This window comes from Sorex fumeus, unplaced genomic scaffold, assembly GCF_029834395.1.
Source record: "Sorex fumeus unplaced genomic scaffold, SorFum_2.1 ptg000018l, whole genome shotgun sequence".
NCBI classification, from domain to species: domain Eukaryota; kingdom Metazoa; phylum Chordata; class Mammalia; order Eulipotyphla; family Soricidae; genus Sorex; species Sorex fumeus.
This window is the reverse complement of record NW_026606075.1, coordinates 8,824,184-8,896,272: the sequence shown is the minus strand read 5'-3', so window position 1 is coordinate 8,896,272 and position 72,089 is coordinate 8,824,184. Positions and strand designations below refer to the sequence as shown.

General features: G+C 37.4%; 1 non-coding gene across 1 annotated transcript; it reads left to right on the top strand.

Annotated features, from left to right (window-relative positions):
* The first annotated feature begins 39,246 nt into the window (after positions 1–39,246).
* LOC130021930 (U6 spliceosomal RNA) lies at positions 39,247–39,350 on the top strand. Its single transcript, XR_008792256.1, has one exon. It is a non-coding gene; the product is annotated as a U6 spliceosomal RNA (small nuclear RNA).
* Positions 39,351–72,089: the final 32,739 nt, after the last annotated feature.

The window sequence follows — 72,089 nt, the reverse complement described above, 5'->3', positions numbered from 1 at the left end:
GAACCATCAAAGTTGATTCAAGAATATAGGCTGAATATTTTACGTTACTATTTAAAAATTAAAGGTATCAGTCATGTTTCTCCCTGTAAAGCATCAAGAGTGAAAACAAATGAGCAAATATATAACAGTAGTGTGGTGAGAAAATGAAAATGTTGGAAAAGGATGAATGAATAGAATGGGAATTATTTAGGGGAGATCCAACTTTATGACACTTTTAAATGTTAAGTGTTCAACTGTATTGGGTATTTACCTGTAGATTATAATGAATGGGAAAACATCAAGATCTTGATGATAACCAAATATAATGTTGGTTATGGGCTAGAGAGATAGTACAGCGGGTAGAGTGTTTGCCTTGCATGTGGCCGACTCGGGTTCAATTACCCTGTCTCTCTCGGAGAGCCTGGGTAAGCTACGGAGAGCATCCCGCCCGCTCAGCAGAGCATGGCAAGCTCCCTGTGACGTATTCAATATGCCAAAAACAATAACAAGTCTCACAGTGGAGACGTTACTGGTGCCCACTCAAGCAAATCAATGAACAATGGGAGGATAGTGCGACAGGACAGTGCAGTGCTAATGTTGGTTATGTATGATATTTACCTTGAATAAAATAAACTGCATCCCGACAGGTGTGATATGGAGACTTCTATTAAATTATAGATGGAAACAGGATTTGGTGAGATGCCACTTTGTAAAGAATGTTTCATCACGATCACGACCATCCTGTTATTCGTCGATTGCCTCGAGCAGGCACCAGTAAAGTCTCCTTCGTCCTAGCTCTGAGATTTTTTTAAAAAGTGCCATATTCAAGGCTCTTTCAGAGTTAGGAGAATGAGACCCATCATTGTTACTGGTATTTGGCATATTGGGTACGCCACGGGGAGTTTGCCAGACTCTGCCGTGTGGGCAGGTTACATTCGGTAGCCTGCCAGTTTGTCCAAAGTAGGAATGAGATAATAAGATGTCTAGCTTCCGGGATCTGGGTTTTATAGTCTCTGAGTCTTGGCCGTTGATGGGATTACATGGCCAGGGGGCCAATTGGTGGGTGTGACCCCTGCCTACTGGAAGATGGAGGATCTGGGTAGAGGATGATCAGCCCAGATCGGAGTAGGCTTGGAGATCTCAGCCCCGGGACCCGCGTGCCTTTGTTCCTCTGCCGGTACCTTCATGTGTGCGGAGAGTGGTCTCAGCATGGTGGTGACAGGTTCTGGAGGTCTTCGGCTGCCGGAGCCCTGTTCAGGGCAGGGAGGAAAACTCAACCCACTCCCCTCCAAAGGGGCCCCAGCGAGGACATTTTGGTCTGAAACCCTAGACTGTAAACTCTAGACTGGTCAATACAATGCTACATGAAATGGAAAAAATTTATATATCTTGATATTTCATTATCTAATATTTTCATTATTAAATTTAAAATTTATTTTTAAATTAAATTTTAAGTTTCATTTAAATTTAAATAAAATTTAAATGGGGTTAAAAATGGCCAATAAAATACACCAAAATGAACAATGTATACTTGTCTTGAGGTGTTTACTTCAACATATCTATTATATAGCAAATAACCTCTTGATTAGGCATTAAAGAAATAAATACTTGGATCACGTTTACTTAATAGATGAGTCTCTGCAGTGATTTTACCCAAAGATTCCTTTGATTTCATAAACTTTTCCATTTTCCTCAGTGACAGTTTTAAATAGGCCTTTACCTGAGTGTTTTTCAATCCCATGTCATTCCTTTTTGTCCTATATGGAATACTTCTCTCTGTTCTCACTCTCCAGTTTCAATCCAAGTTCAAGTAAGGCAGGCCAACATCGATGCTTTAAGAGTTGAGTAAAATTGAAGGAGCGCCTATGGTTAGAATCAGGAAAAACAATGTCTACCCTTAGCCAGGTGTGGAAAGGCTAAGCTTGGACAAAAAACAAACGGACGAGTGTAGAAAGTCAAGAATAAGACAGCTCTAAACAGAGGATGAGATGGGGGAACTGGACAAAACATAAAATGTCACAAATAATTTGTTCTCATTAGCTCCTGGTCAATTTTGTGAGAAATGGTATAGCCCAGTAATTCATAACCCAAGATATGCACCAAAGTCATCAAGGGGCTTTTAAAATCGCCATCCAAATGTTAATGTGAGATTCTGGGTTCAAGTCCTGGCAGTGTAAAAATTAATTGATTAAAACCTAATTTTCCAGTAGTACTTGAGAACAGGTTTACACAACTAGGCTTACCAAGGATGAGGAGGGATCAGCAGATGGTTTGAAAGGGACTCTGAATGTAGGGCATGGATTAAACCCTAGCATTGGACATCAGTATTGTACATCATAAAGTCCCATTTCAAAGACAGAGGCATGGTTCAGTGATCAGTAATACATGGCTGGATACTACAGAGATCAAATTTCAATTCTTTGCCCCACATGGCATTCAAATACTGCCAGGTTTAGGCCACGTGGCATCCAGTATTACTGTGCCTGACCAGCATCATTTTGCCAGGCCTAAATATTGAACCATCAGGCCTATCGGCCTAGTATCATTGTAAGTAGTCCTTGACCTCCTGATAACCGCTTGACAAGTCCCACCCCTATGCCCAGTAAAATTTAAATCCTTATTTCAAGGGATTATTATACCAAAAGATCTAAGAGTTGGGCAACAAGCTTGCAGAAATTTGAAAAATAAGGTGATTTTAATGTATAGCCAATATTGAGAACCACTGACATAAAGGCATATCCACTGTGGATTTATTTTCTTTTATTAGGAATTTAAAAGCAATAAAAATCTCGTCTTTCTGTGATTGTTTTAAGTTTACACTTTAAACAGTCTTCAACATCTGGGATTTTATGACTCTTTTGCTCCTGCTCTTAATCTGCTACTTGAAATTAAAGATGTTTATTTCCCTCCAATATATCCTCTTCAATGCATGTCTATTTACAAGGCAAGGCACAGATTCTTCCTCTTTCTTTACATACTTTTCTGCCACATAAGGAAGAATAATATATACAAGCAAGTGCTCTGGTAAAAAAATAAAGTAAGTTGAGTACAACTCCTTCAAAATCTTTAGAATGAGACTTACTTAGCAGCAATGTTATTTTCTGCATTAACCAATGAAACATACTCCCTAACAGCAATGAACCAACATTTGATTCATTTCAATCAGTTAAACCATTTCAATGAAAACAGTCAAATATTCAGCAACAAAATCACATGTAAACACATAGAGTATAAATATAAATAATAAGCTGTAACTGAAACAAAACTGATGGAATGATCAAGAGGGAAGCAACTGGGAAGAGAGAATTAAGAAGTATACTAAAAGTGAATTATAAATCTGACAAAAGAAGAATTATTGTCAATTATCCATAAATAGAAAACCCTTTGGTCTCAATTCTATGCACTAAGAAATTGTAAAGCGTTCACTTTTTCCCCCATAACTCTTTAATTTTTGCATTTCTTGCATTTTGTCAATGTGTTTATATATTTTCTAAATTAAATCACTAAACATCAAGTTGCTACATAATCCTGCACCTTATTTCATTTGTGTACCAGTGCCAAAGTGATTCTTTCCAGCAGAACCTGTACTTACCAGGCTACCTGGATTGAAAGCATTTCATGTTTCTGTATCCGCATGCCTCTTTCTCTAATTTTTCCAATTGCTCCAACCTCATTTTTTCAGCAACCCAACGGATATAAAACCCATCATTAATGACTTCTTTCCTGACTTATCAAGGTCATCTTGAATTATAAGCAGATTTTGCAAGGTTCTTGCTACTTGGCCCAACTTAGAGTCTTCCATGAAACTTTATGAGCTTGCTCCATATTTTATCATCCAAGTCACTGATAAAATGTTAAATATTACCACCCTAGACAGACCCTGCAGAATATCATTTGATGTGTCCTTTTAGTTTGCCTCTAAAACATTAATAACTTCTCATTGAATATGATCCTTGAACCAGTTGGCACCCAACTGAGAGCCGGAGCCGCATTTCTCTAGATTGATAGTGCTATTTTAAATCTATAAGCTCAAAGACTGAGGATAAAATTTTGTCCTCTCTCACAGGAGTGAAAAAGATATTTTGCTGCTGTTGTTGTTGTTGTTTTAATTTTAGCAGTTTCAAACTGACCAGTCAACACATGCCAAACAATAACCCTGGATAACTTAGCAGTGCACATAAATGTAGTATCTTCAAAAATCCATAAAAAGAGCTTCCCATTAATAATTCTGACTATAAAGGTTCATCATAGGCGACTGTTCTCACCTCTTTGAACTTAATGACAACTCAAGTCAATGCCTTCTTTTTTTCCCCCTTTGTTGCAGCTGCTATTGGGGTGAAAAAGACTGTTGTTGGAAAGGACTGTTGTCCAGGCTCCAAGAAGTCCAGACAAAGTCTCCAGAGACTCTATTTTTCCACCAGATCTTTTTACTGACATTAATGATGAAGCAGCTTTGTCTGTGTCTCTGCCTTGGTTAGCAATGCCTTAGTGACAGGGCAGCTCCAGATGCATTAGATCAGCAGCTGATGCCATCATGCGAATGTCTAACACTTACTTTAGGTAGGTGACACTTCTTAATATTCAATCCTGTCTTCACAATGTCGACTTGTCCCACCGTACTCGGGTGTTCTCTTTATCATTATTTTTGGGAATGTTAATATTTTTCCTTCCAATTGCTCTAATGGGCATTAAAAAAGAACCAACATAATCATTTATAAACTTTAATGCCAGGAGGGCAATATAGTATGCCTGAAAGAATATGCATCACAGAGTTATTGTTTAGAAATGGTAATTAATTTTACAGTCAACGAGAGTGTGACACACTGTCTCTGAGTAGACGTCCACCGTGGCTTCCTGCCAGTCCTTTGTAAGAATATTAATTGACGTCCAGCACTAACAGCCTCGTTGCTGTGTTCTTGAATGAAACAACATGCTTCAAATTAAATAAATATGTTCTAAACTCACAATCCAGCATGAGGTTTTATATTTTGAGGTAACGAAAGCAGTTTCTTTATTATTCCTTTCCCCCAGCATTATAGAGGTCAGATTTGACTTTAAAATATTACATATTATCAATATATATTATCAATTATTATTTTGTTATTTTTTTCCTCCTTTAGTGTTTCTTGTTCTCTGTTATTTATCTTCATTCTGCTACCTCTTATAACTTCTGATTTTGGGGAAATCTTCTACAATAATTACTGTTTCCAAAAGCTCTGAACAATTTCCTCCTAGATCACTCTTGCAATTTTAATGATTTTCTAAATAACAATATTCAACCATTTTAGTAATATCCTGGAAGATGTGCCCATTAACTTGCCAAGCATGCCTGATGAGGTGGCCACCATACAGGAAAAAAAAGAAAGATTAAAATTCAAAATGTCTTCTTCAGGTTAGAGAATTTGGCACATAAACAGGATTTACTTTCATGGAGGAAAATACATGATTATCCATGCTGAGGGGGAGAAGAACACTGCAGAAATACAGGCTGGCAACTAGCAGTTAGGTACAATGAGTGTGAAGTGGGAAGGAAGGGAGCCAGTTTCTATGTAACAACCAATTGCCAGAATAATGAATTAGTTATAAAGAGCCCAGGAAACCAGGTTACCAGAATGTAGAAACTGGAGCCTCAAATGGCCATTTGAAAAATTACAATCTCTAATTTGGTAGAACTCAGACTTTCTTTTTAATAGTACTAAGAAATCCACAGCTAGATAAATCCAGAAAATAAGAGATTGCTAAAGAGAAATCTATAGAAAAATAATAGTATTTACAGTGGAAGTTCAAAGGCATAGGTATGAACCTTTCACATTCATGAAAAAAAAATCAAGGGATGGAACTTTTAGCAAAAGTCCATTTTAAGTTTTAATTCAACCACAGTGGTCTTCTCTAATCTACATGGTTTTATTTGGGAAGAAATTTTATGAATCAGATTATTATATCATCTGAATGCATTATCCACACAACAGATATTATTTTTAGAGCTGGCTGTGAACACCTTTCTTTTTTTTTTTTTTCTCCTTCATACAGCAGTAGAAGACTTGCTTCATATAAAATCTCCGAAGAGCTCCTTTTTCCAAGTAGAAAAACTGATATGGGGACTGGAGCACAGCCAGCTCAGTACTCCCACCCTGGAGGGTGGGGGTGGGGGAGTGGGGGGGAACACAACCAGACCCAAACTGGCATCTGGAGTAAAAATGGCCTCCTCCAGGTCAGAGTTAGAGGAGGTCAAGAAGGTCATTGAACCCAGGTCTCTGATATTCTAAGTCAAGGCGCTTTCCACTGAACTACATTGCCTGCTTCAGAGGTGGGGGCAGGGTCCTATTTTGAGGCATCCTAGTTTATCACAGATTTGTTTTACTCTCTCTCTTTTTTTTACAGTCTTTTAAATTTCTTTTCTCATGTTCTCTCACTTATTTCCCAAAAGCCATTTGTTATGTAACAGATGCATATGTGTTCCTGTTTATAAATATTCTACAGCAAGTGAAGAAAATATAGGGAAATGAGGACGGAAAGGCGACTGAGACCCTCCAAGTCTCCCAAAGGGAATGCTGGGAGTGGGCGCTGTTGGAGGTCGAAAGTTGCCAAAAGAAGACACCCCTGGGGTGTGGAATATTTCATGTTTTGGCAGATTCCACCCCAAGTGCTTTTCTCTCCTTCTTTCAGTCTATCCAAAAATCAGTATGTGTTTTGGTGTTAGAGAATCATCTGGGGAAAATCAACTTAGGCCACCTACTAGAACAGAGATTATACTATACTCTGGTAAGCGAAGAGTTGAAAATCAAATTCATTACCAGGGAATTGAATCCAGGGAACCCGGCTTCATTAAAAAGTATGACTTTATAAATAACTACACATAAACAGACTGCTATGCCTTAGAGACTAATATATTTCAAAATTATTATCTACTTAAAATATTTTACCTAAAAGAATTCACAATTAGCTTTCAATATTTAAACAGTGCATTAGAAATGGAGTGTTTATAAATATCAGAAATAAAAACCACTTCATTACGGTATAAACATATACTAACACACCACATACTGACTTTTGAATTTAATACTGATATGGTTTGCTAGATCTGTTTCTCTTTTCCTTAAACTGACATAAGGGTTTAGATAATAGCTAATATAAATATATGAAATGTCAAATTTAGAAGATAGTGTTTAAACATTTGTCTTTTGGAGAGCATTGTTAAACTTAACTTTTATTAACTCAGGGAATCAAAGAGAAATATGGTGATGCTAGTGAACCTTTGAAAATCTTTTCTTTTATCACTTTTAATGCATGTTTAATATTTAACATTCATCTTATTACAGACAGGAATTGTGAAATGCTTGTGCTGTCTCTAAACAGTTTTAAAGTTCAATGCACAGTCACAATTCAGAGGGGAGATTTCACACATTTATGGAAAATAAGCCATTTTTGCAGTAAAGTTGCAAAGTGTGAAAGAATTCTTGTTTTATCTGCCTTACTTATCATGTTTATGAGTTATTTTGCCTGGAAGTAAATTGACAAGTTGTCAATGAACAATAGACAGTGCTCCAGCTAGGCTTTTCACAAGTTCAGATGCCTTTGGGCAAAAGGGCTAAATCTGTAGTTGCAATCTAGCATATGGAGCACTGAAAAAAGTGGCAACAGGGTGAGAGACATTCTCTGCAAAAAAAAAAAAAGAAAAAGAAAAGAAAAGTATTCAGTTCTTGCTCTCTAACCAATCTGCTTGGACCACTGTACATTACGTATTCATGTCCCATTGCCCACTTGTCCGGGAATAGGATTACTTGCCACTATAGAATAATTTACTTCTGTTTTATTCCCAGCTTTCTTTGGTCTATTGTGTCACTTTTCACCGTTTTATTCCCCAAAACAATTATTATCATGAAATATTCATATTTAATAAAAAAAAGTCTCCCTCATTTTAGGTGACTGTTGAAAACTTCCTACATCCTATGTTAAAAAAGAAGATGATGTAAGATTACCTTTTATCTGAAATTAAAGATGACCATAACTTTTAATTCTGGGTACTATTCACTAGAAGTACTTTGTAATAATAGTTCATGTCTCTTTCATCCCCCATTTCAATTTTCCAAGTTGCTAGTCTGAGCTTATTTCATAAGAATTCAGCTGAATAAATTATTGGAAAGCTAAGTAGTCTTTCAATAGATGGCACTCTTTGTTTTAAATCAACCCAAATGTTGTTTTACCACCTCATTCAAAAGTCAGTTCTCTGCAGGTCACGTTTCTCCTGTATGTCAATTTCTAGGACATAGTAAACGGTTTGGTTTTTCTAGTAGAAAGCTGAAATTTCTACTACAGGAAACCTTAGGGAATCCAAAAGATAGACTTCAGTAAAAGACTATTAAGAGGAAATAAAATCTTTGAAATTTGAATAACAGGTAAACCAAGTCCAATGCCAATGGTGGCTGCCAATAGAGTCACAGAACCAAGAATTTGAAGGTTCTAAGAGAATGGAGGTTCAGAGAGAATTGTGTCAGAATGAAGTCAAAATTATAGGAAACTGAGAATTTATTGTAAAGTCTTGTTGATTTCTAGCAACATTTCAGAGCAAGCTGGCTGATGATGTATGGTGGGTGGTGATATATGCCTATCTATAACTGGAGGCCAAGATGGAGCAGATAAATATTTCCTCTGAAGTAATCTCTGATTTATTGCATACCACTTCTCTGCCCTATCTCTATGTTAATTGACATTTCTGGCACCTGGTTTGCAATCTTTTGCTTATCTCCAGTATTCACCTTACATCATTTTCACACCAATAGATGATCTTTTGGTACTTGAAATCTTTCTCTAGTGAGGTATTTGACCGTAGAATTCATCTTCTTGCCACTTCAACAAGTCAGTGATTTGGCTTAATCTTTGATATTATATCCACTTCTGTTTTTTTTGGTTTGTTTTTTGTTTTTTTTAGTGGGGGGTGGTTAGGGGTTTTATGGGATTTTTGTGAGATGGCATTGGAGGGGGAAGCACATCTGGCTATTCTGAGGGTTCACTCCTGGCAGGGCTGGGAAACCATATGTGGTGTCTGGAATCATACCCCTATTGCGTGCAAGGCAAACATCCTGACCACTGTACTGTTACTCTGGTTCCTTTGATTTCGGAAGAAAAAAGGGCATCTTCTACTCTCTTCAACACTGTTACAATTTATTTGTTCTACTATTATATTCAAATATACTCTTCAAACTAGAAAGTTTTCTATCACTTCAACTTTTGCCTATTTTAGTTTATAGCATCTAGTTTTCTCAATGTTAATAATTTTAATGACAAGATCACCAAAACTTCAACTGGCATATCTTCAAAATGTAAAGTGCAGAAGAATGGCTTCCAATACTATTGCCACATTGGACAAGTGTTGTGCCTCATTTCCTTTACAACTTGTAAAATGGACCGCATGTCTTACCAAACTCTAGCTATTGGTATACTGTTATCTCCAGGGATTGCAAATTTCATAAGGCAAATCAATTTTCTTTGGATTAGTCTCTTCCTCTCCTACTGCTCTTACTCTGCTATATACAGTTGCAAATTTAAATCAGAGATTAATATTTTTTATCCATTTTATCTGTTCCTGCTCCTGGCATGCTGGAGTCACCTGGGAAAAAAAATCTCATGACTGTGCTGTCTTACAAACTGAGAAACTCCTACTAATTCTTCACACTGAATGAAATGTGTCATTGACTGTGTCTTTATTTTACTCCTTTTCCCAGTCTTCACATCAATTGATGAAACACCCATTTTCTTCAAGCCTCCTCCTACCCAGTTCTCTTTAAGACCATTCTGATTTATTTTCTCCTGAAAGTAATCCCATCAAGACCCAAATGACTAAACATCTGACCCTTTCTTCTTACTGCTCTATTTTAATTCAAGTGGTGCATTACTTCTCTCCAGTATAACTCCTGTACCTGTGTTCCTTATGCCATTCTCTATACAGAGTTATTACATGGTATACTGTAATATATAAATACCGTATTTATATATTATTATATATAGTTATATTATATTATGGGCTGCAGCAATAGCACAGTGCATAGGGCAGTCGCCTTGTACATGGCCGACCCGGGATTGATTCCTCCGCTCCTCTCGGAGAGCCTGGCTAGCTACGGAGAGTATCTCACCCACACGGCAAAACCTGGCAAGCTACCCGTGACGTATTCGATATGCCAAACACAGTAACAAGTCTCACGATGTTCCTGGGCCCGCTGGAGTAAATCGATGAACAACGGGAGGACAGTGACAATGACAGTGATAAATAATAAATCTATTATTTATAAATATATCATAAATATGTAGAGGTGTCCTCATTACTAGATGGGATCAATTTTAGTTTCAAATCTGGAAGCTCCTTCCTTTCTTTTCTGCAACTTAAACCTTACATGGCCTTTGCATTCAACATCCATCTCTTTGCCAGTTTTTGCAACATTATAGGAGTGAAGTGATTTATATCTTATTTTTTTCACTATCATCCCTCTGGATTCTGGTGATAATAAATGGGGGATAGGCAGGCAGAAGGAAGGGACCAATCAAAATCGAATGGAAATTGTCTAGGAAAGCCTATAAAATAAAATGTGTTAACCAGATAAGAAAAAGTTGATGGTAAATTCATTTGAAAGCAGCTTTTCTCCAGGATGATATTTAAATTAAAATACGGATATGTAAGATTGTAAAAATACATTCTAATAATTTGAATTTCATTTCTACTTCAAAATAGTGATATCCAAGATAAAAGGCTTAGTACAGCACTACAAAAGTTATTTAATCTTTACATCTTAACTATAAAAATGAAGACCATAATTTTATCTAGGCTCTAAATTTTTTTATTTCAGATCCACCTTAAGACACCAGAAACTTGCGTGTAGAATAGCTCCTTCAGAAATTCAAGCAGGATATTCTCTACACACAAGCACCAGTGACTTTCCAGAAGTACATCGAGTGGAAAATGGACTACAAAAGTGGCAGAATAGGAATAAATGTGTTTGGTGAATTCAATGAACTCCTAATTTTCCCACTCTTTCCTGTCCTGTGAGAAAGCCATAAGCCTAGCCAAATCTTTTTGCGATGCTCCTGCTTTTAGATAACTTAAACACCTTCTACTTACGGTTGTGCACACAATTTTCAGCATCTCATTATGTACCCTGTTATTTCCACTTCCAGTAACTGCTTCTTTGTATTCTCCATAGCATTTATTACCTTTCAATATATATTATAAGTCACAAATATACTATGTGTATTATTTATTGTCTGTCTCTTCCTATAAAAGTATCCCAAGTATCTACAATAGTACGTAATTTGTTGTATTATCACTTGATCATATATTTTATATGTGTATATATTATATATTTATATGTTACCTGAATATATTGAAGAAACCAGAACAAACTTCTATAATTTATACTTCTTCAGGATTCTTAAAAGCCCAAGAGCATGACCACAACCAAAACAAATGTAATATACAAAATAAATAAACCATTCTGCTGGTATTTCAGGCACCAATTAATAAAATCTCTTTTCAGAAACCATTGTGATTTCACAGGTAATTTCTTTAAAAAATCAGATTTTTATTGTTTTTAGAATTAACCTGAATGCCCAAGAACAGATGACTGGTTAAAGAAACTTTGGTACATCCTCACAATGGAGTACTATGTAGCTGTTAGAAAAGATGAAGTCATGAAATTTACATACAAGTGGTACTACATGGAAAGTATCATGCTAAGCGAAATGAGTCAGAAAGAGAGGGATAGACATAGAAAGATTGCATTCATCTGGGGGATATAAAGTAACAAAGTATGAGATTAATACCCAAGAATAGCTGAGATCAGCACCAGGAGGATTACTCCATAACTTAGAGACCAGCCGGGTATCCTAGAGGAAAGGGCAGTTCAGATAGAGAAGGGAGCACCAAATAAAGGGTGTTTGGAGGATCCTCCCAGGAGGGGAGATGCATGTCGAAAGTAGACTATGGACAGAACATGTTTGCCACTCAATGCCTCTTTTGCAGACCACAACACCCAAAAGGGAAGAGAGAACACAGGGGATTGCCCTGCCACAGAGACAGGGGGGATGGGGGGATGGGTGTGGGGGGATATTATCCATGGTGGTGGAAAATGGGCACTGGTGGAGGGATGGGTATCTGATCATTGTATAATTGAAACCAAAGCACAAAAAATTGTAAATCTACAACTGTAAAAAAAAATAAAGGGAAAAAAAAGAATTGCTTTAGCTATTCATGGGTGTTTGTTGTTCCATATGAATTTCAGGACTATTTGAATTTCAGGACTATTTGAATTTGTTGTTCCATATGAATTTCAGGACTATTTCTTTGAAGAATTTCATGGGTATCCTTATAGGGATTGCATTGAACCTGTATAATTGCTATTTTGACAATGTTAATTCTTCCTTTCCATGAGCAGGGGACATGTTTCCATTCCTTGTGTCCTCTTTTATTTCAAGAAGTAAAATTTTGTAGTTTTCATTATAGAGTTCCTTTACCTCTTTAGTTAGGCTGATTCTAAGGTATTTGATTTTCTGGGGCCCAATTGTGAATGGGATTTTTTTTTCATGTTATTTTCCTCTCTCTCATTATTTGCGTATAGGAAGGCCATGGATTTTGGGGGCATTAATTTTATAGCCTGTGACTTTACTGTACAAGTCTATTGTTTCTAGGAGTTTCTTGGTAAAATATTTAGGATTCTCAAGATATAGTATCATATCATCTGGAATAATGAGAGCTTGATTTCTTCCTTTCCTATATGGATGCATTTAATGTCTTTTCTTGCCTAATCACTATTGCAAGTATTTCCTGTACTATACTGAACAGAAGTGGTGACAGTGGGAATCCTTGTCTTGTCCCTGATCTTAGAGGAAAAGCCCTTGGCTTTTCCCCATTGAGGATAATGCTTGCCAGGGGTTTGACATAGATGACTTTGACTATCTTGAGGAAAGTTCCTTCAAAACCAGTTTTGGTGAGAGTTTTCATCATAAACGGGTGCTGGATCTTGTCAAAAGCTTTCTCTGTGTCTATTGATATGATCATATGGTTTTTATCTCTACTTTTGTAGATATGATGGATTATGTTGATTGATTTCTGAATATTAAACCATCCTTGCATCCCTGTAGTGAATCCCACTTGGTTGTGGAGTATGATCTTTTTGATGAGTTGTTGGATTCTATTTGCTAATATTTTGTTGAGGATATTTGCATCCGTGTTCATCAGGGATAGTGGCCTATAGTTTTCTTTGTTGGTGATGTCTTTGTTTGCTCTTGGTATTAGGGAAATATATGCCTAATAGAAGCTGTTTGGGAGAGATCTTGTTATTTCAATTTCCTGAAAAAGCTTGAAGATAACTGGCAACAGGTCTTCATTAAATATTTGGAAGAATTCACTAGTGAATCCATCTGGGCCTGGGCTTTTGTTTTGGGAAGACTTCTGATTACAGTTTCAATTTCCTTGATATAAATGGGTCTATTGAGATATCTCAAGTCTTCTTGGTTCAATTTTGGGAGATTATAGGAATCCAGGAATTTATCCATTTCTTGTAGGTTCTCTTGTTTTGTGGCATATCGACTCTCAAAGTAGTCTCTGAGGATCTTTCAACTTTCATTGGTTTCTGTTATGATGTCCCCTTTTTCATTTCTGATTTGGTTTATTAGGCTTATCTTTCTCCTCCTTTGTGAGTCCTGCAAGTGGTTTATCTTGCTTGTTTTCTCAAAGAACCAGCTCTTGGTTTCATTGACCTTTCAGATTGTTTTTTGGGTTTCTATGTCATTAATTTCTATTTCTTTCCTTCAGCCAAGTTTTGGTTTCTTTTGTTGGTCTTTACTAAGATCTTGAGCTGTGACATCAGGTTATCTATGTACGCCCTTTCTTCCTTCCTTTAGAATGCTTGAAAGCTATACTTTTTCTTCTTAACACGGCTTTAGCTGCGTCTCATTGGTTTTGGTAGCTCGTGTATTTATTCTCATTTGTTTCCCTGTATCTTTTGATTTCATCCTTGACTTCCTTCCTGACCCACTCGTTGTTCAACATTGAGTTGTTTAATTTACAGGTGTTGGATTTGTTTCTTGGTGTCTTTATGTGATTCGCTTCTATCTTCAGCACATTGTAGTCTGAAAAGATTGTTGATACTACTTCTATCTTCCTGATTCGATTGAGGTATATTGTGGCCTAGCACGTGGTCTATTTTGGAAAATGTTTCGTGTGCAGTGGAAAGAATGTGTATTCTTTCTTTTTGGAATGTAAAGCCGTGTATAAGTTTATTATCCCTCTCTCTTCTATTTCTTCCTTCAAGGCCATTGTTTCCTTGCTGAGTTTTGTTCTTGTTGATATATCCAGAAGTGATAAGGCAATGTTGAAGTCTTCGACTACTATTGTGTTGCAAGCAATGGTCTTCTTAAAATCTGTTAGCAGTTTAAGTATTTAGCTTGTCCCTCATTAGGTGCATATGCATTTAAGAGTGTATTTATTCCTGATGTATATATCCTTTCATAAATATAAAATGGTGTTCTCTGTCCCTTCTAATCTTTTTCAACCTGAAATTTATGTTGTTGGATACTAGTATGGCCACCGCAGACTTTTTGAGGGAGTTGTTTGCTTTCAAGTTTGTTTTTCATCCTTTTACTTTGAGTCTGTGTTTGCTCTGATTGTTCAGATATGTTTCTTGTAGACAGCAGAATGTTGGTTTTCGTGTCTTCCATTTTGCCACTCTGTGTCTCTTGATTGCTGCATTTATACCACTGACATTGAGAGAGATTATTGTCATTGGGTTTTGTGCCATCATTCTGTAGGGGTTGGTTGTGCTTATAAGTGTTTTCCTTCTCTTTCAGGAGCCCCTTTTAATCCTTCTTTTAGGTTTGGTTTTGAGTCTACGAAGTTCCTGAGCTGTTTTTTTTTTTAATCTATGAAATGGTGTATCGTACCATGGAGTTTGAGTGAGAATTTAGCTGGATAAAGTATTCTTGTTGAGGCATTCATTTCATTGAGTTTTTTCACGATATCCTGCCACTGTCTTCGGGATGGGAGGGTTTCCTCTGACAGGTCTGCTGTAAATCTAAGGCGTGCTCCTTTGTTTGTGATTTCTTTCTTTGACCTCTCTGCTTGCAGCATTGTTTCTCTATCCACGGCATCCATCATTCTGATTATGATATGCCTTGGAGTGTTTTTATTAGGGTCTCTTTAGCTAGCACTCTTCTGGCTCCTTGGATGTGTATGTCTGCATTCTTTAACTCTGGGAACTTTTAAGCAATGATTTCTTTCACTGTGGTTTTTTCATTGGTGTTTCCTCCCTTTCCTTCTGGTACTCTGATGATTCTAATGTTCCTCTTGGCATCATCCCCTAGAGCTTATTCGCCTTAAAGCATTTTGAGGTCTTTTCCCATTGTTTGTTGTTCCCTATTCAATTTCTGTTGCTCATCTTCGAGCTCACTGATCCTGTCTTCAGCTGTAGTCATTCTACTGCTGCGGGCACCCTGTAAGTTTTTCATTTCATCTACCGAATCCTTTATTTGTGACATTTCTTTTTGTAGCTTTCTTATTTCTGCTCTCATTTCTTCCTGTATTTTCTCGGCTATCCATTCCATTGTTTATTTCATTTCTTCCTTTAATTTTCTGCATGTCTGCTCCATTGATTCTTTGAATTCCTTGAACATCCTTAGCATTTCATCATGGAATCCTTTATTGGAGAGCTCATATTTGTGGGTAGACCCTGTTGAGGATTCGGGACTCTTCATTCTCTCCTTTTAGTGGAGATTTGCACTGTTTCTTCATGTTGTTGTGGTTGTATAGAGGTAAAACCTTGAAGTTCACTAGCACTGTTCCCTCTTATTGTGGGAAAGGATTCTGAATAAAGTTGGTCGATGGTGGTCACCCTACTCGCCTTCTAGAATATGTCCTTCCTCTCAGACATTATTCTGTGGCTTATGATAGGCAATGGGTGAAGTGTTGAAGGAGATGCTTTTATATTGGGCTTGTACAACTTCTGGGGTACGTTGTTCTTTTTTTGGAATCAGAATACACCGGTGGATTATTGTCCTTATGTGTTTGAGGCAGCCATGACATTTTCCACAGAATGAGGTGGTGAAGGTTGGGATGTGAGTCAAGAGTGTTAGGAGTAGGAAGTATAAATGCTGCCGTCTGAGTGGCCAAAGGGCACACAGAAGGTCACGCCCACTTCTGAGGAGAACACACCCCCTACGGTGGAGTTCATGCCCCCAGCCAGTTCTGATGCTAGTCTACAGACTAGCGGTCAGGGACACGAGTCTGGGTGGGGAGATAGCACCAAGCAGGTACAGAGCTGTGTGTGTGCGGGGGGTGGTGGCGGGGTGGGGGGGGGGGGCACGGCTAGTTGGGCTGGTGCTTGCTGCAGAAAAAAAAATCAGATTTTTAATTTTTTTCCATTCTGGGGGAAATCTGTAAGAAAACATCTTCCAAAATAAATATAAATGGGCTTCTAATTTCTTAGCTTTGTGCCAAGATCTCTGGAAATCTCCAAGGAATCACAGCTGTACAACTGCTGTCCTCCCATAGAGTAGATTTACCCTGCTACATTCTAGACCAAGAGAGAAGAATCTGCACTGTAGGCAAGAAGGAGATCTGAGGGGAGAAAAAAACATGAGCCAAAGGTGCTCAGGGATTGTTTCTTCTGCTCTATGGGAGAGGGTGACTGGAAGCTCTGCCAAATACTTCTAAGAGGGCAAAAGTTCCTATTTAATGGACCATAAATTCCTGAGGTTCCCTATGACATTTCACCGGGTCACAACTAAAAAAAATAAAAGATTCTACAGTCAGAAGGTGCCAAGATCATTTCAACAGTTGACCCCAGGCCATGTCTGTGCCGACCTCTTGAACCCCCCCTCTTCAAAGGAGGAAACTGGAGCCAGAAAGCATCTCTTCACAGACATTGAAACAACCCACTCAGGTCCACCCAAGGGCCAGGCAGTCAACCCTTTGTCTGGAGAAAACTGAGATAACACTCCCTTCCATAAATTACACACACACACACACACACACCCACACACACACACACACACACACAAAGTAGAAATAAAATACAATCATGAGATCACATCTAAGAGAAAAGCAAATAAAGCAAGCAACAGGTGCAAAACTGGAAATGTTAGAAGCAAAAGATAATGTCAGACGTTGTTTTTGTTGTTTTTTAAGACTCCTACTTCTTTTTTAAGAACTAATTTGAAATCATCAAGATGATTCTCTTGATGAAACAGTTCTTTTAAAAATCAACTAAATCACTGACCACAGCATCTTGGTTACTTTTATGGGAAAATGTGGGGTTTTCTTTGAGTTCAAGAACTCGGGTCCCTGTACTGTTTCTTGAAGTTGTTGGAGTATCAGACTCAAGTCCAGGACTAATGATCTCTGTTAATTTATTGTTGATTGCAAATTATGGCTGACATTATTATTTAGTGATATTTAGTTTAGAGCCACTGGAAAATCAGTATTCTCTGGAATGTTGGGGTTCAAGACATATCTAGTGACACAAGATGAAATGTATGTGGTTTAAACAAATATATTGACTTACACTCTTTCCCAAAAGTCAGCTGTTTAAAGAAATACATTTCTATTATACAGAATACTTAATAATTACCCCTAAACACATTTTCATCTTATTTCCTGAATCATGTAAATATAATGCCATGCATGCACTCAAAGGACCTTTTCAGATATTATTAAGTTATCTAAGACTGAGAAATTATTCTGGATGATATAGTAGCCTCAATATAAACACAAGAGTTCAATAAGAGAAAGATAGTGGATGGTTCAGATAGGTAAGAAAATGATATGACTAAAAAATAAGATATTTACCAATTCTTCTATGAGACAAGTAATGCCAGAAACCCCTAGAAATTAGTAAAGGCAAAGAATTATTCATCCTCTCAATCCTTCTGAAAACCAGTCTTGCAAACACCTTGATTTTACACCTCTAACCTTATGTTGTAAGAAAATTAATGTGCTGTGTTTCAAGCCTAAAAAATGTTACAGTGACAGTAAGGAACAAAAAAGTAAAATTCTGTGGAATGTTTATTCCTAAGAAGCAATTATTTCAGCAGTGTATCTCTTTTGGACAAGGAGAAATCTAATATGATTTCAGCAGTCATAAGGCTTGAATTCCTTGACTTGCATTTTGTATAGATTGCTTAAAAAAACAAAGGCATGAATGAAATATATATATATATATATATATATATATATATGGGATTTCCTGGACTCTTTTACCCAATAGGACACAAATGTGCTTCAATGAATTTTCCACCTTTGAAGAGAAGATCCTCTGAAATGTCCAATTAAAGTCTTGTCTAACTATAAGCTCTCTATTTTGCAATTCATTTCTTATATTTAAGATACCTGATCTGATTAGATCTAAATTCATATCTAATTTTTTCTAACATAAAGGGACATATGTATAATACCCCGGTGTCTTAGAGCAATGACCTAAATTGTTTTCCCTTGTCAAGTAATTAAATTACTCTAACCACATGACTATTCTATAATATATAAACCAACCTCTTTCCGTATAGTAAAGAAATACTTATTCTGTGATGAATATTTACAATGTACTCCATAGGCCTTCCTAACCTGAACAGTACTGACAACCACTACAACAAATGTTCTTTTGAGCAAATAATGTGAATTTATCTAAACTTTATGGTTTTATTTTCATTGAAATTGACTGAAGCTTTGCATAAAGAATAAATGTTTCTCTTTGGTACAACTGCACAATGAAATACTATGCAGCTGTTAGGAAAGATGAAGCCATGAAATTTGATTATAAGTGAATGGCCATAGAGAGTATCATGCTAAGTGAAATGAGTCAGAAAGAGAGGGGCAGACATAGAATGACTGCACTTATTTGTATAATATAAAATAGCACAATATGAGACTGACACCCAAGGACAGTAGGGAAAAGGGTCAGGAATACTTCTCCATAGTTGGAAGCCTGACTCATGAGCTAGGGGAGAAGGCAACTGGAACAGAGAAGGGATTACTAAGTCAGTGATGGCTGGAGGGATCATTCGGGATGAGAGATGTGTGCTGAAAATAGAAAAAGGACAAAATGTGATAGCGTCTCAGTATCTGTACTGCAAACCATAATGCCAAAAAGTGGAGAGAGAGAGTATGGGGGAAATTTTCTGCCATAGAGGTCAGGGGAGGGTGCGGATGGGGAATTATACTTTGGACATTGGTGGTGGAAGAGTGCACTAGTGGAGGGATGGGTGTTCGATCATTGTATGACTGAAACTCAAACATGAAAACTTTGTAAATGTATATCATCATGGTTCAATTGAAAAAAAGAGAATATATGTTTCTATTGTTGCAGCAATTGTCCTGAATCTAGAGAATGGGAACAATATCTGTGTAAGCAATTAAGAAATCTCATTCTACAGAGTCTCAGCTTCTTTTCCTATAGTTCTTTTTGAGGTGAAAAATAACTATGGGAAAAGTTGTATAAATTCCTAAGTATTAGATATTGTTGAAATACCCTCTCTGACAAAACAGGGATAGAAACAGTTGAAGCTTTTTGGTAGTTTTCTGAGAGATACACCATCCATGCTTTGCTGATCATTTTATCAGTTTCTTGTCTCTATGTCTATACCTAGGAAGTGCTACTCTGATTTTTGTAACATATGTGATGTTATGTTACCTAGTTTTTGTAGGGGTTGCTATAAATTTCTAATTTGGCTTAGTAAAAAAAGTACTATTGGAAAACTTTATCATGAATCCAAATAATAAAATATTCTATATCATACAAGTCCCAACATGGCAAAATTAAGAGGTTGATCAGGTACAAATCTGCACATGTGCCTCTCTAAATATAAACACAACCATGTAATACTTCCACCCCATTTTAATACAACTTATGACACAGCTGGAGAACTTCTATAAGGACTCATGCCAAAGCCTATGGGTTCTCAGGACTTCCAAGGGGAGCTTAAGAGATAAAGCTGAAAATTTTAGATTTCTATGCATATCAAAATACATATGGATGGGCATCAATTTCCTGAAATATTTGTCTATTCAGTGAATTAGTAGTCAGTTGTAAATTTCTTATTATACTTTTACATGGGGTTCCCTATCATCAGCAGATGTGGAAAACAAATGGATAAGGGAAAAACAGCTAAAAAATAAGCATTAGGTGCCAAAAAGATAATACAGGTCTATGCACCAGGGGGTATGTACAAGCTTCACAACAATTTAAAGGATTTTATTCCTGCTACCATATAGAATTTCCTAAGCCCAGTTATGATTGATGCTAAATACAGAACCAGGAGTAGGCCTTAAGCATAGCAGGGTATGACCCAAAAATAACCCAAAAAATTAAACATGAATTAAAGAGTAATATGCCATCTAAAATTAATTAGGGGTTTTAAATGACCTGGAGATATAAGAATTAAAATATTTTTATTGATGAATATATTTTTGTTTTCGTCACGTTGAGTTCTTCACCCAGGTACACATAACTCCTGCATTTGAGATTTTCATTCCATTGAGAGCAAATGAAGCATCAGGAACTAGTTCGTTTCTCATGAACATAGTCTTCATGAGATACAGCTGCAGTCTGACCTTCAGCTGTGCCAGAACTGCGCAGGAGGAAGAGAGCGGTATGGAACATCTTCAAGAGCATCAAAGAAGTTGTTAAGAGGATGAAGAACCTTCGGCTCTGGGCACAGCTCTTTGACTCCACTGTTCTTCCTGCACTAACATGCGTCTCAGAGGCCTGAGCCCTACAAAAACAGGATGAGAACGCTATTCAGGTCACCCAAAGAGAAATCGAAAGAGCTATACTTGGAGTATCACGTTTCACTCAAGTGAGAGAAGGAATCCAGAGTTTCGTCCCCAGTAACGATTGAGGATCAAGTACGCTGCCTTGTTTGCAAAGGCATCAAAAATCAGATGGGCCAGACACGTAATGAGATTTAGAGACAACCACTGCACTAGAGCCATTACTGACTGCATTCCACAGAACATTAAAAAAACGCCTGGCCGCCCACCTATGAGATGGTCGGACTTCTTCGTCAAGATCCTTAATGAATGGTTTGATGCTCTGTGTTGCTGGAGTTAGCAGATGCCATTGGGCTACACTAGCACATGACAGGGATGAATGGAGACATTACTGGCACCCCCACGAGCAGATTAATGAAGAACAGGATGACAAGTTATACAAGCGATAGAAAAAATATAAAAGGTAAAGGTAAAAGGTAAAGGCCCTCCTGTTGATCGTCGATTTGCTCGAGCGGGCCCAGTAACGTCTCCATTGGAGACTTTGTTGTTACTGTGTCTGGCATATCGAATACTCTCGGTAGCTTGCCGGGCTCTCCGAGAGGGGCGGAGGAATCGAACTTGGGTCGGCCATGTTGGCCGCTTGTAAGGCGAACACCCTACCGATGTGCTATCGCTCCAACTACCTTTAATATCATTCACAAAAAATAATTCAAAATATATTGCAGATTTAGATATAAGATCAGAAACTTTAAAATATATAGGATAAAATATTGACTATGCCCGTCTCAGTAATTCATAGATGCATTTGAAGATTTGCCTTTCAAGGTAAGGGACACGAAAGAAACAAAAGAAATGGAACTACATCATAACAAAAATTTTATACTGGGCAAGAGAGGCAGTGGTTTGATCCCTGACAACACATGGGTTCCTGGATACTGGGAGGGTGCAACCCTTCAGTGCAAATTGGAGTAGCCCTCGAGCAGGGTCAGGTATGAACATGCACACAACCACACACACACCCATGCACACACACACACACACACACACAAAGTTTTACACAGCAATCAAAGCAAAGCAACTGAAAAGTTCAACAAAAGTCTCTCTTAGGCTCTGATAAAAAGTATGTTGCATACCAGAGCAAAAGAGAGTGTGAGAGAAATGTATATTGGATAGTAATGACAAAAGAATGTCAGTGGCTTATGCAGTTAAACATACACATATAGAGAGGCATGAAATTATACAATATTATAAACCAATGGCAAACTTTTAAAAAATGATTCAATTAAGAATATGGTGGCTGGAGACAAAATATAGTGGGGAGAGCACTTGCTTTGCACACTGCCAACCCTGGTTTAAGTACTTGGCACCACATATGGTTTCCTGCACCCTGGCCAGAAGAGGCCACTCAGTGCAGAGCTAGTCTAGCATTGCCAGATGTAGCCCCAAAATAAACAAGCAAAAACAATAATTGTGGCTTTCCAGATAGGAACATGTGTACTGACCTTGTCACTGTCTGAATCTTGGTTTCCTTATCTATAATAAGATGGAGGTAAAAATAAATAGTTTATAAGATTATGAGGGATATATAAGATTATAAGAATTACATTAAACAATTTATGACATATTAGGTTTTGTCTGACATAGAGAAAACTAGAACATATATTATTATAATTTTGAATATTATAGCATCTTAAATAATATTGTCTGACCAAAGTAAAAAATGTTTTTTTATTTAGCGAAAAATCCAATATTGGGAATGCTTAGAGCCAAAGAACAGCTGCAGTGCCCTTAATGTCTCAGGCGTCACTACTTTTCTTTTAAAACACATAAGGTATGACTCATCCGTTTGACTGCAAGATGGCTGCTGCTTCCTCCAACGGCATGATGCCACAAGGTGAGGAAAATAAAAGGGCCCATAAATCTGAAAACTACCTTCCTTTAAAAGACTTTTCCAAAGAGCTCACCCAGTGACTTCTGTTTCTATCCCATTGGTCAGAACCATGTTTTATTTCTCTCATTCACAATCATATCTCCTATGATTTTACTTAGACTTCTTCTAAAGTCCAATGTTTTTTTATAGTATAGCCTTTTATATTTTATTTCTTCTTCCTGGAACATTTCTTCCCTTCTGGTGAACTTGGAGGACCACATGGAATGCTGAGGATGGAACATAGGTTGGCCACATGCAAGGTAAATGCCCTACCAGCTATCATATCACTCCAGCCCCATATATTACTTCCTTAAGAAAGTTCATAGTTTCACTGGTGTCCAGAGCATGGGCCACCATGGTTAATAATTTCTACCTAGTAGTTTTTTTTTTCTTTTTGGATCATTCCCAGCAATGCACAGGGATTACTCCTGGCTTTGCACTCAGGAATTCTTCCTGGCAGTGCACAGGGGACCACTAGGAATGCTGGGAATCGAACCCAGGTCAGCCGCGTGCAAGGCATCACACTGCTTTGCAAAGCAGCTAGCTTTTGGGCTGGAGCGATAGCACAGCGGGTAGGGCGTTCGCCTTACAAGCGGCCAACATGGCCGACCCGAGTTCGATTCCTCCGCCCCTCTCGGAGAGCCCAGCAAGCTACCAATAAATATGCCAGTATTCGATATGCCAGACACAGTAACAACAAAGTCTCCACTGGAGACGTTACTGGGCCCGCTCGAGCAAATCGACAATCAACGGGAGGGCCTTTACCTTTTACCTTTACCTGTCCTATAGCTCCATCCCCAATAGCTGTTTTTCTTATATTCACCTTTTGTTCATCAAAAAAGTCTTACTTACCATTATGTGATAACTGCATATCACTAACTTCTAGTGATACCTCTCTAGTATCTCAAAAAAGGGGCACATTTTTATTCACAGATTTTTATTCAAAGTTCTCACTTCCAGTTAGAAAATTTCCCTACATAATGTTTCTTAATCATCCCAACCCAAGGAGAAAAGCCCAGTACAACTGAAAGCATAACTCAAATTCTTTAATGTTCCATCTTCTACTAAATTACATGTACATTTCAGAATACCTACCCACTCTCCTACTTTGATATATTGCCTTGCTTCTGATACTTTGTACACTTTCTCTCCATGAAACTGCTCTGTGAAGATTGTTAGATTAGGTCATGTTATTATGTCAGCACTGAGAATGTAAACTAATGGCTGATTATATTTTTATGTTCATTTTCTTTCTTTTTTTAATTTTTATTTATTTATTTTTCTTTCTTTTTTTTTAACTTGAATTTGTGAAGATGTTCTCCCTCACAGAAACTCCTTTTATTTTTTTTTTCTTAAATTTTTATTAGTGAAACACCATGAGATACAATTGTAGACTTACAAATTTTTGTTCTTGGGTTTCATTTATACAATTATCGAATACCCATCCCTCCACCAGTGCCTATTCACCACCACCACCAGTCCCAGTATCCCTCCCACCCCTCTTCCCCCATCCTCCATCCCACCCTACCACTGTGGCAGGGCATTCCCTTTTGTTATCTCTCTCTTTTTGAGTGCTGTGGTTTGCAAAAGAGACATTGAGTGGCAATCTTGCTCGGACTATAGTCTACTCTCATCACACATTTCCCATCCTGAGAGGATCCTCCCAACACCCTTTATTTGGTGCTCCCTTCTCTATCTGAGCTGCCTTTTCCCCTAGCGTGTGCAGCTGTCCTCAAAGCCATGGAGTAATCCTCCTGGTACTTATCTCGGCTACTCTTGGGTGTTAGTCTCCTATTTTGTTACTTTATGTTACCCAGATGAATGCAATCTTTCTATGTCTATCCCTCTCTTTCTGACTCATTTCACTTAACATGATACTTTCCATGTAGTACCACTTGTATGGAAATTTCATGACTTCATCCTGCAGAAACTCCTTTTCAAGATAACTATTCCTAGGACTGCAGAGAAAGTACAGAAGTTAAGGCACTTGCCTTGTACTCCCAGTTAGTCTCCAGCACCATATATGGTTCCTGAACACTGCAAAGATGGATTCCTGAACTTCAACAGGGTGTAGCCCAAACCCACGCTCCCAAATTTTGAAATGAATTTTTCTAAAAATGATCAAAAATTGGAAGCTAAAGAGGCTAAAAGAGATGGGGGAGGATCCTGTGACAGTGATGGAAGGATCTTGATACATTGGTAAAATAACTGATATCCTAGTACTGCAAGTATAACAAAAAATGATCTCAATACTACTAGTAGACTATAATACCTTAATAAAAATTAGATAAAATAATTTTAAAGAATCTTTCATTTTTCATGTGTCATAATCTAAATTATATACTACTAAGGAGATCAATAATAAAGATTTAAAATAATATCCGTCTTGGTTATTTTGCTGAAATAGTGCTTAATATTAAATAATAATATGACATGTCTGCATGACTGAAAATATTGTTGTCTTAATATGATTTGGGTTCTTCAGCTATTGGAAATGCCAAGTTCATTTCTTAAGAAACATCTATGCAACCATGAAGTAGAGAACATGATAGTAATCAATTAACTAAGAATGGATAACAGGGACTTATGATAAATGATGTATGAAAGAATGCTAAATTAGACTTGTTGTCATATGTAATTAGAAGACAATTGTGAAATTTCTTGATGTCAATATCTTATATCTGACAAGGGTAAGACACCTATATTAGTTGATATTATCTTAGTCAAAAAGAATATAGTTAAGCAATGGGGAATTATGTATTGCTCTCAAAAGATTTAAAGAAAATAATGAACACATTATATTTTAATGTCTTATAAACTGCCAAATTATTAATGATCTGGAGAGACTATTTGCACTTTCTCATTTAGAAGTTGTTCCAACTTTAATTAAATATCTTCATGCTACAATGAAGCATTCTTTCTTGTTCTTTGCCTTGTGCATGTGAATTAATGGGAAGAACACCCAGAGAATTCTGTTGAGCCTTTTCACCAAAGTCACAAAAGAGACTGCAAAGTAAAAAAAAAAAAAAATGCTGACTGGTTTCATTCTTCGAAAGGAAGCATTGGTTCTGCACAACTTTATCTTAAGTTGCTCTGAAATAAAACACAAAAAAAGTACTTTGAAACAAAATCCAACACAATTAAGAATGCCTTGTATGGGCCTGGATAGATAATACAGCAGCAGGGCACTAGCCTTGCGTGTGGCTAACCTAGGATCCATCCTGAGGCTGCAAGCCAGCACTGCCAGGAGTGATTCTTAAACACAAAGCCAGGAGTAATCCTTGAGTACCACCCATGACCAAAACAAATTTTTTAAAAGAATGTGTTGTTTTCTTCTAATTACTACTGTTTAGAGTCTAGTAGTTAAGAAAATGGACCTAGACATTTCTTTAATCCAGTATGTTCGTTTCTAAAATCATGTATCATGCATTTCAGAGAAGGTAAAATTTAGACTAGTAGATTTTTAGACAATATTTTTAAATTGTATTTTCTTTCTAGTGCCTTCAGAAATGAATTCTATTACATATCACTTTTTTGAAGTATGAAATAAAACTGCTCTCAATAATGTAAATTATAGATATTTTTAAAAGACACTGAGTAATGATTAAACTACATTGTTAAAATTAATTTGAAGCTAGTAAAAATTATAAAACATTTTGCTATAGCAATTATGGGGAATTGTATGTATTCCTTGACAAGTTTTCAAATTGAAAAGAAATATCCGCCTTGTTAGAGATTTTTTTAAATGTCCTGGAGAAGTTTTCCTTAATTATTTCTTCCCTTCTGTCAGCTGTGTTATTGCCCTACTGGTTTAAAGGTTAAACAAAGTACTAGATCTGTCAAAGTGAGTGAAACCAACTGGTGAGGAGCTATCAGAAGGTAATCAGGGCTAATAGGTACATAATGGCTAACAGGGTCCTGTTTGCACTCAAGATACATCAGCACAGACAGAACGCAGTTTTCTCTTTTGTCCCTGTTAAAGAAAACATGGGGCAATACAGACCTTCTGTGGTTAAAACCAAGTGAGCGGACAGTTCTCACTCCCTTTGGCCCATCCCCAAGGGCAAAAAGTTGACCAAACTCAAGATCTGAAAGTAGTAGAATGGAATTTGGATTTGTGTAAGAAAACTTAGTTCAGAACAGAAACTGCAAACTTGTACATTTAATCTTGTGTTAATTTTAAAATTAACTGAATTCCCACAAGACACACAAGGCTATCCCGGAATCTAGTGTCATTTTCAATTCATTTCAGACAGTGAAAGGAGAAAATGCGAAAGGAGAAAGCATCGTTAAGCAGACAGAACCTTTTAGATCCTGGAAGCTAAAATTTTTCTTCCTGAATTATTTTTATTTTCATGCACCTGATCCATTTTCATAAACTATAGTATTCCCTAACCAACTAGCAAGCTAAGTATAATCTCTAAGTCTTACCAGCTATTCTCTGGAACAGTCTCTACACCATAATGACTGGCTCCGTGTGAGTTTATGTCTGCATCATTTTGACAACTATCTCTTGTGGCTTAAGTACTTGCAAAGCTTAGTGTAAACAATAGTGTGGGGCATTAAAGCATTTATTTACCATGTGGTAAAACTAGTTCCTCTCAGTACTTCTTGCAATAGCTTACAGGAAAAAACAAACAAACAAACAAAAAAACCTAAGATACATGCAAAAACCAATGAGCTGCGTACGGTAATAGTTTAATCTTTTGGAGGCCAGTGAATAAGCTTAGAATAAAGGTTTATTTTTCAATTACATGTACCCATAAACATAACCTTTATGAATAACAGCAACACAACATGCATCTTCTATTTAAATTAAGTAAGGTCTGTGCAGGCTTCTTCAGAATCCAGACTGTGGAACTTGAGAAGTGGCAGCAATTGGGAAAAGGCAGCAAAATTTTTTTTAAAAAAAGGGACGGAAAGAATTTTTTATAGTTCTCCCATTGTATGGCTAATGTCAGAAGACGTAAAAAAAAAAAAGCAACAATCTAAACAAATCAGGAGCCAAAAAAAGTAATAAAAGGAGAAGTACCTACAGCAGCAACTGTTTCCCATCCCACTACACTCTATAAGAAGAATTTTTAAAAACCATTTGTGAGTTAAATTAAAGCTATAATAGCTGAATTTGTTTGTCTGTGTACCTAGATCACTAGGTAAAAGGTACAGGTAAAGGCCCTCCCGTTGTTCGTCGATTTGCTCGAGCGGGCCCAGTAACGTCTCCATTGGAGACTTTGTTGTTACTGTGATTGGCATATCGAATACATCACAGGGAGCTTGCCAGGCTCTGCCGTGTGGGCGCGATACTCTCGGCAGCTTGCTGGGCTCTCCAAGAGGGGCGGAGGAATCGAACTCGGGTTGGCCAGGTTGGCCGCATGCAAGGCAAACGCCCTACCACTGTGCTATCGCTCCAGCCCTGGTCAAGTTAAAAAAATTCCTAGAGTAATGTTTTTGTAGGCATTAATATTCACTATTGTGTTGCAGTTTATAATGAAACAGGAACCCCAAGTTTCTCTCTCATCAACTGAACAGAAGTTTTTAAAATGTACATTGTCCTTTGTTTTTACAAGACACTTGCATTTTGTTTGAAAGTTGATTTAAATTGCTGCTTTGGAGCATCTTACAAGAAGGTTAAAATATTTATTCCATGAAAGGTTTGGATATTTCTTGTAGTGTTTCTGATCATTCTTCACCAGATCAAAACTCCAAGTGACACATCGATTTCGTCAATTTTATGCTTAACTTCCACAGTATATATAATTTAAATCTGATTAGTGGTCACTTGAAAATAAACATTTTAAAGAGGATCTACATCATAAATATTTTAAAAAATGATTCTAAAAAATATTAAAAAGAAACCTACTTCATGTCTTCCACAAAACAGAGAAACTCTAGGTGAAAACAAGACAGCTGATTATGATTCTATTGTTATTTATGAAATAAACACAGGTTTTAGTTTTCTATGTCTACATGGGTTTGTGTAACTTCATATACTGGTGAGCTTTCTCATAATTATCGATAATTCTAATATTTTTGATGAATAAAGTGTAATACACAGCTGGTACAGAAAAGATATCAAATATCTGTCTATTATACATGTATGTTTTATACAGTAAGTTAACTCTGGTGCATGAAAGCCTCACATTATAGGATTATAACCCTGATCTTTTGAGCATACTGTTGGCTTTCAAATATGTTCAAATGAGTTGACTTTCATATTTCTGTCTGTGGAATCCATCACCCATTTTCATTTTGGCATGAATTAGTTTATTAGTTGCATATTTCTGAGGAAATGAAATCAAGACAAGGATGCTAGGGAAAGGTCAAGAGAAGATTTTCCCTCAGTGTAGCGGACAGAGGGGCACCGTCTCCTTGGAGAGAGAGTGCAAGGACCTAAGCTGACTCTTGATTTGAAAATGAAAGCTGCAATAAAACAAGGCAATGATTCACTAAAAAAAAAAATCCCTCTACCTCATATTTTGCTCTATCATTATGTATAGTTTTTTCTCTTTCTCTCTGCATATGCATCACTCTAGAAATATGCATATATTAATGAGACAACAGACCCATGAATATTTGTATTTTCACAATATTTTTGTTTTCAAGCTTATGATTTGAGAATATCTTTCTTGATTATACATGTGAAGTAATTTATATGCAAATATCAGTTGCATTATAAGGCCAATATGTCTATTTCCCTCTTAAAATAATCCTCTTCTTCTGGAAGAGAATAAGCTATGCGTGTATGTACGTTTATGTAATGTATGTGGAGAAAGAGAAAGAGAGAGACAGAGAGAGACAGAACCACAATTCAGGTTTAAATGTAAGCTAGACCAGGATATACTTATTTAATGCAATCAAATATAATTGTTTATACCTAGTATTATAATGACTGATAATTTTTAAAAGTAACATCTCAGATATTCACTAATAAGTATTAACTTCTCAATTAAGAGAATCAAGTACTAGAACTTATTATCGGTTTATTTTCATTAAGAAGCTAAAGCAATAATATCAGTCTAACTACATTAATGATGGTTTATAAAATATTTGAAATTACATGAAAATTTGATCTTTCTAACAGCCCTTTAGTCTATTATTCCCTAAGAGATTTTTCATATTTCAAAAATTCTGACTCTTAAAACTTGGAGAGGTGGGGCTGGAGCAACAGCACAGCGGGTAGGGCATTTGCCTTGCATGTGGCCGACCCGGGTTCGATACCCAGCATCCCATATGATTCCCTGAGCACCGCCAGGGGTAACTCCTGGGTGTAGAACGAGGAGTAACCCCTGTGCATTGCCAGGTGTGACCCAAAAAGCAAAAAAAAATGAAAACTTGGTACACAGCAGTATCACATTAAATGCTAGGTAGATTACCCTAGTGACAATTGCAAAAAGTAATATGTATCGGAATAAATATTTTCACTGACTCCCACCCACTTTCGCTTCAGTGTTTTAAAAAATGGGAACATACTGACAATACAATTTTAATACCTATTCAGAGTATTGCTAATCAGCATCCACATTAATAACCACTGACACTCAGTGTCTTCTTTTTAATGGACCTAAGTATTGTGAAAGAAGAAAACCAAAATAGGTGTGTTGATGCTAAAATGAGCCCAATACATTTCACAGATTAGTCTCTCTAGAATATTTGTTAGTTGATAACAGCTAAAGAACATTAAAATATCTTAGATTTCAGTATAGAGTCTGGAGTAATATGTCCTAGTGATAAATGAAATCATTCCCGTAACTCAAACATTAGGGGAAAAAAGGGCAAGAAACTTGGTTTCAGGGAACAAAGTGAAAAGGTTTTTGCAATATATTTTTAATAGATCTTTTCCTATATTTCTTCTAAAATGTTCTCATTGGCAGTATCTTTGGATAGATTTGGGGAAATGTGACTGAGGGAAAAAAATTACCACCTGTAAGTCATTAGGCCTGGGATGAAAATCAAGTTTAAAGACTGCCAATGACTCTACATTTAATTTTAAATGAGAAGGGAGCAGGGCAGAGACAGAGGGTGGTTCAACGTTGAAAGAGAATATTTGGGAATCATCGATACACCAAAGCAGTAATATCATGTAGCTTGAGCTTGACACCTGCATAATGTGTCACCTTTGTCATTCACTCTCTTAGAGAACAAACAGGACTTCTGGAAGCTTTTGGAACTATAAAACAATAGTGTTATTAATATTTAAGTGGCAAAACTGCAATGATATTTTTTCTCCACAGGTTGAGAACATTCCTGCATTTTGGGGAAAAAAAATCCCAACTTGCTATATTCCAAAAATTCAAGTTGAAACTTTCAGAATCAGATGTTTCCATAGCTTTTCCAACATCGTAGTATAGTGCAGGAAGGCAGAATCTTAGAGTAAGATTTTTCATAGCTTTTGGAATGCCGAGTTTCTATGAGTGATAATTGCCCTTTCATCAAATATAATTGTTCATGACTTGAAAAACAGTAAAAAGACTATTGTATGAAACATTCATATAGAAATTAAAACAAGTCAGAGCACAGAGAAATTTTATAGCTTCTCTCACGTCAAGCACTTCAAAAATTACATTTGCACTTTAATTCTACCTCAGTTGCACTTAGAAATTATGAAATCAGCTTCCAGCAGTCCTTATTATCTAGCGTGGGGTCTCAGAGGTGTCCCAACAAAATGGATTTTAAAATCTGCTAAGTGCGTTGCAAGAAACTGATCCAAATTAAATGTCTCTATTAAGCAATGCAATGACCAATGCATATCTCTCTTAAATTTTGAAATATTTACAGATATTCTAAGATGTGCCATCTTACCACATTTATAAAAATATGTTCAAGATTCATTTTAAGCTAATAATACAAAACATATTTGTAATGTCTTTAAGTAAAATATCTAGCAATCAGTAAAATATCAATAGATTAAATTTTTTTAATTTTGTTATCAAATCAGTTTCCAAATAAACAACAAATGTTGTAGTCTTCACTTTTCCTTTGTTGTAATCTTTTTCTGTCAATGACTCACTTATTTTTTGGTTTCTTCTTTCTCCCTACTGGCTCATTCCCTACCACTGATAAATAAAACTCTCTCTTTAAGTGAAAATAATTATAAACTGGATGTCAGAAAAATAGTATGCACAAAAGTTTTTACAATTTTCAAAACTGAAAACAACCTACAGGTCAATTGGCCTATGAATAAAGTAAATGTGTTACAGCAATATAATAAAATACTTCTCAATTCCCCATCCCTAAATGGGAGGAAATGGGGGCCCTAGAAATATATAGTGGGTAAGATGTTCACCTTGCACAGGACCCACCCAACTTCAATCCCCAGCAGCACATATGGTCCCCCAAGCACCACCAGGAGTAATCCCTGAGCACAAGGCCAGGAGTAAGCCCTGAGTATTGTCAGGTGGGCCCCCACTTATCCCCTAAAAGTAAAATAAATAAAAATGGGGGAAATGCTGATACAACTTATGCATATATATGAGAATAAAGAGTACTATTGTCAGTGACGGAAATCAGACATATAGCAAATGATTCGACTTATATGTATTATCTAGAAGGAATAAATAATCATGCAGAAAATAAAGTTTTCTGGTGCCAGGATCTGCAAAAGGGTGGAACAGGGAAAGAAAATAGAACTCATTCGTGTTAGTTATAAATTTTGCCTCACTTAGTAAATACATAAGAACATCTTTTCTTTCCTTAGTGAGTTAAACTCTAGTTTCTTAAACTGGGGTCAAGACCCCATATGTGGTCGCAGAACTGAATGTGAATGTTGTAAAATAAATTGGCAACGGTGAAAGGTTTCTGAATGCATATTCACCATAAGTTAATTAAAAATGAAATGCATAATTAATATGAAGTGTTTCTGGCAGCCACACCCACACATGTTGCATTTCTCTGGCAAAGTGCTTACAAGAGGAAAAAGTTTTAAAAATTCTTTGCTATGAAATAAATCTCTACGAATACCAATATATGCCGTGAAATTTAGCAAATAGATAGGCCATATTAATTTAAGTGAGATTTATTTATTTATCTGCTTTTTCTCTGTAGCATTTGACATTATTGAATATTCTTTATATTTACAGCATCACTAATTCTCTGGATTCTGCTTCACCTAACACTTTCCTTGCCCCTCTCCCACAAAGCAATCCTTGATGTCACCAGGAGTTCATTCTCTCTCTATTTATCCCATTTTATTCTGTCTACCTAAAGCAATTACTTCTGCCTTCCATCTTTAGTTACCTTTCGATCTCATATTTTTTACATAGCACTTAAATAAATCATACTTACCCTTCAGATTTCAATCAATTGCGACCTCCTCAAGAAAGTCAGCTCTGAAATTCCTCCCATTAACCTCCAAATATTAAAATTGTTTTTAATTTTTATTTTCTTTGTATCACTTTAGATTCACCGTTATTTGTAATTTATCACATTAAATGATACTTTATTCGTTACTTCTTTGTCTCTCTAAGCTTCATAAGTGCAAATGAGCTTTATGTCATCTTTGTTTATATCTTATTACTATGCCTCCAGTATTTAAAACATAAAGAAAAATAAGTTAACCAATGAACTAATTTGTACTTCCAAGTTCTTTTTTAAAGATGTATAGCTGCAACAGACACACAAATCTCGGAACAAAGCAACTCGCTGCAGAGATGCCTCCATACATAGTAATATGCCATTTTTGCTGGGTCACTCCAGACGGGAGCAGGTGCTGTTCCTCCACCTGCCACCTAGGAATCCCAGCGGTCTCCATCATCTAGGACCCAACAAAAAGTCCAGGTACACAGGAGCAAAAGTGACAAACACCAGATCTCAAGGACAGGGGAGGAGCGTGCCCTTCTCCTTCCCCTTACCCTGATGGGACTCTGAGATGATGCCCACAAACTGCCCCAGGCTACTTATTAAATTCCTACAAAGCCATAATCCAGAGACACATACATGAATCTCGGAACTGAGCAGTTCACTGCAGAGATCTCTCCAGACCCTAATTATATAGCACCGTCCTCCCATTATTCATCAATTTGTTCGAGAAGGCCCAGTAATGCCTCTGTTGTGAGACTTTTTTTTTTGTTACTGTGTTTGGCATGTCACAGATAGCTTGCCATGTGGGCGAGATACTCTCGGTAGCTTACCGGGCTCTCAGAGAGGGGTGAAGGAATCGAACCTGGCACAGCCGGGCTGTCAGCATGCCAGACAAATGCCCTACCACTGTGGTCCAGACCCTAATTATTAAAATTTTAAGTGGCCACATGACATTCTATGCTATTCGTAACATGCAATACAAAACAAATTGCCTACCATTGCATTTTCGGCATATTTGAGTGGTGGTGGGACTGATGTTGAAATATTGAATATAATCATAGTAGAGAGAGACTATTGTGGAAATTGTCTGCCACACAGGTAGGGGAAAGGTTTGAATGGGGTTGGGGTGTTACTGGGGATTTTGTGGTGGGAAAATGTGCACTGTTGAAGGGATGGATGATTGATCGTTGCATGAGCAAAACTCAAATATTAAAACTTTGTACCTGTATCTCATGGTGAATCAATAAAAATTTTTTATTCTCTACATCCTAACCAATATCTATTGCTTCCAGTATTTCATATAGTGTCCATATTAACTGGTGAGGAATAATATTTCATTGTCATACTTTCTAAATTTTATAGCAATTAAATGTCATGTGTTATGTCAAAAATAGTTATCTAAAGGTTTTTCTCCTTTAATCCCCATACTCAGATTCAAGATCTTATTGTTCTACCTCTTTTAAAAGTGAATCGTTATTTCAATTGCTCTGCTACTGCATTAATTCTATCCTCATCTACCCTATCTCCCACCTAATATGACAAAAACCCTTAGATTTTATCTTCCTCCACCCAATTTTTATCCACCCAACTTAGTCTATTAAATACACCAGAGTTATCATTCGAAACAAATCACATTACGTCAATGCTTAAAAATTGTAACTATCTCTCATACCTACAGGATGAAAGACAAACAAGTTTTTCATAACTTTCCAGCTGTTTCACACCATTCTAATCAAAATATTTTATTCTATACCTCATAATGTTCTAATATTTAATTATAAAACCTACAAAAGTTCTCGTATGCCTCTACAACTGGACATGTTCTTACCAAATGGTAATTATCGCTCAAGACTCAACATAGAGACCTTATTCTCTTTGAAGCATCCCCAGTCTTTTCAAAAGATCTTCCTTCTTCGTTCACTCATAAAGCGCCATCACAATGTAATCTAATTGTCACTTTATACTGATCACATTATAATTATTTGTTTCTGAAACTTTCTCCCCGCCCTCTGAAAGCCAGCTCTTTTTGTACAAGTCTTCTTGGCTTCTACTGCAGTGCTAGATATAGACTAGCTGCTCAATGAATGTTTGATGAATGAATGAGTGTATGTGTGTATACATACATGTATTTATTTACATATATACACATATATAATGCATCGAAAATGAAAGTAAGTTTGATTATATTTTATTTAAAGTATATTCATAATTTAATACATCTGTGAATTTCCAAGTAAATGTTACACATTCTGAAATAGTTATTAAAGAATTCACACTATGGGCAGATGGTGAAGAAGAACTGAGAATCATGAAGGATACATATGTGCTCACACATTCTCCTTCATTCTCTCTGCCTCACTTACGCCTTTCTGGCCCCACCAGGCCTGTCACTTTTCATCTTTCTACTCTGCCAACTCCCATGATCAGAGACGGTGAATTGAAAAGGGTGCCATTGGAGAAGGTAACGGGCATAGAAGGGCCATGTAGTCTCAGAGACCTGAAAAGTGTGCTATTCTATAGAATTGAAAATGCATTGTGTAAAAAGCATTTTTATTAACCAATGAGCAGCTAATGTCCATTCATCATATCAGACATATAGTGAGATAAATATTAAATTTTATAGGAAAAAATAACTTCCTATCACCGACATAATCTGTGCCTGTAATGACCCAGAAGTACATCTTCGTCCTCTATGTAGTACTTTTAGAGTGTTAGTGTTTGTTTTTATTGTTTGTTTCTCTTTACCTGTGATATATTATTACTTTCAAAATAGTTGCTAATGATCAAAATGTAAACAAAGCCATATGTCTTGTTGATGTTTCAGTATTGCTCTCAATAATCTGACTTGAAAAGAAGCATTATATTTCCAAATTATTAAAATCATTATTATATTATAATAAATAATAAAAAATTTCAAGTAACAATATTAATGTTATAGGGAATAAGGTTTGCAACTGCATAAAATACACCATTAAAAAAAGAATACAAGTAATAAATGGGTTTTAAATCTATGATACATATTCTTAAAAAATACAAAATACAAAGGTTATTTGGGTAGATGAAACCCAGCAAATATAATCATGTTATTAGATGCCTATAAAAATACTTCATTACCAATTCATTTGTTATTAGTGCACTAGATCCTTAGTGGAAAATCCCTCACATTTAATAGATCATAAAGAACAGTAAAAGTTAGAATATGTTAAAAAAAAGTTAGAATATGTTTATGAATATTTGAGTCAATACCTTGGAAAATATTTTTAACAATAAAACACAAATATTATTCTTTGTATTGCCATCAAATTTTTGATTCATTTTTAATGATGTCTAACAAAAATGAATGATCACCTTCTAATTTTTCTCTATTTTTGAATAAAAACAGTAACAAAAGAAAGAGCAAAAATAATCGTGGCACCCTGGTCTCCCAAATCTGATGTTTCATTGGAGAGGCTAATACATACTTGTAGGCCACCTGTGGATAGGCCCATAGATCAAGGTGGCATAACTACTAAATAGTTCCACAAATGAGGCTATTGAAACAAATAATAAAAGCAATAAAACTAGATTTATTTCTGAGCAGAGAGAATTGAAAGAGAGAATGAAAAGCAGGAAAGAGATGTTGTGAAACTGAATTTCAGATAAACCTATTACAAATGAGGGGACTTGTTGGCATGTGATCTTTCCTGATACCCTGTGTCCATAACTTCTATTACTGTGAATGCTCCAGTTCTTTAAAATAGTCACACAATTTTTTTCAAGATTAATACATAAAAGAATAAAATATTGCTTCTGGGCTAGGACCCTGTATGCTAAGTTTCCGCCTGGAGCACATTTTTATAGCTGAGTTGTAAACCTTTGAAAATAGGTGTTTAGAATAGAAATGTTAAGAGACCCCTAACTGTAGTGCTATGAATAGTACTGGCATCATTCATCTAGAAAAGGGATATAGTCAGCGACAGCATTAAAGTTTACACTCCAGATAAAGGACCTTGGAAGTGGTCAGGCTATGTTATACCAGAGATTTAATTTGCAATTTAGGAAAAAAAAATTTTTAGTGATGAGAAGGTAGAGGAAAGAGGAAGTGGGTGATGAAAAATAAGGCAAAAAAGAGTAGACAAGTCATTTGGATGTCTTTTTGTAAAGTGCCATGTAAATTTCTTATAATTAACCAAGTCTACTAAATCTGAAGCAATGAATTATTTAAATCTATTGGAATGGCTTTAATTTTTCTAAATCAATGCATTTTAAAAATCAAGTTTGCTGTCCTTATTAAATAAAGTTTGATCAAGGGCACACTGTGTTCCTCTATCTATAAAAGAAAGAAAATGAGAGAGGATAGGATCATAGTTCACCGGTAGAGCACTTACCTTTTATGTGTGAGTCCATATGTTTTATTTCTGGCACCACATGGTGCCCCAAGGACCATGGAAGTCACCGCCAAATATTATGCATGGATTAGCCCAAAGTCCAAAGTATGACCCAAAACTCTAAACAAACAAACAAGATTTTACCTTCATATTGATGAAATGAAACAATGGAGCATTTAAAATCATCTAGATACTTATCTTTTTTCCTTTCTTTTTTTTGGTGAGGAAGTTGGTGGGCAAACCCTGCTGTGCTCAGGGCTTTCTCATGGGTTTGCACTCAGGGGTCAATTCTGTCAGGCTCAGGAAACCAAAACTGGGGCTGTAAGGATCGATCCCAGTTGGACACATTCAAGGCAAGTACTTTACCCTCTGTACTGTCTCTCCAGCCCCTCTCTGTTTCCTATTTGAAGTGAATTTTCATTGTCTTTTACCACTTGGGATATATTTGCAATGCACTCCCTTGCTTGCAGAAGTCTTTCTTCTGATATTTATCTCCACAATCTACATTTCAGGAAAGGCACATACCTTCACTGACATAATTATTTCAAGGTGGATAATAAAGTATTTCACAGTAAAATAAATCTATGAACAACTTCAGAGGATGAGACTCACTAAACAGCAGGAAAGTAGTAAACGGCGTAACCAAAATTATCAAATCAGTACTCAAATATTCAAATGAACATATTATTGTTTGGATGGCCATTTCTTGACCTAAGGGAAAAATAAAGAGAAATAGAAGAAGCATTCATTTGTCTCTGTTGAGAATACCTCAGATAAAAAGATTATAGATAAAGGAATCTACTTTCTGCTCAAGAACCACACCCTAAGAGAAAGCTCTTAGCTTCTAGTAGTTATTGACATGAGTCCAAGTAAATAGTCCTGCTAGGTTACTGAATATAATCTGGCATCTTTATCCTCAAAATAAAAAAACATTAATGTTCAAATTCTTGTTTTTAAAAAGTTGAAATTCCTGAGGACTGAAAGGCAATACAGGAAATAAGGCAATATTCTTGCAAATAGCTGACTCAGGTTTAATGTCCCCGTACCACATATGGTCATAGAGCAACATCAGAGTGATCCCTAAACACAGAGCCAGGAGTAAGCCCTGAGCAGTCAGGTATGGCTCTCAACTTTAAAGTTTAAAAAAAATTGAAATTCCAAATCATGCCATTTCTGACTTTCACACTATGATGTTACAGTATGCTCCTAAATTAAACTGCAACATATATGTATGTGTGTGTATATATTAATAAGTCAACTATATTGTATGCTAATATTTTAAGTATACACTCAATAATGATTGGCAACTTTGTAAGACCTCTTGCTTAAAACTCTATCAACACATTCATGCAAACATTAAACAAATGCAAGTGTCATATATAGACATATAGATAGATAGATAGATACAATACAAAAGTATCTCCAAAACCAAGTTTTCTAACTACTTGAAAAAATAAAGATTAAAAGTGTATTTAAAGAGAAACTTTAAAAGCTACAAGCTTTTGTTTTTAACTTCTTCTCCATTTAGGTCATATTAAATGGAGTTAAAAGAATTTAAAGTAATTAAACTCACACTTTCAATTTTATTATGCTGTTGAGTTAATATGCATTCCAAATAAAGACTTGACTACAACTCAGACATTTAAACTTCCTGAAAGAATGTATAACATTTGTGTTCAATGTTCTTTTCTCAGTGTTAGTGCGTGATCCAATACTGTCTTCATTAGCAGATATAGACACTGAACTGAGACTGGCTAGGTTAAAAAAAAATATCTCCCAGCTGTTCACCTCTAAAATACACTTGTCACTTTCAAAATCCCATATTTATCCTCCCCAGGTGTCTCAAATAGTTAAAAACAAACATTTTTTTTAAAACATCTCATTTCCTTGGTAATTTAATGCTGTGGGTTTTAAGGATGCAGAAGTATGTGCTTGCTCTGGCAGCATATATATAAAAACTGGAACAATACAGGGATTAGCAAGACCTTTGCACAAGAATGACGCACAAATTCAAGAAGCACTCCATATTTTTAAAAAAGAATGCAGAAGTATGGCTAAGTGTCTTGTTGGGTCACATATCTATCCTCTGGATTTATTTGTGGCTCTTAATATTTAATAATATTGCAGCAAGAATTCATTTTTAATCAGGAAGTGTGTCACTTGCCCTTGAGCACAGTTTATGGTGCCAGGCACATGCCATAGGTCATGTAAGACGGCCACCTTGTGACTGACTGTTATACACAAGGGCTCCGGGGTCAAACCTGTCTGTTCTTTGAAGAGGTTTGGAGGTTTCACCCTGAAAGCAACACTAGTCCTCAGTCTAGAAACTCAGTCCCCTAGGGGACCCTGGGCAGGCATTTTCAAATAGCACTGAGTGAGAGAGAAGGCACAGCAAGTGTCAACTTACATAAGCCCATAAGAAAAGAGATGAGAAAATAGTGTCCTTTTTGCAAGGACAGAAATATAACTTTCTTAGAGAAAAAATGTGCAAAAATGAGGGCACACTCAAACATGTAAACTGGTAAGAGCTAAATAAATCCAATCTTGGTCTCATTACAGATAGATGGAAAGTTTCAATTAAATAATCTACCCAAAGAAGAAATATAGGCAATCAGTCCCATTAGAGAAGGTACAGTGAATAAAGGACTGGAGTGATAGTACAGCAGTAGGGCGGTTGCCTTGCATGAAGCTGGCCCGGCTAACCCGGGTTCGATTCGATTCTTTGACCCCTCTCAGGGAGCCCGGCAAGCTCCCAAGAGTATCTCGCTTGCACGGCAAAGCCTGGCAAGCTCCCCGTGATGTATTCAATATGCCAAACACAGTAACAACAAGTCTAACACTGGAGACGCTACTGGGCCCGCTCGAGCAAATTGATGAGCAATGGGATGGGAGGACAGTGCTAGAGTGATACAGTGAATAAATAGATTTATAAAGACTTAGTACAACATCACAAATATTTATAGCAAAATATAAACAAAAGAAAATGCATGAGTCTATAACCTAACAGATTGTAAAATTTAAGTGGCCCACAAGGTTATACTTTTTTATTTTTATTTTTATTTATTTTTATTAGTAAAACACCATGAGGTACAGTTGTAGACTTACAAATTTTTGAGCTTGCATTTCAGTTGTACAATGATCGAGTACCCATCCCTCCACCAGTGCCCATTCTCCACCACCACTAATCCCAGTATCCCTCCCACCCCCCACATCCCCCCACCCCATTCTGCCTCTGTGTCAGGGCATTCCCTTTTGTTCTCTCTCTCCTTTTGGGTGCTGTGGTTTGCAAAAGAAGCATTTAGTGACAATCATGTTCGGTCTAGAGTCTACTTTCAGCATGCTTCTCCCATCCTGGGAGGATCCTCCCAATACCCTTTATTTGGTGCTCCCTTTTCTATCTGAGCTGCCTTTACCCCTAGAGTGTGCAACTGGCCTCCAAGCCATGGAGTAAACCTCCTGATATTTATCTCGGCTATTCTTGGGGGTTAGTCTCCTATTTTGTTACTTTATGTTCCCCAGATGAATGGAATTTATGTCTGTCCTTTTTCTATCTCATTTCGCCTAGCATGATAATTTACATGTAGTACCACTTGCATGTAAATTTCACAACTTCATCCTTTCTGACAGCTAAATAGTCATCCATTGTGTAGATGTACCAAAGTTTCTTAAACCAGTCATCTGTACTCGGGCACTCAGGTTTTTTCCAGATTCTAGCTATTGTAAAGAGTGCTGCAATAAACAGACAATTGCAGATGTCACTTCGGCTATACTTTTTTGCCTCTCCGGGGTATATTCCCAGGAGTGGTATTGCTGGGCCAAATGGGAGCTCAATTTCTCATTTTTTGAGAATTGTCCATACTGTTTTCCAAAAGGGATGAAGCAGTAGCCATTCCCACCAGCAGTGAAGGAGGGTCTTTTTCTCAGCAAATCCGTGACAACACTGGTTGCTTTTGTTCGTTTGGATGTGGGCAGTCTCTGTGGTGTGAAATGATATCTCATTGTTTTGATCTGCATCTCCCTGATGATTTATGATGTAGAGCATTTTTTCATGTGCCTTTTAGCCATTCGGATTTCTTCTTTGAGGAAGTTTCTGTTCATTTCATCGCCCCATTTTCTGATGGAGCTGGATGTTTTCTTCTTGTGGAGTTCAACCAGTACTTTTAAATCCTTGATATCAACCCCTTGTCGGTTGTGTTGGCAAATATCCTTTCCCTTTCTGTAGATTGTCTTTGTATTTTGGTCACTGTTTCTTTTGAGGTGCAGAAGCTTCTTAGTTTAAGATAGTCCCATTTGTCTATCTTTGTTTTCACTTGCTTAGCCAGTGGCGTGACATCTTTGAAGATACCATTAGCTTCAAATTCATGGAGAGTTTTGCCGACTTTGTCTTCAATGTACCTTATGGATTCCAGTCTGATGTTGAGGTCTTTAATCCATTTTTATCTTAATTTTGTACATGGCGTTAGGCAGAGATCTGAGCCCACTTTTTTTGCATGTAGCTGTCCAATTTTGCCAGCACAATTTGTTAAAGAGGTTTTCCTTACTCCACTTCACATTTCTTGTTCCTTTATCAAAGATTAGGTGATCATATGCTTGGGAGGAGATGTCAGTATATTCAACTCTGTTCCATTGGTCTGCAGCTCTGCCTTTGTTCCAGTACCATGCTGTTTTAATTATTACTGCTTTCTCGTAGAGTTTGAAGTTAGGTTGGTTGATTCCTCCCATTTTCTTTTCCCCAAGAATTGCTTTAGCTATTCGTGGGGGCTTATTGTTCCATATAAATTTCAGGAGTGTTTGCTCCATTTCTTTGAAGAATGCCATGGGTATCGTAATAGGGATCGCATTGAATTTGTACAGTGCTTTGGGAAGTATTGCCATTTTGACAAAGTTAATTCTCCCTATCCATGAACTGGGGATATTTTTCATTTCCTCGTGTCCTCTTTTACTTCCTGAAGCAGCGTTTTATACTTTTCTTTGTACAGGAGGTCCTTTACTTTTTTAGTTAAGCTAATTCCTAGGTAGTTGCTTTTCTGGGGCACAATTGTGAACGGGATTGTTTTTTTCATGTCGCTTTCTTCTCTCTCACTGTTTGCATATAGGAAAGCCATGGACTTTGGGGTATTGATTTTATAGCCTGCAACTTTACTATACAAATCTATCATTTCTAGGAGTTTCTTGGTAGAGGTTTTAGGGTTCTCTAAGTATAGTATCATATCATCTGTGAATAGTTAGAGCTTGGTTTCTTTCTTTTCTACTTGGATGCCCTTGATATCTTTTTCTTACCTAATCGCTATTGCAAGTACTTCCAGTACTATATTGAACAGCCATGGAGAGAGTGGGCATCCTTGTCTCGTCCTTGATCTTAAAGGAAAGGCTCTCAGTTTTCCATTGAGGATGATGCTTCCTGTAGGCTTGTGATAGATGGCTTTAACTATATTGAGGAAAGTCCCCTCTATCCCCATTTTGGTGAGGGTTTTCATCATAAACGAGTGCTGGATCTTGTCAAATGCTTTCTCTGCATCTATTGATATGATCATATGATTTTTATCTTTTCTTTTGTTGATATGGTGGATTATGTTGATTGATTTTCGAGTGTAAAACCAGCCTTGCATGCCCGGAATGAATCCTACTTGGTCATGGTGTATGATCTTTTTGATGAGTAGTTGAATTCTATTTGCTAGTATTTTGTTGATAATCTTCACATCCGTATTCATCAGGGACATTGACCTGTAGTTTTCTTTTGTTGTGGTGTCTATGTTTCCTTTTGGTATTAGAGAGATATGGGCTTCATAGAAACTGTTTGGGAGAATTTTTGTTTTTTCAATTTCCTAGAAAAGATTGAGAAGAACTGGCAATAGGCACCCTTTAAATGTTTGGAAAAATTAGCAGGTGAATCCATCTGGACCTGGACTTTTCTTTTTGGGAAGGCTTTTGATTACAGTTTCAATTTCCCACAAGATTAATCTTTCGGTGTCTGCCTCTCTTGAATCGTCCAGGTCCTTCTCCCAGACTGGTTCATCACTTCCATTTCATTGAACTAATAAAATCATTGTCTTTATTACTGCTTCCATTACCTGTTATACTCATGTCTTATTCATGCTTACTCTTTTTTATATTTTGGGGTCACACTCGGCAATGCACAGGGGTTACTCTTGGCTCATGCATGCAGGAATCACCCCTGGTGGTGCTTGATGGTCCCCCAAACACCACATGGGATGCTGGGAATTGAACCCGGGTTGGCCACATGCAAGGCAAATGCCCTACCCACTGTGCTATTGCTCCAGCCCCTCATGTTTACTCTTAAATCTTTATATCCCTTTCCCAGGAATCACAAAAAACATTGATAGTTAGATCAATTGCAAAGAAACTGATTAAGATCATTTAAGTTCTCTCCAATTTTCTTTTCCAGGATCCTTAACATCTTGCACTAGAAGATATATTTTAGCTCATGAAGTTCTTTTCTATCTTATGAATGACTATTTTTGTATTAAATTCTTGAGAAAAATGTAAAGTATTATGTTTGTGTATGTAATACACACACCATAGGATGCACATATATATATATAAATTTAGTAAAATCCTTTAATCTATTTAAGCCGGACTGAATTAATCACAGTAGTATCTATACATAGCTTAAAGATTGTGTGTCCTTTATTATTTATATATATGAATAGACTTTGGTACACACGTATTTCAACCCTTTGCAAACCCCTGCCTCAATATCACTACTGAGGCACAACCAGCAATAGTAGAGAGCCACTGCATTACTGGGAATCAATTTATATTTGTTTAGACCAGGACCAAAAACAAAAAGAATCTGAACTAAATCATCAACTCTATCCAATACAAATGCTTATCATGGTGCTTTTCCATAGTAACTCAGTATTGCCACTAGCGGAATCTACGTTTTATTCTTCCCATGGGTAATCTCTCTCTGCCATCTCAGCTGTTCTGACCACCGCTCAGATGCAGCAGTCACTCACCTTTACACTATTTATCTGACCCTTCTTTGTAAACGAACAAAAAATAATTTCCTTAATATGGGTAACAATTCCTCCTTATCTATTAAGGAAGAAAATGAAAATGTTTTTAACTTAAAAGTTGCCCTGTTTGATAAATGCTAAAGCTGAAATCAGACATTGCAAGAGGTTAGGTTTAAGGATATTTTCAACACAGTGTATTGCACGTGAATCTACTATATAAGAAAATCTGACCAAAAATGCTCTTTAAGGAATGGAGCAATAGCAGAGCGGGTAGGGCATTTGCCTTTCACGTGGCTGACCCAGGTTTGATTCCTAGCATCTCATTTGGTCCCCCAAATACTGCCAGAAGTAATTCCAAAGTGCATGAGCCAAGAGTAAGACCTGTGCAATGCCAGGTGTGACCCAAAAAGCAAAAAAAAAATGCTCATTAATAGGAGATGTCATTCAAAATTAGGCAGATTCCAATGCCAAAAAAAGGCAAAAAACTGGGGAAATAGACCACTGGGAAGGAGAGTTTTTGTGTCCACAGCGAACCAAGTCTGATCCTCGGCACTACTTACATCTGCTTAGACCTGTCAGGAGTGATTCCCTAAGCAGATCTGGATGTAGCACAAACCACATCCCAATCCCCCCAAAAACATAAAAAAATAGAACTGAAATTAAAAAAGAATAATAAAAGCATCTTAACCCTTTTCTAAATAAGACAATCTTGAACTTTTGCCCATTGTTGGAAAGATTGGGCAACATTCTTTAGGATCACAACTTGTGCATCCCAACTCAAATATTTCTGATTGGTAACTGTTTTCTGAAAAGGTAAAGGCCCTCCCGTTGATCGTCGATTTGCTCGAGCGGGCCCAGTAACGTCTCCATTGGAGACTTTGTTGTTACTGTGTCTGGCATATCGAATACTCTCGGTAGCTTGCCGGGCTCTCTGAGAGGGGCGGAGGAATCGAACTCGGGTCAGCCATGTTGGCCGCTTGTAAGGCGAACGCCCTACCTGCTGTGCTATCGCTCCAGTCTTTCAAATGCATGTTCCTAGGGTCTGATCAGATTTTTCTGAATAAAGTCCAATCTTCTGATACATTTAATTACATTATTATTCTGTATACTTCCTTTTCTTCCTTGTCTTAGGAAGAATTACACAATTGGAAATCCAAACTCAATCTTAGCCTGAAGTGCTATGTCCTAAAATGTTCATAATTTCTCCTATTTTACCCTTGCACAGAACTCTCTCTGTAAGCATCTGCCTCTGCTTCTGGGTCAAAGTGCACACCCCTCCCAATTCAGTGATTTCACCCATATCTCTTCTGGTATATGCTTTAACTTTCCCCATCCCTCCATCCCCAGAGTCACTTTCTAAATATTTACTGCCAATTATTTTACAGCCTCTTTAGAAAAACAAAGCAAAAATGGTCGGAGAGAGATAGTACAGCAGATAGGGCCACCCAGGTTTATCTCTGGCCCCCAACACATCAGGTGGGATTCATGAGCACAGGCAAAAAGGAAGCTCTGAGCTTCACCACGTGTGGCCCTCAAACAAAGGGAGGAAGGAAGGAAGGAAGGAAGGAAGGAAGGAAGGAAGGAAGGAAGGAAGGAAGGAAGGAAGAGAAGGAAGGAATATCAAGTGATTAAATATGCCCTATACATGCTGACTCTTTTAAGTAGAAAAAAATCTAGAGAAAAGCTCAGACTCAATATATATGTTTATACATATTTATACATATTCTAATATTATATTTTATATATTACAAACTTTTTAAATCCTCTGCACTGGGGCTCTTTTGTGGGCTCTATTGTGTAACTCTACTCTAGATTTCTTTAGTGAAACAACCAAATCACTAAGAAAATTAAGATGGTAAACTTTCATAAGAGTTTCACTTCACTAAAGTGACTTTAAATTAAAATTGACCTTTAAATTTTGAGCTGAACATCAAATCAAAGCAAAACATAACTTCCTCATTCAGTTAAAACTTTAACACTTTGTATTTCTTTTTAAGAATAGCACACAAGTCTCTGCTATAAAATCATCAACTATTGCTAATACTGGAGGAATGGTTCTCTTTCTTTTCTAAGATGGAAAACTAAAACAATTCAAATTTTGTAGTCTGTGTTGGTGAACATAGTTATGTCAATAGTCTCTGTCTAATAGTAAGAGCAGGATGTTTATTTTCAACCACACACAACAGCAACCCATCAATTTTTAAAGGCAATTTAAAAGTCACTTAAGCACAGTTAACTTAATATAAATATTTTAATCTTTTATATGCTTAGTTGAGGCTCCCTTGGATTTAAACCCACTTCATTTCTTAAATAACACATCATTATTTTGCCTCATTAAAGAATTGTCATGTAAATATTGGTATTCTACTTCGAAGGAGTAAAAGGCTGTTGATTTTCAAAATGAATATTCAAAGATTTCTGATATCTTTGATAATAATTCAAATAAATGAGTTCTGTGAGTTAAGAACATTGCAGAGGAATATGTCTGGTGATTAAGAAGCTATCACTCTTTGGGAATGCTGTTCATTTAGGCATGGAAGAATTACTATACTTTGCATGTCCAGTAATTTCTAAGACACAACAGAAAACATTCTGACCCTAATATGCTCTATGGAGAGAAAAGGAGGAGAAGAATAAAACTAGAATTATAGAGGTACATGACTTAAAATTATATCCAACTTTTATATGTATATGCCAAATTTTTCTTTCCATTCTTGTTTTGACTACCATATTTCTGGAGCTTTACTGTGAAATAGGATATTATTATTTTTTAAATTAAAATGCAACATAGCAAAATATCATTAAAACCATCAACATAGAATTTATTTATTGAATTTAAGAATACTAAACATTCAACACTTTCAGTTTATCATTTGTACTGGAGGCAAAAATCCTACTTTGTATTTTATGTTAGAGTCTGGAGAGAATCTTGAAATAGAAATAGTAAAAGAAAAAAATGCCCACTAATTATAAGACATTCTCTTTTAAATGAAAAATGTCTTGTTTACAAAAATGAATATCTCACATATCAAGAAGAAAGCCTGATCTTACAAAGAACCCAGAAGTAGTTGCAGCAGGCCCAAATAGGAAACCTCTGAAAACAGCCTCAAGGAAACATGAATTTTCTCTGTGTTTATGTCACATTCCTGGCCATCTCTAAAATCCAAACAGACATATTTTTCCATCAATTTTATTCTACAGAGAATAAAATAGATGAAACAAAATTTGCAGCTTAGAAGACAATGAATTTTGACCTCTCTAAACATCTGCTAAACAGAACACTATAATGAACATTAAATTGAGTAAGTTATCTTGGGACCTAAGAGTTGGCTTCTTTAAAAATTATTTAAAATAAATTGCTGTTTCTCCATTTTGCAGGAACATTGTTCCACTGGGTTTTTGTTTTCATGAATAGAAAGTTAGACTGAAGTAATATATGGATACATACATATGTGCATACATATCTACATGATTTGAAATTCAATGTTAAGTAAATTATAAAGCACAAAGTGGAGATGGAACATAATTTAAAGGGATAAAATGAATGCCTTGCACATGTGAGGCCCTGAGTCCAATACCTGGCACCACATGAACTCCACGTATCTCCCCCCCAACCCCCAGCAGAGCTGCTATAGTTCTAATATGTCCCCCATGCTAGGGAAGGACCAAGCAGCACTACATCATTGAACTATCAGGTCCATACTGCTGGATTATCAATAGGAGAGAACTCCAGCCCCCTAGATCATGGCTGTGACGCACCTCACCCTGAAAAAAAAACACAAAATGAGGTCGCAAAAAAAAATAATCCAGAGGTAGAGCTCTTGCTTTGCACACACAAAAATATCCGGGTTCAATTTTCAGCATCACAATCGTCTCCCAACTCCAACCAGCATTGATCGCTGCGCATAGAGCCTTAAGTAAGCTCTGGGCACCACTAGGTGTGGCCCCCAAACTAAAAACAAACAAGAAAAAGTGAATCAGTATTAATTAATAATTAAATTCATGAACTAATTGGGTAAAATATTATTTTGTTTGAATCGCCGTAAATTACAAAGTTGCAGAACTATGTATGATTGATTTGGGGTTTTTTGTTTGTTTTTGGGTTTTTGTATGTGTGTGTGTTTGTTTTTTTGGTTTTTGGGTCACACCCGGGGATACCTAGGAGTTACTCCTGGCTTTGCACTCAGGAATTACTCCTGGCTGTGCGGGGGAAATGGGGGGCAGCGGGCGGCATATGGGATGCTGGGAATGGAACCCCCGACGACCACGTGCAAGGTAAACTCCCTACCCATTGTACTATCGTTCCACCCCCAACTTTCAGAAATAGGATATACCAACATCAGTCCCTTCACCAGTGTCTGTTTCCCTCCATCAATGTCCCTTGTTTCTTCAATGTACCTTTCTCTAAGGGTAGATTTTTCTTCTTTTTCTGTTTATTCCTTTTTCTGTCAACCTGTTCTTTGAGGCAGTGTGGTTTACAATACTATTACTGATAGAGTATCATGCATATGACTTTACCTTCTTTCAGCAACTAATCCTCATTCATAGTGACCACTTCTCTCATCAGTGTCAGAGTAGACTCTACCCTGACCTATTCCAACCCCCTCCCCGCCTCCCTCCCCCCTCCCACCCGCCCCACTAAACACACAAACACTGGCAAGCTTCCTACTGAAAACCAGTTTTCCTGTTCATCATTCCCATTGGCTTTAGGCATTAGTTATTCCCTTACTTTGAATGCCCAAAATTCCTGAACATATGCCACTAATCATTGGTACCAATTAAATTTAAATGTTTATTTTCCTAGCTTCTGAAAAACTGGTGATAACATAAGAGAAAAATGCTTTGAGCTTGTGGGGGGGAAATGATTAAACTGATGCAGCAGTTTCTGTGCTGGAGAAAGCTCACAGAAAATCGTTAGTTCTAATTCTTTATAGAACATAGAACCACACATTCTTTTCTTTTCAGCATTTGTTTTGATCTGCATAACATAATCTGGTTAAATGATTGAATCAGTTAGAAAACATGGCTAATTCTCTATAGTTCTAAAAAGAATCTACTATTTTCATACTTAGGAAAGTATGAACCCATTATATTCATACTGAGGAAAGTCAAGGTCCATGCTAGTAAGAAATACTGTCCCAGTCACTGAAGAATGAGGAGGCATAAACAAGAATCAACTGTCCTCAGAGAAGGAGAGCAGAGCTGTGGCCAGTGAAACGTGTAGTCACTGAGACTCCAGTTCTCATCTGTAAAATGTAAATGAAATACTAGTCCTTAGGACTGTTTCAAGAATTAGAGGATATGGGGGCCAGAGTGGTAGAGTACAGCAGTGAGGGCACTTGCCTTGCACCTGGGTTCAATCCCTGGCATCCATATGATCACCTAAGTATTGCCAGAAGTAATCCCTGAGCATCGCTGGGGGTGACCCAGAAACCAAAAATAAGAGAAAAAGAATTAGAGGATATGATGCTTATAATGATATTAACACTGTGGCTAAAATAAATATGAGAATATAATAAATATGAGCATTTATAATAAACATGCTATTATATTACACCCAATTTATAGTGGTTCACATTTCTAGAAAATTTGTCCAAGTTTTCTAATTAAGCAGAAATTTGCTAAAATTGTTCATTGTTTTGTGTTTGCATGATAATTTGAGACACATTTCTATAATTTTGGTTCCAGCAGATCTGGAAATTGTTTTTGAATAGAGCATAATAACAAAGTGAAACAAAATTCATCCCTCACTACTCTACCCTAATTGAAAAGAGTAGATTCAACAAACCTAAAATAGCCACAGCGGGTGGTCAGAGCAATAATACAGTGGGTAGAGCACTTGCCTGGCATAGGCCAGCCCTGATTTGATCCTCAGTACCACATATAGTCCCAAGGAGTGATCTCTGAGCATTTTCAGGTGTGGCCCCAAAACAAACAGATAAGAATGAAATTAAATTAAACATTTAAAAGATAGCCATAGAGGCCTAAACAATAGAATCGATAGATACAATAAGTGTATGTCTGAGTCTGAAATACAGGGTCTCTTTGTAAACTGAAAGGCCATGGGATGGTGTTGTGGGAAAGGTCTCAAAATCACTGGCCAAGCATGTATTCCCTGTTGAGTAGCACTGATTATATAATGAAAAGGGGTCTCAATACTCAGAAAAAGAAAGAATGCAGCCATCTAAAATGTATGTCTAAAAAAAAATAAATAAAATAAATAAATAAATAAAATGTATGTCTAGGGGCTGGAGTGATGGGACAGTGGGTAGGGCATTTGCCTTGCACTTGACTGACCCAGTTTATATCCCCGGCATCCCATATGGTCCCCTGAGCACCGCCATGAGTAATTCCTGAGTGTAGAGCCAGGAGTAATCCCTGAGCATCGCCGGGTGTGACCCAAAAAGCAAATAAATAAATAAATAAGTAAAAATAAAATGCATGTCTAGGTCACTTGGAAAAGCACCTAAGAATAGCTGCATATAGATTAATTTGTCAGATTATCAGTTTACTGTCATTTGGGGCCTGAGAAGAGCAGGAAACTTTTCTTTGAACGTAAAAGGAGAAATAACTAGTACTAAAGAGCAAGAATCTCTGAAAAAAAACTTATGAAGGAGCAGTATTGAGCCTCACTGAACCACAGAGCCCAAACTTGCCCTAGAAGAAAAATATTACTTTATAGAGGAGACAAAGAATTAAAATAGATCCTTGACAATGTTCTAACAACTCAGCAAGCAAAAAGAATTCATGGATTGATGAAAAAGGAAACCTCTTTCTTATGAACTAGACTGAGGACATGCAAAGAAAAATATTTTTGCTTATATTATGTCCAAATAAGTTTCAGTATATGAATATTATATAGGAAAACAAAATTATGTAAAGGTAATACTATTTCAGTAAAGAAACTAAAGAAAAAGAACACATAGAAAAATACTTTAAATGTACTACTACATCGCAAATAACAATCTCCCAGCTGCCATTTTGGTATTGTTTTGGACACTAGGCAGCAAACTATTAGATGGAAAGTAGGACAGTATGTATGCTATAATAGTACAGAACGCATCCAGAAGAACTAATAAATCTTAAGTATTAAAAGAGCTACTATAAAATGTCTAAATATACTACCCAACTGATAATTTTTTTGTTTATCAAAATGCTAATTAAAATATTGTAACTATTTTGCATCACCTCCTTTTCTGTAGGAAATGTGGAACTCGAAAGATTGTAATGATTTGTATGGGGCCTATTAAAAAAGTATGTGGAAAATATCCTCCATGCTCTTAGTAAACTTGTCATATATATCAAAAAAATATTAAGTTAATATTTTGAATCTAGTAACTAAAATTTGGTAAAAGGAATCTGTTCTATAAGATAAAAGAGATTTTCATAGTGTCTTATTCAACATTTTTTTCTACAAAATAAGCTTGGGATGCAGAATTACTATCTCAGCAAGAAAATACATTAAATATTGAGGTCTAAACCAGCTAGCTACTTGAGAGATGAGTCAAAAGAAATATTTGCATCTCTTTAAATACTTGTATGTATACTTGTCAAGAGTGGGTTTTGTCCATTTATTCAAAGCAAACTTCAGTAGAATTTGAGGAGTGACTCAGAAGATCCCCAAGGAGCCAAAAAGACCATTTGCTCTCTCCATCTTTTACACATTGGAATCCATGAATAATCAAAGAAAAGGACTATCCTTGACTATTTCAATAAATAAACATGAGTGGAAGAAAAAACACATGCAAAAGAATCGAATCACTAAAAAATCTTTTGCTATATTACCAATTTATCTTTACACTATAGTTTCAAAAATATAGCTTAAGTTTGGGAGACATTATTTTTCAGGCCATCAAAGTCAATTTTCTATGACTATAGAATGGCAAATCATTAGAATCATTTTATAGGGCTTTTTGTTGAATTATTGTTGTTTTCAGTCTTCAGTTAAATGATTCACCAATGTAGTCAGCAGTGAACATTGTTATAGTTAATATAAAATCTTTCTGTTTTTCATTTGGGAGCCTAATTTGTTATTCTTATTCTCTCAGTTGTGTTTCTAATGAGTTCTAAAAATAATTGTTGTATAACCACTTTTATTCATCTCTAAACTCAGAAACTAAAAAAAAATTATTGACAAAAGAGTCAAGACGTGAGAAAAAGACACTAGATGACATGGTTTTTCAGGTGAGCTGTCCTGTGTGACATATTCGGCTAATTAGGATATTAAGTTAATGCCCACTTTATGTGGGCAATATGAAGGAGTTAATGAACTTCTGCCAAAGTAAGTAACCTGGTCCTTTTGTCACTGATAAGATCAAGAACAGTACCTTTCCCTAGAAGTATTGAGTAGCAATGAACTCCATCATCCTTATGAACAGAGCTTGACAGACATTGTCAGATTCTCACTCCTGAGGTATCATTGTCATTCACTCTGCATTAACCCCGCTAGGAGCTACTGCTGGATTTAGCCTTCAAAGTCTCCTCATTATCTGACAAGTTAGAAGAGGTAGTGGAACTACTAGTAATTGGAGAACTACAACTACATCCCAGCAAGTGACCTTGTCCCCAAACTAAGCTCCGGCTGGCCCTAGGTAGAACACCTTAATTGGCAGGGTAGTTATTATCCTGCCTCTTCAACAGGAGTATTCCAGAGAAGGAATGGATGAGGAGAATTTCAGCACAATGCAGTGAGGATGAAATGCTGATAACTCCATCTGAAGCTGGCATATTGTGTGCAAGTGTCACTAGCTTTGGATTTATCTCTGTCACTTATTTTCAATCTCAAAGAACTTGATTTTGAACTTCAAAAAAGCAAGTCCAAATGAATAAGAGGTGAACATATTCAAATAAAATTTAAATAGAAGGTCAAGTTCCTTTCTGCCCTCATATTTTAAAAATCTGATCCCTCACCATTGAGTCAGATTGATATTGATATTCTAATAACTTTGGTTAAAACTTTTAATTAGTTTTCATACTTTTCAGACCTCTATGCTCCTAAGTGCCATCTGAAGCTAAAAACTACAAATAATACTGAGGCTATTTCTTGATTACTAATAATTTGTTTTCATGATCAAGTGGATTAAATATTTTAGATCTCACTAGAAAGCTCTGAGACTAAAGTTTTGAATACTAATGAGAATATTTTCATAAATACCTTTAACCTTGAGATGCCTTTTTACAATTAAAAGTAATCTAACATATAGAAATCTGCCCAGAACTTTAATTAGTGTAATTAATGTAATCTCCGGTTGCTTGTATATTGAATATTCAAGTTCCACGGTATATTTTAAACTCCTGCTCCAAGTCTGCTTGGTTTCCTTGAAAGCTAAATCAGACTTAGACTTGTCTCCTGACATACAAAAAATTGGTTATCTTAAATGCATTGCTAAGGTTTGAAGTATATGTTTTAACTTATTCATCAGTAAATGGGAAATGTCACAATGTCTTCCACTCATTTCTCTTAAAGAGGTCCAATCTCATTTGTGTGCCTTCTCAACATGAGTAAGCCACAGGATAGGTTGAATAAGAACATCAAAAAAATTAATATGCTTATTTCTATTGCCCAAACTAAGATAACATAAAGGTAGTACTTGCTAGTTTTCTGGAATATTTTCATGTGCTTTCTAAAGAAAACACTTCCATTATTCTCTTTACCTTTTAATTTATTATTAGTTTATAACATTATAGAATTTAATACAACTGTGTGTGTAGTATTCATCACACTCATTTCACTCTAAGTGACATTTTAGTGCCATTCCATCAGCAAATTTATATCATTCTCTATTATAATTTTAGATTCTTATCTACATATGCCTTTAACTACCTAACAAAACTTTGTATTATTGTCAAAAATTATTTGCAGGGGTTATGGTGTTATGGTTATGGAGTTCTGATCTTCGTCAACGCTCAAGAATCAGGGACGCTGTCTCATTTGCCAAGACATCAAAAATCAGATGGGCTGGACACGTAATGAGGTTTACAGACAACCGCTGGACTAGAGCCATTACTGATTGGATTCCACGAGACATCAAAAGATCACGTGGACGTGCCACCATATAAGATGGTCAGACTTCTTCGTCAAGACCCTAAATGATCGGTTTGAGGCTCTACATGTTCCTAAAACGAACAGATACCATTGGGCTACGCTAGCACGCAACCGGGATGAATGGAGACGTTACTGGCACCCGCTCGAATAAATCGATGAATAACGGGGATTAAGTGATTAAGTGATTAAGTGATGGTGCCGCCAGCAGGTCAATCTGTACCTGTGAGGAGAGTGCATCAGCAGCCTGATGGCGCCTTCAGACTTCCAGATACCTCAAAATTGCTGCTGTGACTTTGGCCAGACCCAAAAACTTGGGGCAAAGTTTACCAAGAAAGTAAATGGCCAAAAGTTAGGTATGTGAGAAACACACCCACAAACCACCTCCGGCTCAGCTATATAATTGGAGGGATGGCCTCTTGGGTTCCTGATTGAATTGTTTAATGGCCATGATCCCAGAGACTCAGAAACAAATCTCGAAACCCAGCGGCTTTTGACAGAAATGCATCGGGTCCCTGCAGTAGGTTACCAGTGCTGGGTCAACCCAGGTGGGAAGAGAATTCGTGCCTTGGCCTGTTCCCCCTGATGGCCCAGTGGCCGCCACCCTCCAGAGGCCACTGGACAGTCAGTTTTGGGCCCACAGTGACAAGACATTTTGGGCCTCACAGGATGGGGGTGGAGCCGGTCCTGTCCTCCCCACCCCAACGAGACCCCAAGTCATCACCCATGAATGGCCTCTCTGGCTTCTGTTCAAGATGCTTAATGGCCATGATCCCAGAGACTCGGAAACAAATCTTGAAACCCAGCGGCTTTTGGCAGAAATGCATCTGGACCACACAGTAGGTTACAGTCGCTGGGCCACCCCAAGTGGTAAAGGGTATTGTCTCTCCACCTGCTTCCCCCTGGCAGCTCAATGGCCTTCATCCTCCAGAGGCCGTTGGACAGTCGGGTTTGGGCCCCCAGTGACGAGACACATAGGGCCTCACGGGATGGGGATGGAGCCGGTACTGTCCTCCCCACCCCAACGAGACCCCAAGTCATCGCCCACAAACAGCCTCTCTGACTGCTGATCAAGCTGCTTAATGGCCATGATCCCAGAGACTCAGAAACAAATCTCGAAACCCAGTGGCTTTTGGCAGAAATGTGTCCAGGCCCCACAGTAGGTTACTGTCACCGGGCCATCCCAGGAGGGAAAGGGTGTTGTCCCTCTGCCTGCTCCCCCCTGGCAGCTCGGTGGCAGTCATCCTCCAGAGGCTATTGGACAGTCAGGCTTGGACCCACAGTGATGAGACATTTTGGGCCTTACAGAATGGGGGTGGAGCCAGTCCTGTCCTCCCCACCCCAACAAGACCCCAAGTCATCGCCCACGAATGGCCTTTCTGGCTCCTGATCAAGCTGCTTAACGGCCATGATCCCAGAGACTCAGGAGCAAATCTCGAAACCCAGTGGCTTTTGGCAGAAATCCCTCCAGATTTAAGTGTTAAAATTTCAAAATTTCAAAATCGCACGGCCACTACTACAGTCACTTGACATCATATGTATTCACAACCAGCAATAGAAAAAAAATTGTCTACTGTTGCCTTTTCAGCAGATCTGAGTGTTGGGGTAAAATCTCAAATAATAATGGTGGGTCTGGTGTTGAAATATTGAATGTGATCAAAGTAGAGAGAGAGTAATGTGGAAATCATCTGCTCACAGGTAGGGGGAGGGTGTGGGATGGGGGCGTACTGAGGTTGTTGGGGGTGGAGAACGGGCACTGGTGAAGGTATGGGTGTTTCATTGTATGACCGAGACTTAGACCCAAAAGCTGTGTAACTGCTCTCACGGTGAATCAATAAATAAAATTATAAAAAGTGAAAAAAAAGTAAGGTGGAGTTCATGCACAATTCAATCATCTAATAAGTGGCTGAATAAATAGCAGTACTCCTACATTAAAAATGTATTTGCATTATAAAAGGTAAAAGGTAAAGGCCCTCCCGTTGATCGTTGATTTTGCTCGAGCGGGCCCAGTAATGTCTCCATTGGAGACTTTGTTGTTACTGTGTCTGGCATATCGAATACTCTCGGTAGCTTGCCGGGCTCTCCGAGAGGGGCGGAGGAATCGAACTCGGGTCGGCCATGTTGGCTGCGTGCAAGGCAGGCGCCCTACCCGCTGTGCTATCGCTCCAGCCCATTATATAATTTGCATTATAAATATAATTTGCATTATATTTGCCAAAAATTAAATTAATCAAAAACATAAATGGGACCATCATTATTACTCTTTGAATCTATCTTGTGTGAGTATGTATATATCTCCAAGAAGCCAATCGAAAGGATTCATACAAGGGATAAAAATAAACTTAAAAATAAACTATAAGGTTATTTAAGTAAGGTAGAAAGCCAAATCGAAGTTATCCAAATTCATTAAATTACTTTATAATCTTTGTTTTGCCACCATCAGATAAATCTGCTATTTTTTTTAATTATAGGAAATGTATATGTGATGCAAACATTTCTAGTCTTGCTCTAAAATGATGGATGCTATAGACTGAGACAGTTCCAAATTTAAGTAAGTAAAGTAAAGTAAAGGCCCCTCCCGTTGATCGTCGATTTGCTCGAGCGGGCCCAGTAACGTCTCCATTGGAGACTTTGTTGTTACTGTGTCTGGCATATCGAATACTCTCGGTAGCTTGCCGGGCTCTCCGAGAGGGGCGGAGGAATCGAACTCGGGTCGGCCATGTTGGCCGCTTGTAAGGCGAACGCCCTACCCGCTGTGCTATCGCTCCAGCCCCCAAATTTAATAGGACCGTATTTTTCAGTCTCCAATAGATTCTCAGATTGGTTCTTCTGAATAAAAATATGTCATTGAATTCATGTTTCTTTTCTCATTTCTTTTGCACAACTGGCATAAACGTGGGGCTCTGCTTGGTGTATAGAGAAAAGAGTCTCTGACATTCCCAAAAAACTTTCAACTCCTGGGAAAAATGGCTGCAGCATTAATAGAATATAGGAATATTACAATGAATGGGTGATCAGCAGCCCTAATACTGATACCCAAGTCTGAGATAACTTCTGTGAAGGACTTCGTTTACATTAGCAAACCAAGGCAAGCTGCGACCCGGAGAGGCACTTCTGCTAATTTCATATAGTGTGTTTATAAAATATTTTCCCAGCAAACTTATACCCAAATCACAACAGCTTCACTTTTGCTTAGAGAAATCAAGGAGGTTAGGGGGAGGTTTTTATAGCATTGGTTTTTAGAATTTGGAGAATGAGGGAGTAGGAGCAGCTTTTGTATTCTTAGTGACCTGTTACAAGCATTCCAATGCATCCTCTTAGCTCCTGTTCTTAAGTACTGCCATGCTTTCATTAAAAACACAAACAATACTGCTGAAGCATGAGAACTGTGCTTCATAAAGATGTAGTAGAAAGCTAAATACTGTTGCACACACCCCATGTTTTTTATCTCAATAAAACACAACAGTTAGCTGCATTGTTTAACAGTCTCTTAAGAATACATTTTTTTCTCTTAGTCATAATCCAAAGAATTGTCTGGAGGTTTCTAACACAATTTTGTGGCCTGAATCCATAAAAAATAACACATCAGGACACCAAGTAATGGATGAAAGATTAATAAGTAGTAAGAGCTTGGGCAGAATAACCAATAATTTCTTTTCAATGTTCTTTTGAGGCAACTAAGATACACAGCAATAGCCCCTGCTAAATTAAACACTACAGCCCGGCTTACTAGCACCACAATACACAGGTAGAAGTAATAAGTAATAATGAGTTTTGGGCCATTGAACACTGTGAATTTTCCCAGTGTACTGCAATTATAGAAACATCTGTGCTAAATAAGTTCCTACTAAAAGCTAGGAGTGTTTAATAATCCTCACAATTTCTCATTATCAACTCTAATAGAAGAGAGAGTAAACTCTGAAAAAGTTTACCATTTTCAAAGAAAATTGCCAGGAATGTGATCATTTATGGTACTACATTTCCCTGGACGATAAAATCACCAGAGACAATCTCCTTGGAAAAGAACATTAAATGGCAGTGTTAATAACATGTACCATAGCACAAGGCAAATAAAGCCACTTTCAGCAGCCAGGCTGTTCTGGCTAGAGTATCCCCCATGCAACAATCTGACAATGAAGAGATCGATGCTGTTCCCCACTTCCTCTATTGCCTGACCAAAAAGGGGTGATCTAAAAATACACACTATTCTCAGACCTGTCCTAACTACCAATCTCCAACAGAAATAGTTCCACACCAACTGATTTCCTCCCATGGGTCTCATTCCAATAGGTTGTAGGGTCAGGATCTGAAAAACGAACAATCAAGAACACCCAGTTGTTGCTATTGAGAAGAATGTCACTACTCTGGGGAAATACGAGTGACTTGGGTGTTGGTATTTGTGGTTAAGTAGGTGTCTCTTTAATTAGTCTGGGAACAATTTAGCAGACACTACATTGGAAGAAAGTATCATATGGGAGCCAGTGCATATCTACTTCTGGAAGGAGTTTATGAAGAAAAACTGACACGAAGTTCATTAAAGAATATGACTTAATTTTTTGTCAGAGAGAAAAAAAATGATTTTGCATCCAAGTCTGCCAGAGTAGTAACTGGCTTGGGTGCAATGATTGGAGAGATAGATTCACTAATGCCATATCAGGCATGGAACAGTAATGGTTAATTGTACAGATCAACTTGGCTGGACCACATTATATGCAGATATGAAAACATAAAGGTGTTTCTGTTAGGATACTTTGAATGATATTATCATCTATATATATGAACTTTAAAAGAAGCTTATTACCCTATGTAATGGAGTAAGCCTCATACAATCAACAGATCTTGAAAATGAAAATAGTGACTTTATTTGAGCAAGGAAGAATTCTTCCAGTGCACTGCCTTTGGTCTTTCCTGACTCACAAGACTGCTGACTTAATCTGCAGATTTTGAACTTTTCAGCCTCCCTAACTAAATGAGCCAACCATCTAGTCTATCACTCAATTCTATTGATTTTGTTTCTTCATTTTTTGGGGTCACATCCAGAGATGCCCAGGGGCTACTCCTGGTTCTGCCCTCAGGAATAACTCCTGGAAGTCCTGGGGGACCACGGAAGATGCCGGGGATCGAACCCGGGTTGGCTGCGTGCAAGGCAAAAGCCCTACCCACTGTATTTTCCCTCTGTTCCCGATTTTGTTTCTTTAATACTGAAAAAAAAAAAACCCTGCTTTTATAAAAATCTTATTTTTTTCTGATAATCACTTGATCATTTGACTTCCCATTAATCGTCAATTTGTTCGCGCGGGCGCCAGTAACGTCTCCGTTTGTCCCTGTTGCATGCTAGTGTAGCCCAATGGCATCTGTTCGCTCTATGAACACGAAGAGCCTCAAACAGATCATTCATGATCTTGATGAAGAAGTCTGACCATCTGGTAGGTGGGTGGCCATGCGGTCTTTTGACATCCCATGGAATCCAGTCAGTAACAGCTCTAGTCCAGCGGTCATCTTTAAATCTCATTACGTGACCAGCCCATCTGATTTTTGATGCCTTGGCAAACGAGACAGCGTCCCTGATTCTTGATCATCAACGGAGGTTGGAACTGCGGATTCTTTCTTTGATTTGAGTGAAACGTGATATCCCAAGCATAGCTCTTTCAATTACTCTTTGGGAGACCCGAAAAGCTTTCTCATCCTGTTTGCATAGGGCCCAGGTCTCTGGGGCATATGTTAATGCAGGAAGAACAGTGGAATCAAAGAGATGTGCCCAGAGCCAGAGGTTCTTCGTCCTCTTAGCTATTTCTTCGACGTTCTTGAAGGTGTTCTAAGCCGCTCTCTTCCTCCTGCGCAGCTCGGGTGCCAGGTCATTTGTCATGTTGACTTCTCGACCTAGGTGCACATAGCTGTTGCATTCGGTGATGGTCGTTCTGTTGAGAGCGAATGGGGCGTCAGGAACGAGGCTGTTTCTCATAAACATTGTCTTCATAAGATTCATCTGTAGTCCGACCTTTCCATACTCATGGTCAAAGTCGGCCAGCATTTGTGCCACTTGGATAATATTTAGTGTTATTAAAACAATGTCATCAGCAAAGCAGAGGTGGTGTAGTTGCCGACCATCTATCTTCACTCCCATTCCTTCCCATTCCAGTCGTTGTATGATGTTCTCGAGGGTGGCACTGAAGAGTTTCGGTGAAATGGTATCACCCTGCCAATCCCCTCTCTTGACATCAATGATTACTTCTTTGTAGAATGGTGAGATCCTGGTAGTGAATTCGTAATACAGCTCACGGAGGATCTTGATGTATTGAGCTTGAATGCCCTGATTGGCTAGGGCTTCAATGACTGCTTCGGTCTCAAAAGAATCAAAGGCCTTCTTTAAATCAATGAACCTTAGACAGAGCAGCATCTTGAACTCCCGAGAAACCTCAATGAGCTTGGTTATCGTGTGGATATGGTCAATGGTGCTGAATCCTTTGTGGAACCCGGCTTGCTCGTATGGTTGTCCTTCATCTAGTGTTCCGCCAATCCTATTTAGGATGACTCGAGTGAACAACTTGTAGATGACAGACAATAGGCAGATCGGCGATAGTTGCCAATGTCATGGATATCTCCCTTCTTGTACAGTAGTACAGTCCTGCTGGTTTTTCCATTGGGCCGGAACCTTGCATTCAGACAGGTAGCATGTGAAGAGCCGAGCCAGCGTATTGATGAGTACTGATGACAGGTTCTTCAGGTGTTCAAGTCTGACCTTGTCTGGGCCGGGTGCTGTTTGTTTCTTTACTGACAAAATGGCATGTTGGATTTTGGAAGGGAGAACATTGGGAATGACATATCCATCCTGTGGAATTTGGTATGTCGGCAACTGGACATGGCTATCGAAGAGATTTGAGTAGACGTCATGGATAATCTTCTCCATTGCCGTTCTGGAAGATGTGATAGATCCATCAGGACGTTGGAGGGCAGTCATCTTGGTCCTGTAGTTGGTGAAGGACAGGCGGCTGTTATGAATACTATTCCCGGCTTCTGCCACATCTACCAGCACTTCTGCTCTTCTCTCTTTGAGGTCTTTCTTGATCACATCTCTGCACTGCTTTGTGAGCTCAGACGTTCACTTGTGGTTGCCTGAGGCATGTGCCGAACCATGTTGGTGAATAAGCTCAAGAGTTTTCGAAGACAGGAGTTTTTTTGTGACTTTCTCTCTCTTGGCGTTCCTCACACAATCATGGATGTGCTGAACCAGTCGATCGTATTCCTCATCAATGTTGTCAACAATGTCATCTTGCCATGTTGCTGCAATAGTGCCAAAGAGCTCCCAGTTGGTGGTCGTTCTGGGAGTTCTCTTTTTAAACTTTGCAGCCCTTTCTCCCCACTCTGTGAAGTAGAATTTTGCACGAAGGAGACGGTGGTCCGATCCCGTTTGGAATTTTGGGACAACAGCGACATCTCTCAGGCAAAACCATCAATTGAATATGATGTGGTCTATTTCATTGTGGAATCGTCCACCAGGAGACTCCCATGTCCAACATTTAGATTTGGCCTTCTGGAACTGTGAGTTACCATGGATGGTCTTGGTCTACATGATGCACTCAGTCAGTCTCTCACCCTGTTCCTTCCATTCTAGTCCACTCAGACAGTCTCTCACCCTGTTCTTTCCTTTCTAGGCCTTAGGTCCTGATGTGAAGTTCTTCAGCTGATCTTCTCAGTCCTATCTTGGCAATAAATTCACCCACAATGATCTTGTAGAAGGTGTGGTCTTCTTTATAGAACTTCTCCAGCTCCATGTAGAACTTCTCAATTTCTCCTTCATCATAATTAGATGTTGGTGCGTAGACAACAAAGATAGAAACTGCAGGCAGTGAGCCACATCTATTCTATGAGGGCAATTAGAGGTCGCCCCAAAAGCCTCTATCCCTCTTGGAAAGCTTGGCAAGCTACCGAGAGTATTCCACCCGCATGGCAGAGCCTCGAAAGCTATCCATTGTGTATTCGATATGCCAAAACCAGTAATTGCAATGGGTCTCATTTCCCTGACCCTGAAGGCTTCACCAATATGGTAGCATTGAGAAGGATGAGAAAGGAGAGGCCGATAAAATCTCAAGGCCAAACTAGGCTGCCACAACGAAGGAATACAAAAATGATCGTCTGTACTTTCAATGCACGTATGCTAGCATCAGATGCATCCATCGAAGACCTGATGGTACAAGCGCGAATGATCAAGCACGACATCATTGGTCTGACCGAGACAAAAAGGCACCAATCTCATCGTGCCATTTTCAACACTGGAGAAGAATTATTCTTCGGAACATGTGATAAAAGAGGTGTCGGCGGCGTCGGTGTCCTTGTCAATACAAACTTGGCCATGAGCATTGATTCATTCGAATGCCTAACAACCTTAATCAGACGTTTACATTTTTCTGATAATCAATCAATATTAGAAATACCTGATACTTATTATGTATCTGGTACCATGATGCTAAGTGCACCACATGTGAAAAAATGACATCACCAACTTCATTTACCAGACATAGACAGGTTTACAGACATTGCCAGCTTATTCTAAATTATGTAAGTAGCAAGAGATGAGAGCAGGATGCAGGCTAAAATCCAAACTTTCAGAACCTCAAATCTCCATCAGTATGACAGACAGCCCCTCCAATAAAATAATAATCTCTATAAACCTTTAAAACACCACACATTTGAAAAGGGGGAGTTTTATCCTTAATCACGTATGTTGCTTGCTTTATAAGAAAGGAAAGTGAGGTTGGACTTCGGAAAACCTGACTTCTCAGTCAAACTTGTTCTACTATAGGACACATTACCTGACAAATATCTATCTTCTTTCACTTTATCAAACACAAATGACCACAGGGCAGGGAGGGGAGAGTGGAGGTGGGGGAGGGGAATGCCTTTTCCTCTCTAGGTCTCAATTATTGTATCTGAAAAAAAGAAATGAAAATTCAAGCAAAATGATCAGTAGAATTTCTTACAGCCTTCAATAGTAAGGGAATCTGAGTTTGAATAGAAAAATATTACTTGCTTTAAAAATTCTCTCGAGAATTAAATAAGAATACATCTGAAAGTGTGGGGGAAATGAAAAGACATTAGGCACATACCTGATCTTCTGAAAATCGTTTAAGTGAACATACTACCCTAGTTCAATGTAGAAATGCAAGTAATAATTTGAATAAAGTTTTGATATCTGTGATTATAATTCACAACACATTTTCATATAGATGATTGATTAGCTTTGTTCAGAGAAATGTTTATGCTTCATATAGGCACTACATTCATAAAGTCTTGATATTACAATACATTTTCATGAATTCCTAATCCTAAAATCAATGCAGAATAACCTAATACTCATCTAGGTCTTCCCTCCTTCTCTCTCTGTAAATTGCCCTATCTAATTCAGGGGCTCTGAGACTATCTCTAAGCAATTGGCTTTATTTACATGCTTGAACCTCAAATTCCCTTTCCCCTTTGATGCCGTGACATGGTGATAAAATAAATATATAGTTCTTCCATATTCATTTCCCAATACAGTGCTTATCAATTAATTTGCTAGTAAAGACTTAAATTTATAAAATGAATAAATTATTGAGAAGTTGGCTCAAATTGCTACTCATAATTACAAAAATTGAAATTACAAACCATTTTCATGAGTTGGTTTTTTTGAACACATCTTTGTGTTGATATGGTCCTAAATAATTTGTTTATAATATTTTATTTTATTATACTCCATGACTTAACAGTTAATACACTGGAGTAGCTATTACTTGCATTGAATCGTTTTTTGTTTTTCACCTTGGAAGACACTAAAAATTAGCCCTATAAGAACACTATATCTGCCCTCTTAAATTTGTTAGTGTGTGATACTGTATTATTCATATAGATTCATTATTGCATATAGATATCTCTGGAACTTAATCTTGTTGCTTAACAAAAATTCTACGCCTATTGGGTAGTTCCTCATTTTCCCTTTCATCCAGTCACTAGAAACTGTGTTCTGTTCTGATCTTTAATTCCATGAACTTTACTATTGTAGATACCTAACAGAAGCAGAAGCAAGTAGTATTTATTTACGCCTCTGTGACTATTGCATTTCATTTAATAATTCATTTAATTTAATATGATATTCTGATTTCATCCAAATTCTTGCTGAAGAATTTTTAAACCATTATATATATGGATATAATATATATAGCACAGCGGTAGGGGGTTTGCCTTGCACGCAGCCAACATGGCCGACCCAAGTTCGATTCCTCCGCCCCTCTCGGAGAGCCCGGCAAGCTACCGAGAGTATCTCGCCCGCAAGGCAGAGCCTGGCAAGCTCCCCGTGACGTATTTGATATGCCAAACACAGTAACAACAAAGTCTCCAATGGAGACGTTACTGGGCCCGCTCGAGCAAATTATATATATATATATATATATATATATATATAGTGTGTGTGTGTGTGTGTGTGTGTGTGTGTGTGTGTGTGTGGTTTGGGTGGGGCGCTACACCCAAAAGTACTTAGGGTTTACTCCTGGCTTTGTGTTCAGGGATCACCCCTAGCTTTGCTTGGGGACCATATTCAGTGCAAGGTATCAGTATATGGTCAGGTGCAAGTACCTTAACCTCTCTACTACCACTCTGGACATATTATATTATATTTTCTTCAAATACCGATATCTGTTTATCTGTCCATGAACATGTATATTATTTCAACATCTTGGCTATTATGAAGAGTGCTTCAATGAACTTATATTAATATTTCTTTTAAAACCCGATTTCAATTATTTTTGGATATCCTCGAAAGTGCTACATTATATGTTAGGTCTTGATTTTATAAAGAGACACATTTTATAAACAAACTGGAGAGATAATACAGCGAGTAAGTCATTTGCCTTGCAAGCAGCCAGACCAGGTTTGATCCCTGGCATCTAATCTGATCTCCTAAGTCCTGCCATAAGTGATCCCTGAATGCAGAGCCAGAAGGAAGCCCTGGGCATCACTGAGTGTGGCCTAAGAAGAAAACAGAAAAATCTTTGTAGGGGCTGGAAAGAGTACAATGTATAAGGCAGTAGCTCTGCAAGCAGCCTACTCAGGTTCAATCCCTCATTTCTCATATGGTCCCCAGAGCCCTCCAAGAGTGATCCCTGAGTGCAGAGCCAAGAGGAAGCCCTGAGCACTTGCCTGATGTGGCCCCAAACCACCCCCCCAACAAAGAAACTCAATGGTGTTTTTATAACAGATACATCATTATCTTATTCCCACCAAAAGTGCACAGGAGTAGGGCATTTGCCTTGCATGCAGTCGACCCAGATTTGTTTCCTCCGTCCCTCTCAGAGAGCCCAGCAAGCTACTCAGAGCATCCCTCCTGTACAGCAGAGCTCGGCAAGCTCCCCGTGGCTTACTCGATATGCCAAAAACAGTAACAACAAGTCTCACAATGGAGACATTACTGGTTCCCGCTCGAGCAAATTGATGAACAGTTGGAGGACAGTGCTACAGACAGCGTGAGTCCTTATATTTTTGGAACATAGAAATATATGCTATATATTTCCTTCCATTCTATAAGTTATCTTTTCACTTTGTTGAATGTTTTCATTCTTGTACAGAAGCTTTTTAGGTTATGTAGTCCCCCTTGCCCAATTTTCTTTTATGGTATATGCTTTTGGTATCATATCCATAAATCATTTCCAAGATTAGTGACACAGATGTTTTCTTCTGGAAGTTTTGCAGTTTCTAGTATTATAATTAAGTCTTTTTAAGTTCAGTTTTGTACATAACGGCTCAGTCTCAATATGCTGGAAATGGATAAACATTATTTGCACCATTTGTTAATAAAGTTAATATTACCCTGTCACTGTCACTGTCACTGTCACTGTCCTCCCATTGTTCATCAATTTGCTTGAGCAGGCCCAGCAAATTAACAAAGTAATGTCTCCATTGTGACATTTGTTACTGTGTTTGGTATATCAAATACGTCATGGGTAGCTTGCCAGGCTTTATTTATTGCTTTGCCATTGGTTTGTAAGGTAAAAGGTAAAGGTAAAGGCCCTCCCATTGATCGTCGATTTGCATATATCGATAGTTAATTTATGACAAAAGAGTCAAATACTCCCTTGGAAAAAAGTAACCATCTTCAACAAATGGTATTGGGAAAATCTAAATAGCCACATTCAAAAGTACAGAACCAGATTATTACCTCACATACACATCTAAGTTTATTTGTAAAATGGTTTAAAGTTTTGGATGTAAGACCTAAAAAATTAAAATACACATAATAATCACTTGATATCTTTGAGAACACAACTATAATGGCATAGCAAGCCAAAGCAAAACTAAACAGGACTATATTAATCTAAAATGCTATGTGTAGTGAAAGAAACTAACATTAAAACAAAAAGTTATCCTACTACTAAATGGGAGAAGATACTTTCTTGTCATCCACTTGCAGAGCTATTTAGTATTTAAAACATATCAAAAAATTGTCCAATTAGTAACAAAAAAAGCACAATAAAAACATGGTCAGAATATCTGTTTTCATTTCAAGACCTGTTTCATACATTTCTGCAAAGATTATGTGCAGATAACCAATAGACGTTTTTGGTTTCATTTTTCTAATGAGTAATGAAAGGCATTGCTTAAAAGTGTCTGTTGGTTATCTGCACAAACAAAGAAGTCTACTGTGTTTTGGATGGGGAGATAGTTCAAGGTCTGGAGTGCAAACATTACATTGCTAAGCCCTGTGTGCACTCCCTATGTGCCACTGGCTATAGTCCTGGTGGTGCCTTGCACCATAGGGTCATCAAAGCACCACATCACTGGGCTAAATACTAACCCTATCTGGCTCAGACAGTCAGACCAATATTGCTTGAGTGGTGCCTGGAATCCCTGAGCAGTCCCTGCCTGGGAGTCCCTCTGCTCCCCCCCCCCAAAAAAAATGAAAAATAAAATTCTCTTCTGTTTTATCACTCTCCTATTTTAAAAAGTTCCTGCCTATGTTATATTGAAATCTTCCCATTAATTCTTCAAGGAATAACTACATTGCCCTCCGGGGTTTGGGTGAGGCCTTGGGGATAATCAGTTCTTGTAAAATGTTTTGTGATTATGAAATGATTTTGGAAGTACATTGTCTTTTTCAATGTTATGGTGATGAAGAAGAAACTTTAATAAATCACATCTTGCATAATATAGAGAAGAAAGCAACATGTAGGGCCTGCAGAGGTAATTGAACAATTCCTCAAAATCTTCATATCCATTGAAGTGCCTGATGCTCCCAAGATGAAGAACAGCAAGAACTGACAAGGATATGGAGAAAAAGGGCACTTAGTCACTGTTGGGAGGAACTTAAATTGGTTCAGTCTCTTGGAAAGACTACATAGAGGTTCACAGAATAAGAGTAGAATTGCCATATGATCTAGAAATTCCACTTCTAGATACTTACATGAAATAAACTGAAACACTAATTTGGAAAAAAAAGTTAAGCAGCACCTGTTCATTAAAGCAATAGTCACAATAGCCAAGTCACGGGAACAATCAAGACTTGTATTCATCATTTGTTGGATATAAAAGATGTAGTATGAGACTAATACCCTGGGACAGTAGAAACAAAGGCCAGGAGAAATGATCCATAGTTGGAAACTTGCCACAGGTGGACAGAGGCAGTTAAGATAGAGAAGGAACCACTAAGACAATGATACTTGGAAACAATCACTCTGGGCAAGAACTGAGTGCTGAAATCAGGTAGAGGGACAAGTATCAAACATGATAACCTTTCAGTACCTATATTGCAAACATAATTCCCAAAAGGAGAGAGAGAGAGAGAGAGAGAGAGAGAGAGAGAGAGAGAAGCAGAGCAGGGGAGAGGAAGAGAAAGGGATACAGGTTGGGGGAGTGACAGGAGGGAAACTAGGGACATTGTTGGCAGGAAATGCACACTGGTGCAGAGATGGGTGTTGGAACATTGTATGATTGAAATCCAATCATGAACAACTTTTTAACTGTGTATCTCACAGTAATTCTATTTTTTAAAAAAAAGTAAAAAAAAATAAAGACTTGTTTCAATCATGACCTTTGACTAGGAAGGATGAAACAGTCCTTAGTTCTGATGAAGAACTCACTCTCAAAGCATGCAAGTTTAGGGTCCGTAAGCATGGGCCATACAAGATTATTTTATCTCATGGGATAAAACTCTCTTTTGGTGGCTAGCCACATATCTGTGAGAATTCAGAAACATTACTAACACTAAAAGGTATCACTACATTATATATATATATGATATATAAATATATATAAGTATACTGTTTCCCTCACATTTTAATATGATGTAGATTATAAAGTCTATTTTATACATGCTAGCTTTATTTCTACTAAAGGAAGTCCTGCAGCTGAAATGTTTCATGGATCAACATAGAACATATATAGATTCTTGAATCCAAAATAAAATATTTTAAAAGTAGTAATTTCTCCGCTTAGTGCATGCAGCTAGCATAAACCATTCAAAAAGTACTGTATATGAAGCCGGAGCAATAGTACATCAGGTAAGGACTTTATCTTACACAGAGCCAACTCAGGTTTAATCCCTGGCACCGCATATGGTCCCCTGAGCACCATCAGAAATGATCAGTAAGAACAGAGCCAAGATCTCAGCACTGCCAGGTGTAGCCTCCAAACCGACATATATATATATATACACATACATATGTATACATATATAAGCATGTACAAACATATGCATATACATATATGCGTACATATTGTACACATATACTGTAGATTGCATAAATATATATGTACATATATATTTTTATTCTGTTTTTAAAAATGTATATAATATGAATTAATTTTTATGAACATGATATTGTTGTACCATAGTTACAGTGAGATATAGTTAGATAACGCTAAGCAGATTTGTCCAGTTTTTATTCACATAAAAGTAAAAGTAATATTTGAAGAACTGCAATCTTTGATCTCTTTCAGTTTTCTATTTGCTTCTTTTCCTGAGTTTTCTTTTTAATAATCATATTGTGTTTCCTCATTCACTTTTACTACTCTCTTGTTCTTGGACCATACTCAGTTTCTAAATACTTCAGATTTCCACTACATTGTTCTACTCTGCTTTCTTTCCTTTCCTTACAATTTCTTCCTGCTTAGACTACAATATGGCAATAGCTTTCCATTCTCTAACCATCTAAATCTTCCAACTGTTTTAAAATCTTTTGTTTTAAAGAAGTCTGTTGCTCCTGCTCCCCATTTCCTCAAAGATACAAACCCTTTAAATAGCTACTATGTACTTTTATGATTTGATCTTCACTTACCTTATCCTTCCAATCTTGCATATATATCTTGTTTTCTAATTCTTACTTCTTCCCCTATCTAGCTTTCTTCATGCTAACTGACTTTCAATAGGAATGCTCTTTCAATTTATAAATAATGATTAAGGTAAAATATCATTTTCTCCATAAAATTTTCCTCAACACATATCTACCAAAGGACTGTTGTTTAAGATGTACAAAGCCCTTGCAAATATTCACAATGAAATAATACAAAGAATTCCATCCAAAAATGGGGAGAGTTTCTGAACTGAGACTTTCTCAAAGAAGACACACAGAAGAGGCCATTAGGTACTTGAATAAACATTTTCATCGCTCATCATTAGGGAAATGCAAATCAAAACAGCAATGAGAAGTCACCTCATCCCAGTGATACTGGTATGCATCAAAAAAGGATGGAAACAACCAATGCTGGTGAGGATATTGGGGGAAAGGGGCCCTCATCCATTATTGTCCTCCAGTACTTTCAGGTTCGGCCTTTACAGGAAACAATATGTAAACTTCTCAAAAATTAAAAATTAAGATTCCACTTGACCCAGAAATTCCACTTCTTGTTCTCTACCTCAAGAGATCACCACCAAAAAACAATTCAAAAGAAATTGTACCTTTATGCTCCTGCAGCATCATTAACAATAGATAAGAAACATCTGAGAACAGCTCAAGTGATCAAGAATAAATGAGTGGATAAAACTGTTTACAGCTATAATAAAATTCATGGCTACTATATAAAAGTAAAGGGTACCATGGTGAGTGGAATCAGTCAGAAGGAGAGGAACAATATGGGAAAAAGTGCTCTCATAGGTTGGATACAAAGGAAATAATATGAGAATAACAAATGGCTAATGGCAACAGACTTTGAGTCAGCCAACAAAACCGAGATTTGTCAAGGAAATAGAGACACTGAGACACTGGTGGAGGGACATTTACAATCTTTTGGTGGAACATCCTACACCTGAACTTTTATTGTTGACAGTATTGTGACTCACGATATGTAAATTTTAATAAATAAATCTTAAAATAAAATGGTCCTAAGCTTTATCTTACAATTCCATTTTCATCCTTGCTTTTATTAAACATCGGCATAGTGATTAAATCCATTTATATTATGTAAATAGAAAAGTATTGAATAAAAGTCTGTCCATTTATTTAATGATTTCCTATATTGTTGGTTATTCTATATACAAGGGTAACAGCATGCAAGGCAGTGCACAGGAGCACTGTACCTGGTGGTACTTGGGGAACCAGTAGTGCTGGTGATCAAACCTGGATATAATGTGCAAAGCACGTTATCCAACCCTTTGCGCCATCTCCCTAATCATAACTGCTTCTTTTTAATAAGACCATGCAAAGATAAATATGCTACTTTATTCCCAACTCTACCATACCTAGAAACACATCTTTTCTAGCCCAACAGCAAAATCATTAGTATAAGTGTAATGTTCCAGACTTGGAGACTGCTGCGTACTCAAAGTATCTCCTGAGGACTCACCAGGATTTCCCTTTCTGTTTACCCTGCATTGTTTACTTAATTCTGTGGTTTATCAGACATAAGCAACAATTTCACCCGTAGAATTCCTATCCAGCAGGAAAAAAATAAATTAAAAAGATCCCAAGAATCAATGTTTGTTAGACTGATACTAATTGTCAACATTTCAACTGGATTAAAATAAAATTGTTCCACTCACTTGTGACACTCTGTGAGTCATAGCTGAGAAGAGCATACTGTGAACTGTGACTACCACCCACACTACTCTGTTCTAGTGAAAAATATATCAGAAAAAATAGCCAATGGCAGCATCTCTTGAAATCCATCAACTCAAAAGTTTATGAATGGATGCTTTTGTTCTCTACAGAATTGGACAATTTAAAGGATAAAGCAGAATTTTACTTTACTTTTTTAATTTAAGGGCTCAGGGACCATTCAGTAATAGAGCACCTGTCTTGCAAACATAAAATTAATGACATCACATGTTTGACCCACCAAGCTTGCCCACAAGACTCAATACATCCCTGGTCAGTAATTCTAGTATTTAGAATTCCTAGTGCGACAACAAAGTATGTGATTTCTAGCAATCCAGACCCCAGTGGAGATAATGCATGTGACCCCTGTTAAAAAAAAAAGCAACTTGGGTGTTAGTCTCATATTTTGTTACTTTATGTCCCCAGATAAATGCAGTCTTTCTATCTCTGTCCCTCTTCTTCTGACTCATTTCACTTAGTATGATACTTTCCATGTAGTACCACTTGCATGTAAATTTCATGACTTCATCTTTTCTAACAGCTACATAGTACTCCATTATGTAGATGTACCAAAGTTTCTTTAACCAGTCATCTGTTCTCGGGCACTCAGGTTTTTTCCAGATTCTGGCTATTGTAAAGAGTGCTGCAATGAACAAACAAGTGCAAATATCACTTTGACTATACTTTTTTGCCTC